Raw genomic sequence first — 72,089 nt, forward strand, 5'->3', positions numbered from 1 at the left:
AGGATTATTGAATTAAGACTGCTTTTCCCTTGACCCTGATGTGTCAATTTACCACTAATCAAACCTAAACCACAATTACGGATGGCCGGTTCAATTGGCTATATAATTAATTCTAACCCAATAAATATTTGCAACTATCTAATGGATTAAAACAATTAATATCATTAAACATGGACAATCGCAGATGCAAACATAAAATAAAGTATAAGAACAATTAGATCTCACAGAATAATTTTGCTAGTGCTTCCCTAATCAATGCCGGAATAAACGAATTTAGCTAGAAAACATAATCAAATAAAACAAATAAATAAAAAGAATAAATTGCAAAGAATGATGAAAGAAATAAAACTTGAATTGAAGTCTCCAAACTTGCGTCCAATCTGCTCTCTCAAGATTGGCGTGAATTATGATATATGTCTCCAGTTGCAGCTGACTTCACATATATATATGACTAAGGAAATTAAAATAATACTAACCTAGTCTAATTAGGCAACTAAAAAAATGACATAAAGTCCAAAAACACAAACTAGTCTAATTAAAACAACTTAAAGTGGCGTATGTGGCCTTTAAATCAAAATAAAATGGCGCATGGGGCCTTTTAACCACTTTCATCAAAATATGGCAGCCTTCATTGATTCATTTTAGTCAAACATGGCATTTTCATCATAATTTCATGGATTTAGACCACGTCCAAGTAAAATGGGCACAGCTTCCTCTTCACACGGCTTCACCACTTCAAAACTCTTCTCAAAATTAATACTTTTTCTCCAAAACCTATCAAATACCATCAAAATACATATAAGATCATAATCATGTCCTAAAGATGATATTTAACACGAATTAAACATAGAAACCACACCAAAATCCCCCAAATAAATGCGTATAAATACGCCCAATCAAACAACAAATAGGTTTATATAAATAAATATAACATTTGTACACATAATCAAATAAATCTATATAATATTGTAAATTCTAATTTTTAGATATATATAAACATTTTTTTTGTGTACAAATTCATATAAAAATTAATAGTACAAATTTCATTATCCTTAATTGCATTAAAAACTAGTTTAATTTAAAAATATTTAAATTTAAATTAATTAAAATTAAACAATCGTGTAAACTTTTTTAGAATTAAAAAAATGACATCTAATTATTTTTTTCACCAACAAACGAAATAAAATTAAAAAATACTCCCTCCTATTTTTTATATAAGTAGTTTGAGGCACTTTCATTTTGTTCAATTTATATGTCGTTTTCTAGTTTTTATCCATAAATGACCTTATGTTTCAACTTAGGGTGATTCTATTTATAACCCCCATTTTACTCCTTGTAGCCTATTTTTAATAAAATATTTAAAATATTTATATAGAGACTATTTTACCCCTTAGCCTCAATTCTTTTTCATTTTCGACGTGACCCTAACCCCCCATCTTCAAACAGATTCCTTTCTATCAGATCAAAAACCTCTGAATCTCCAATTCAATTCATGGATGAGAGGCTTTATTATATTCGTGTGAGAGGGAAACATATACAACACCACATTCACCTTAAGTAAATAAATAGAAAACAACAACAAAAAAGAAAAACAATAATTCATTTTCTTCACAGCTATTGTTAATGGCGGCGGCTACTGCTGCGTATTGCGTTCTGTAAATGCCCCAGGCACTCGTCCAAGCGGCGGCGTCACGACGTCTGCCCCACCTGCCTCCGCGATCGCCTCATCAGCCTCTGCCCCTGCGACGCCTCCGCCATGCTCTCCTTCGCCTCCTCCTCTTACACAGCCGCTGAGCGCTCCTTCTCCCGCTCCCTCGCCTCCTCTTCTTCCTCCGCTCCAATCCCAGCTACGTCTACACGGCGTCGTTTCTTTCTGTTTTTAGGCAAGCCAAGAGCAAGAAGGGCGGCGATTCTAAGAACGGATACACTGTCGTTTTCCTATCTGTAGTGCAACGATATTTTTAGGATTACCACCTCCTGCAAAAACGACGAGCACGAATTAATGGAACTGAGCTTGTTCTTCTTTCTTTTATTTTTTTTCGGAGGTTATGTATAACAGTATAAATCAGTTAATTTTAATTTGGAACAATAGGGTAAAATGGTATATTTATAAATATTTTTATTTATTTATTAAATAGGAGGCTATGAGGAGTAAAAAGGGGCTATGAATAGAATCACCCTTCAAGTTATTGATTCACCGGTTCAATGTATATTGATTTCCAAGGTAATTAAACTATCAATTATTAAGGTTAAATCGGAAAAAAAAATATTCTTAATATGTGTGTTTATGCTTAGGACGATTTACATAAAAAATAGGAGGGAGTAGTATGAACTGTATGGTGTTTAACATTAGAGATAATAAATGAGATACAACAAAAAATTAAATTTAACATTTTAAACAATTACTTATTCATTTCAAAATTAATAACTATAATTATCAATTACACTTCATACATAATTGAAAATTACGTTTTTAAATTCAAAATTTTATTGAGTAATTAGTATTTTACTTTTAAACCATATTTTGCATGTATTATATTTTGTTTCTGTTTAATATTTGTATTTATTTATTGAAACATATTATTTAATTTAATTTATTTTAATTTCGATTTGGCCGTGCATCGCACGAATGATCGTACTAGTATATATAAATAGAGAGAAATGATCAATAGAGAATACTAAATATAGAGAAAATGGAGAATGAATCTTTGGCCAGTTCGAATACGCCAATTTTTTTTACTAAACATGCATTTTTGTCGGGAGGGGACGTGTTTTATCCGTATATGTTTGTTCATGTGGTCTCTCGATTTATTCTGAAAAGTTATTGACTTATTCGGAACGATCAATAGAGAATTCTCCATTGAACCTAACCATTTATATAATATGAAAAATATGCAGTAATATAGTAGGACCCATGCTGAAGTTGTTTTTTTAGAATTGTTGTTGCGAAGACAAATTTATAAAATTTGATAAGTTCAAACTTTTGATGTGGTGCTAACGTGACATTGTAAAAATTGCTTTTCCAACATCACCATTGTATTTAACCTTTTTTATATAGTATAAATTATACAAGTAATAAAGAAATTTTAAAGACCACATGATGATGGGCTCGAATTCAAAATTTTATGTCTTGAGTATTAATTAACCATCTACCTAGGCCAATGCACGCACACAATTACAGGAATATAAAGATAATTAGGTGATACAATGAATAAACTATTAAATAGTAGCATCAAAGTTACTACTCAATGAAAAATAATATTATATATATATATATATATATGTGTGTGTGTGTGTGTGTGTGTGTGTGTGTGTGTTAGATAGAGTTTTGAATTCATTAATAATGTTAAATACTAGTACTTCGTAAATCCAGTATATCCAATATAGTAGTATTTAATAAAATCTAATATGGTTTTGCTATATCTTGTAATAAGATTTGGACGATGAATTTCCCTCTTCGACTGAGGAATTTGGCGTCAAATCATTATGAATTTATGATCAAGATGTCTGGAATTTTTCTTAAAATAATAATAATAATAATAATAATAATAGGAAAAAGAAGAAGAAGAAGAAGAAGAAGAAGAAGAAGAAGCGCTGCATGCATCTGTTTCAATCAGTTATTTAACTTTATTAAGAGATTTATAACAGATGCGCAGATAGCATATGCCGCATAGGTTTCAATCAATTATTTAACTTTATTAGCAGATTTATAACATGGAGTTTGGCTTGATTGCTTCCTTTTGCCGGAAAGAATTATTGTTGTTTTCAGATGTTAGTATTCTTCATATTCGTCGTGAGCAAAATGCCATTGTCCATGATTTGGCAAAGACTGCGAGAGATTTTTTAACACATCATGTTTGGAATGAACCCCCGTTCTTTGTGGAGGGTCATCTTCATCTCCCATGTACGTGTGTTCTTTAATATAATCTCTCTTTTTCCTAAAAAAAAAAAAAACAGATTTATAACATACGTGCAGATATATCTATCATTTGCATAAGTTGTGCACCGGTAAAAAGTCAATTCTATGAAAGATATTTCAACTAAAGTGTTCTATGCACAACCTCGCTAATGAGGCCTAGCTCAAGTGATTGTATATATGAATTATGACATTATATAATAATTGATTATTTGCAATATCAGTGAATATTATAAATATAGTATACTAATGGTGTGTTTGCTTTGAGGTATAAGGAAGGGATAAACTACATTTACCATCTTATACCTCGTTTGTTTTGATGTATGAAAAAATTCAGGCAAATTGTAATTTTTCGGACAACTCCTTATCTCTTGGGAAATAGATAATGTTATACCTAAGAAATGGTGGTATAATTTTATACCACTTTATAAGGAGTGGTTAAATATATTATTCTTCAAATCAAATAAGATATAAAAAATACGATCCCCACTTTAAATGATAAATTTATATCTTATTATATTATCCCTCCATTTAAAGGTATAAAAAAACAAATACATACTAAATCTAATGCATATGTATTGCTAGATGTCCATTTCAACAGATACATGTCTTTCATTGATACGTGTTGTATCAAATGATTCATAGAAAGAAGTGTTTTTTTTACCAAGAAAACAATATTGACAACCCATAGCCCCAAAATTATTGCCGTGGTCCAGTAACCTATCGTAGTACTAGGGGTATGTCTTCTACTACTGTTTTTTAAGAAAAGTGTCAAAACTTTTTTTTGAAGAGGGAAAAGTGTCAAAACTTAGTAATGCAATAAATTGTGTTGTCGGGTAAACTTGAGGAATAAACGAGTGAAAATAAAATAAATTAATTGATCTTCAATTTTCAATTTCTCATTTTTTTTTTGAATATACGTATTACAGATAATTTAAAATTAGTGCTCGCAGTAACCAAAAAATTGGAGGAAATCGAATTAAATACATCTCACTAAAAAAGATTTTTGATCTCTCAATTAGGATTAATTTTCAACCTTTTTTTCAGAAGAGAATTTTCAACCTATTTGATGGGAGAAAAAAAATGCTCAAAATATAATGGAATTGAGTTTCTTTATTCCAATTCAACTCCAAAAGAATTATACGGTTCGATTATTGAAAAGAGAGGAGGTTCAGTTTGTTGACTTTATTATCTGGAATGAGCATTTTAATGCTTAAACCAATATTTATTTCAAAATGTCTATTACATCTTTCTTTTTTTCCAATTGGAAAACGAGTACGATTTCAATTGATCTTATCGACATATCTATATGACTATGTATAATATAAAATACTTATTAAATTACTTTGTTAAAATAAAAGAAAAAATGCGGTAGGCTGGGAATAGTCGTCGACTCCTCGTTTTGTAGATTTCAAACACATTACTACTATATCCAAATGCATAGCTGGTTGGTTGTAGATTCCAAATCTGTAATCCTGTAGCGTTGTTACAAAATTAAAAATGGCCTTATCCCCCCCCTCCACAAAATCTCAAGTTTCTTTCTGCAAAGTGCGCTTCCCATATATAATCCAAACATCCCAAAATCAACCACTTCACAAAGTTGAGTTCACGTTCAACATTTCTCCTCTTTCAAAATGGTTGACACTGCTGTTGACTCCGCCAAAACTGCCGGAAAACCCATAAAATGCCGAGGTAAAACACTAAACATCCATTTTCTTATTAAAGATACCATCTTTTTCGTGATGCTATACTATGTATGCATGTGTGTAAATATGGTGTATTTTAGTGTGTGCTCTGCGTGAATAAGTGGTCAACCGTGGTGGTTTGCACTTGCAGCGGCGGTGGCGAGGGCAGCTGGGGCGCCACTCGTGATAGAGGAGGTGATTGTGGATCCTCCTAAATCGGGAGAAGTTCGCATCAAAATCATCTGCGCCTCTCTCTGTCACACCGATGTTACTTTCTTGAACTTGAATGTATTTGCACTCTTTCACATGAAATTTACTGTGTCTTTACTCTACACCACTCGTTTTCTTCAATTTTATTTTATTCTTCCTCTCCTTTTGATTTGAAGGTGCCCCCGGCATGTTTTCCGAGAATTCTGGGACATGAAGCAGTTGGGTAATTGATTTCTTACAATTTCCGGTTTTTAGTAATCTCATCTATCTGTTCATTTGTGGGATCCTAATTTTTTCTACCTAGTATTGAGAAAATATGACATTTTTCTTGATCTTGTTGGTCTCTCTCTCGTTTATTTTTTGGATTGGGATGAGCAAGGACTATCAGATGATGTGATTCTATGTGTGAGCTAATGTAATGCTTGTTTAAATCTTGTGGAATTTTGAGCTCCTTTGATTTGAAATTGGTATTTTGTTAGTATTGCCTTTTCTCAAAGCATATTTTGTGATACAACTTTTGTGGATGAGATAAATTTCTTCTTATAAATTCAAATTTCCTAAATGAAAGCATTGACACAACTGAATGACTCTGCCTGCACTTGAAGTGTGGTGGAGAGCGTGGGCGATGGCGTTACTGAGGTTGCTGAAGGCGATATGGTTATCCCGAATTTTATGTCAGATTGTGCCGAATGTAGAGATTGCAAATCCAAGAAGAGCAATCTGTGTACCAAATTCCCTTTCAGAATTGATCCTTGGATGCACGATGGTTCGAGCAGATTTAGAGATCTCAATGGAGAGACTCTATACCATTTCATGTTTGTGTCTACTTTTGCAGAGTACACAGTTGTTCATCTTGCTAATGTAGTAAAAGTTGATCCAACGGTCCCTCCGAACAGGGCTTGCCTCCTTGCTTGTGGAGCTTCGACAGGTATATATGGAGGATCCTGCAATGCTCAAGTGTTATTGCTCAAGGAAAATTGTGACTTATCCTTATAATATGCTCTAACAATTGGAACTTTTGCTATTTGTATGTGCCTTGGATAATGCATACTATATGTTCTATAAGTAATTACAGTTTGACTGCATGCATATGAAGTTGAGATATACAATTCACTTTGACTAATGTGGTAGACATTTTTTTGATTCTCACACAGATTAAATGGAGTGACATCCTTCTAATTTGTTACATGGAATTTGAAGCACACTTGTAACTAAATTTTGATATTTTTAGGCATAGGAGCTGCCTGGAGGTCTGCAAGTGTCGAACAAGGATCTACAGTTGCCATCTTCGGTCTGGGGTCAATTGGATTGGCAGTAAGAATCCCATTTATTTTAGTTTTTTCTTTCCTTTTTTTCATATAATCTGTACATAAACTAGAGTTTAATTTATTTGAAGGTTGCAGAAGGGGCGAGGTTGTGTGGTGCTGCCAGAATAATTGGCATTGATGTGAACCCTGAAAAGATTGAAATAAGTAAGCTGGTGCTTGCCCTTCTTTAATTATGATGCTTAAATGATCATACGATGTTTTTGAGAAGCGCAGAATTATATCTTTTCTAAATCATTAGCTACCACTGAAACAACATGTGGTCATCTTTTCATCAACTAATTGTTGGTAGAGGGAATTCTTTTTCTATGTAAAAATGTACTAAATTCTTGGTCTCCTATAGGTAAAAAATTTGGAATAACCGATTTCATTGACTCAACAAGCTGCAACGAAAAATCTGTAAGCCAGGTAGTTTTCTTATTAATATATACTTCACTACTGTGGGGTGTATCACACCACTTGCTTTTTTCTTTTTCTTTTTTAGGAATAAATTCTGTAAGCTCATTTATCACTTTGTGGAGATGTTTTCAGATCATAAATGAGATGACCGATGGAGGAGCAGATTACTGCTTCGAATGTGTTGGAAAGGCATCCCTAGTTGAGGAAGCATTTGACTGCTGTCGAAAGGTATGATCAATCATAGACGTCCTTCACATTTTAGCAGCACTAGCTGATCTAATTTAGTCATGTGCATGTCCTTAATCTAAATTTGAATATCCATGCTTACTTACATTTGAATAGGCATGCCTACTTTTGATCACCAATTTCTATCTATGCACAGCAATAGCATAGTAACTAAGGTCAGATCTTGAACTGTGAGAAGGTTTCAAACGAGTTTTTTTGTGTTCATTCCACGACTATACCTATTTACAGGGGTGGGGTAAGACAATCGTGCTCGGGGTGGATAGACCTGGTACGCTACTGCAATTCAAATCTACGGAAGTCCTTGTCAGTGGAAAAACTATATTGGGATCCCTGTTTGGAGGTCTCAAACCAAAGTTGGACATACCGATCCTTGTTAAGAAATACATGGACAAGGTATAATGGTGTGGTGTGGTGTTGATGGATCGTTGCTCATTATTAAGTGATGAGTTTGAGGCAGTGGATTTGCATTGGTGCAGGAACTGGAACTGGATAAGTTTGTGACGCATGAGGTGGGTTTTGAAGAGATCAACAAAGCTTTCGATTTGCTCCATCAAGGAAAGAGCCTCAGATGTGTGATTTGGATGGATAAGTGAATTCATTTATCGTTTCAACAGATCAACAAAGAGCGACGATCACTATTTTAATTTTAACTATTTATAAATAAGGTGCATGTCCTCTATTGTAGAATTCGCTCAATTTTCATTTCTCAATCATTCACATTTTATTATCTCAGAATTTCTTCGCTACATAACATCATCTTCACTTATAATTTCTCCAACTCCAAATTATGGCATTCAAACAATTTTGAGTTTCAACATGGCTTGGCTTCAACTGGATTATGATAGGAACTGGGCATGTTTTGTAATTCTCACTTGTTTTCTTCGAATGAAATCAAGCTTTTAGTCGTATGCGGTGTGCCCCAACACTGGACCGGACTCAGAAAAATTCGATTTGTTTTCATCACGTTGTAATAACAAAAATATAGTAATAACATTTGGTTTCATCGAATAAATTTTTTATTTTTTATATATAAAATTATAATTATGTCCATTCAAATTTGTACTTTAATATAAAATACTAGTACAACAATTTCATCGAAATGGTATATATTGGCCAAAAGTCCGTCAATCGTTAATATAGCAGGAAAAATTCGTGCCGATTTCCACCGGTGATCCTGTAGGTTGTTCGTTTAAGTAAAACATCGTCATTGATTCGTCGGTGTATACTGATGGACTGGAGTCCGTCATTGCTTTTATCAGTATTCGATTGTGATTTTTGCAGTGAAATATAATCTTTACAGTCCTAGCTATGCCCTTACTATTCAGCTTAAATTAAGAGAGCGTTTTTGAAATAGTCATTTTGAAGAAGGAAACACAATATTCGGCCACTAATTAAAAAAAAATACAAAATCTGACCATTTATTACGTGTAAAGACTATTTTGCCCTTAATTAAGGTGGATCGGATTTGGGTTAAATTCGGGTTTGCGCGCGGGTTAGGAACATATGACACTATTAGTGCCATATGTGCCAACCGAAAAGAAAAGAAAAAATCAAAGTAAATTGGTACTTTTGGCACTATTAGTGCCAATAGTGCCATGCACGAATGATACTAAAACAAAAAATTTTGAGCATTCCCTACACTTCATTTTCATGCATTTTTTTAACAATCACTTAATATAATAGATAATTGTTTACAATTCAATTAATTCAACATCAAGTAGATTGAAAGCATACAAAAACATACTTTTATGCATTCTTTTAAAAAATATATTTCATTTTCTAAACAAATAAACTAACTTTCATTGTTAATAATTAGTAATTTTACTTTTAACTTTAGAATGGACTCAAATTCAACATTAAAAATTAAATAAGAAAAAAAAGGATAAAAATAACATAAATATAACAAATCAATGTACAATGTCAAATGTAATTAATATGGATAGTTGGATATACTATAAATAATGTATTATATTTTTTCTTATATTTCTTATTTATATACACATATACATATATATAGATATATAAAATAAAATATATATCTATATTTTTAAAAAAAATCAAAAATTGGGAGGGGGCTTCAGCCCCCCTGAATCCGTCATTGATGACACGAATATGGTCATAAATACCATTCGTGCAGTATTACATAAGACAGAGTATATGACACTAATGGCACTAATAGTGACATGTGTGTCTAACCCGCGCGTAAACCCAAATCCGATCTGCCCTAATTAAGGACAAAACGGTCTTAAAACGTAATGATAAGATTTATATTTTTTCAATTAATGGTCCTTGTTCAAAATTACCATGCGAGTATATTGTTTCTTAAATTAAGGCACATGCTCAGATTTATTTGCTACTCATTAATAATTTTTACGTAGAGCATTCGTGTTTTTTATAAGTATAAACGTCTATATATTATAGAAAACAAAATTGGATAAGAAACTTCACAAACACATTTCCCCGGATGTTTATGTTTCGTACCGATCGACTATTTTATTAGTACAATCCAAATTAATAATCGTTTGTTTTGAAATAGAGATACACAAAAAAAAACATACGATTGATGTCTAATATTTATTACTCAATACAACGAAAATAGTCGGTGTTGGTTGTCGGTAAATAATGGGTATTATGGGCTAGATCATCGCCGTTACATAAGGAATTATTTGAAGATTTTATCATGCATGAATGTGACCGTACATGTACATTGCAGTTTTCCTCCATCAAGAGATTCTTTCTCGCATGATTTAATTAAATTAAACTTATGCATATAAAATATGACTAAATCTCGGAAGATCTTTTTCCGTCGCAGACATTGATAAACACACATGTAAATAGATCCTTCAAAATTTTTATTTTTATTTTGAAATAATCCTAGAAAATTTTTATTAAAAGAGAATTACGACTGACTCCACACTAGAAACTAGGGAGCTCTATAAAATTTTCATGTCATTTTTATAAGTTGAATTTTAAATAAAATAAACATCGAATTTTTAAAACAAAAAAAATTAGTATTAAATTTAATTTTGAAAATTATAATAATTAAAATAGAAAATTGTATTGGAAATTGAAAATTGAGTTTAGAAAATAAAGAAAAATCAGAATTCTAAAATCGAAAAAATAAAAAATTGAAAAAAAAAAAATACATTAGAAATTGAAAATGGGGTAAAAATTAGAATTTTAAAAATAAAATTGAAAGAAATATAAATAAAAAATTGAAAAAAAAACATAAACACAACATTTAGATAAAAAAAAAGTTCAAATTAAATCCCAACTACCCCACCCGTTGCCTCTATCCGAAAATCCCCATTATTCTTCTTTCTTCTTCTCTGCAAATACTACCGCCTTGCCGTCGTCCTCAACCTAGAATCGTCGACGTCCCCATCATAACCACCATCGTCCCTGACATCATCTCTGTTTTTTTATAAAAAAAATGAATTTCTTTTTAAAAATAAGTGCGTGCTTAAGCTCGGCTCCTACAAAAAAAACTTGCACGCGGCCTGTTTTTTTTTTCTACCTTGGAGCTCGGCTCGTTTCTTCGAGCCTGGGAGCTCGACAGCGCGGAGGGTAGGGTCGAAGCCGGAGGGGGCTCTCTTGGGATCTTGTAATTTTTGTTGGAGTATTTTCATAATTTCACAGATACTACTACGTTATAAAAAAAATATAGAAAAATATTACTCCAAATGGAGTATAAGTTTTGTATTGGTTTTCAATAAAAAAAAAATTCATCTTCAATCCTCATCTCTGTAAAATTTCAAATTTTGATTTCATCCCTCAAATTCTTGATTTAACTAAAGAAGCATGTTGTTATAGATAAACTATTATTAGATGTTGAATCAATTGTGACCTTTTTTAATTCAACTGAATATGTATTAATTGTTTCAAATGGAGATGAAATTTGTTCTTTTATGGATATAAATTTCTTTGGTTTGGATTGTAATTTGGTGTTACCATGCATTGCTCATTTCCTCTACCCATTTCACCGTGTTTTTTTTAAGGCTGCGTTTACTTTGATGGATAAATTTATCTATGAAAAATTATGAATAACAAAAATTTATGCCTTAAAATGTGTCCTTTCTTTTCCAACATTTAACACAAAAGAGATGTTTACCATTTTTCCTTCTTTATTTTCACTTCAAGGATGGATAATATTATCCACTCAAAAATGGATGGATAATATTATCCATCCTTGAAGTGAAAATAAGGAAGGAAAAATGGTGAAAATCTTTTATGTGTCAAATGTTGGAAAAGAAAGAAGACATTTTAAAGCATAAATTTTTGTTATCCTTCCTTTTCCATGGATAAATTTATCTATCAAAGTAAACACAACCTAATTTGAGATTATCTTTTTGAAGGGTATCTTCTTTCTTTTCTATTTGATATTGAACGGAGGAATTGATGGTGATTGAAATTTAGAAAAAGTGATGTTTATTAAGTGATGCTAATTTCTCAACTCATACAACTATAAGTTCTGAGTCTTAATTCATTTTCTTCATGTTTGAAGATCATCAAAAGTGTTCCTTGTAATCATATGTGAGCTAATCATTTAAATTGCTAGTACCTTTCATCGAAAAGGATATATTTGTCAATGTTACTTATAAAGTTATATTATGCAAATGTTTCAGAAGGTAAAAAATATGAGATAAATATTGTGATTTATGAAACACTAGTATTTATTTTATTTATTGATCAGTTTTTATGTAATTTAAATGGCAATATAATTATTTTAATAATTATCATTTATTTTTAGTTTAATCATTAATTTTATTTTAACCCTTAAATTGAAAATATGGCTCCAACATTGACGGTGGGACTCGCCGAGGTGAGACTCGAGACCGTTGTGAATGCTTTAAATCTATATGGAATTTTTATTAAAAGAGAATTAAGTATTTTTGGTTAGGCGTGCATTTATCAAATATGTAGTCGTTTCGCTAGAATCAAATCGAATTGGGTTGTGGGCTCGTCCTACATCACCTGGCCTTCATATGGTACATCCATAAAATTAAGGGTTAAATTGCATATAATATCACGAATTTTGCCCGAAATCTATTTTCCTCACGATATTAAAAAATTTCATTTTTTTATCAAATATTTTGACATTTGTTCAATTTCCGCACGATTTTTTTTACCCTCGAATCGGAATCGACGTGACGTTGATGTGGCTCACCGACACATGCCATTCCGATAAATTAAACTATGCATTTCAATTTACACATTAAAACCCTTGTTTCAGTAATCAGCACCACCAATGGGCGAAACAAGGGCGCCAACACTCGGCGCACTAATTTGGAAAACTAAAAACACGAAATAATCGCCGCCACTGGTTTGGAAGACCTCGACACGAAGACTTCCACACTGGTCTGGAGAGGAACCCTTCGACAGAGGTGGTGGAAAGAAAAACAATCGTTTTTTTCTAGCGCCAATTTTTAAAGATCGTGAGGAAAATGGATTTCGAACAAAGTTCGTGATATTATATGCAATTAACCCTTGTTAACGTTTTAGTATGGCGTATTGGTCAAATGTGTGTTATAACAAAATAGTGAAGATTTACGTCCCTAAACTTATTAAGTTTTTTTTTTTTTTTGAAATACAAAAAAGTATTTTAAGATCCCTAAATTATCATCATTTTGCAGTATAATATGCATGCGTCTTGCACTTCAATTTATAAATATTATATTCTTTTTCATTAATAATATGATACATTAATTTTGCACTTTAAAACTATATATATATAGCTTATCACTACAGCTAATTGATTCGTTAGGTGTGACATGAGTATTTAGTTATTTGATATTTTTTACGCTAAGATCTGGTTGGTGCATTATAATAAAGTTGACCAATTAATGAAATTTAATTAATAAATTTAAATGAAAATAAAGTACTGGATTTACATATAATAAAATAAAATAGAATTGTTATTCACACACACACACAGATATATATATATATATATATATATATATATATATATATATATATATATATATATATATATAGGAATGGGATCATATAGATCCCAATGCTTATAATAGATCCCTAGATCCAAATCTTGACCACACATTTATGACATGTGGCGCATCAAGATGGTGACACGTGGCAAGGAGCTTCCAAGCATTCCAAGGCAAAATCTGGAGGGGTAAAATTGGAATGTAATTTTCGGATTTAATAATTAAAAAAAATACTATATATTTTTTTTTAGATTTTCTCAAAATAGATATATTTTAGATGCATATAGTTTCACACAAAGATGCATAAAGTTTTCACATGAAATGCATAACTTTGAACAGAAAAATGCATTGTTGTGGGGGGGTGGTGGGGGGGTGGGTGGGGGTGGGGTTCTGGGGTGGGGTGGGGTTCAGGGGTGTGGGGGTTGGGGTTGGGGTGGGGTGAAATCTTATGCATTTTTATATGAAACTTTATGCATTTTTATATGAAAGTTCATGCATTCTTGTATGAAACTTTATGCATCTAAAATATACATATTTTGAGAAAATCTATTTTTTTTTTTTTAATTTCGAAAATTTCATTCCAATTTTACCCCTCTCCAGATTTTGCCTTGAAATGCCTTGCCACGTGTCACCATCTTGATGCGCCACATGTCATAAATGTGTGGTCTAGATTTGGATCTACGAATCTATTATAAGCATAGGGATTCAACGAAACCCAACCCTATATATATATATATATATATAGTATTAGAGATAAAATCCAAGATGTAGGAAATAAACGGCTATCTTAAGCCAATCTGATACGAGAGAGCTCCTTAAAAATTATTCCACATTGAATCTTGCCATTGTCATTCCTTCAAAAACAAAGTCAGCTTCTTAGCCAAACAAATATTTTTGAAAGGTTGCTAGCCGATTCATCAAAGTAATAATCCAAAGTAAAGGAAACAAACAAGGAATATTTATTGTTAGTTGGCCCAAATTTGGCCCAACAAGCCTATGCCCTATCCTCCTTATTTTGGCAGCCCTCCCATTTCCCCCTTCCAGTCGAAAATTAGTGCCCTTTTGGGGCTGTGACCCCTGCGCTTCTTCTCCACCATGAACCTCTTCACCTTCCTTCTCTAGATCCTTCTATGGTAGGCTATTTAAAGAGCCCTTGGTCTGTGGCTGTAGTGTAGACGAAAATTGCTTAGTGTTCTTCCTTTGTGTGGAGGTGCTACCGGTGAAGGTGTAAGGCTTGTTGGCCGATTGTGGTGCCGGCGAGAGCAACGTCCCCTTTGTGATTCTTCGTGGCTTAGTGTGTGCGTGATCGAGAGGAAGAGAGCTGTACCTGAGCCGAGAAGATCGACGCCCCTTGTTCCTCTCTTTGTGTGTTTTTCCTTGCAGGTTGTCGAGGCTGCTGCTACCTCGTTGCTGCGCCGCTGTGCAGCTGCTGTTTTGCGGCTTTGTAGCTGCGCTGTGGCTGCCCAAAGTCGAAGGAAGCCTTCAACAACGACGACGAGGGTCGATACTCAACAGTGGTATCAGAGCCACGGTTGACCTCTTCGTCGCTTTGGTAAGTCGGGGTCCTGACCTTAGGATCCCGCTCTGGTAAAGCGGCTTAAACCTCTCTTGCTTTTCAATTTCTAGTTGCTGCCATCTGGTGCAGTTTAGGCTTGGTGCTTATCTGCTGGTAGATATCTAGGATTCGTGTGTCGAATTCTGTTTTCTGTTTTAATAGTGATTTCGTGAATAGTGTTTTTGGTCTCTTATTTTTACTTCCGCTGTAAACTCTGTGGTTGTCAATCTTTGTGAGTCTTTGTGATTATTTGCTTCGTGTTGCGATGTCTTCTTTGGCAAATTATGGTTTAGCTCCTTTTAATGGTAAAACGGACTTCGGTTTTTGGCAGCAGAAAATGGAATGTATTTTAATTCAACAAAATATTTATCAAGTAATTGATGATTCGTATGATGAAGATGTTGATGAGAAAAAGAAAACTCAATTGAATCGTCTTGCCTTGTCTGCTATTGTTCTCAACTTGTCTGAGTGTGTTCTTAGAAAAGTAGGGAGAATGACTTCTGCTAAAGAACTATGGTCTAAGTTAGAGGAATTGTACACTGGAACCTCGTTGCCGTCTAAGATATTTTTGATTGAAAGGTTTTTCCGTTTCAAACTTGATTTGAATAAGAAAATTGATGAAAATGTTGATGAATTCACTAAGTTAGTTCAAGATATAAAACTGACGGGTGATAAACATATTGATGAGTATGCTCCGTATGCTCTTTTAAATGCTATTCCTGACTCTTACAGTGATGTTAAATCTGCTATTAAGTATGGTAGAGATAATGTGACGCTTGACACTGTTGTGAGTGCTTTAAAGAATAAGGAATTAGATTTAAATTCTAATATTTGTGTTCAAGAACCGGACAAAGTCATGCATGTTAGGGGTGAAAAGAGATTTAATGATAAGTCTAATCATAGATATAAGCCTAGGAAGTGCTATAACTGTGGTGAAACTGGTCACTATATTAAGGATTGTCCTCACCCTAAGAAAAAACAAGATGTAGAGCATGCTAATGTAATTGGTAATGAAACCAATAGTGATGTGTTCTAAGGTGGAGCTCTTTCTTAATGCCTTAGTGTTGTTCTTTGTGATTGTTTAGGCTTTGTGGCTTTGTGAGACTTCGTTGGTTAGTGCCTTAATGACTATGTGAGTCTTTGTGGCTTAGTGTCTTTGTGATTGATTAGTAGCTTTGTGTCTATGTGGCTTTGTGAGTTTTACTTTGTGATGACCGTTTGTGTCGCATGTTATCTTCGTGATCATGTGTACTTTGTGATCTGTGCTAGCTCTTTGTGGCCCTTTGTGCTAGACTAACTTTGTGTTAGTGTGCTTCGTGCTTGGTGGTTGTCTTTCTCTTGTTTGTGTTTTGCAGGAATTGACTTGGTTAGTTTACCCGTTGACCTTTGTGGTCTTGTGTTTCCCTGTTATTTCTTTGTGATTTAACAGGGGGCTCGGCGATGATGATTATGGTACAGCTTCCTCTTTGATGCACACAATACCGTGATTGGGCCAAAGGTGGAGATATTGTTAGTTGGCCCAAATTTGGCCCAACAAGCCTATGCCCTATCCTCCTTATTTTGGCAGCCCTCCCATTTCCCCCTTCCAGTCGAAAATTAGTGCCCTTTTGGGGCTGTGACCCCTGCGCTTCTTCTCCCCCATGAACCTCTTCACCTTCCTTCTCTAGATCCTTCTATGGTAGGCTATTTAAAGAGCCCTTGGTCTGTGGCTGTAGTGTAGACGAAAATTGCTTAGTGTTCTTCCTTTGTGTGGAGGTGCTACCGGTGAAGGTGTAAGGCTTGTTGGCCGATTGTGGTGCCGGCGAGAGCAACGTCCCCTTTGTGATTCTTCGTGGCTTAGTGTGTGCGTGATCGAGAGGAAGAGAGCTGTACCTGAGCCGAGAAGATCGACGCCCCTTGTTCCTCTCTTTGTGTGTTTTTCCTTGCAGGTTGTCGAGGCTGCTGCTACCTCGTTGCTGCGCCGCTGTGCAGCTGCTGTTTTGCGGCTTTGTAGCTGCGCTGTGGCTGCCCAAAGTCGAAGGAAGCCTTCAACAACGACGACGAGGGTCGATACTCAACAATATTCATGTTAATTTGTGACGCGATATATATCAAAAATTGTTAATCGTAGTATACTAATATGATATCCATCAATTACAGTTATACAAGGAAATGGAGTATTTACTAGAATGAATCTATATATCAATGATCATTGATTGGTAAGAATGTTCAACAAGGTAACCCTAGTTTGAACCAATTGTCTGAACAATCTCTCCAATCCTCCCTCAAATTCTTCAATAATTTCATCAACAACTTGCAACCGTTTCTGCACATCACTCGTCATTTTCCCTTGAAGACCCAAATCCAAATTCTCAACCTCATTCACAGAGTCGCTATCATTGCCGGATTTCGCAGCCACAAACTTCGAAACCAGCGACCAGCCGCTGGGCCGCGCCGCCGCGTACGACAGAAACACCAGCACACTCCTGAAATTCGCGATGGTGATCCCGGCGATTTGCCTGAAGACGAAGCTGAAATCGCCTTCAGCACTTACTGAATGCTGATTCGATCCGCTCTTGATGATCGCGCTCTCCGATTTCTTAAGGTTTTTTAGGGTTTTGGCGACGGTTTTCTGCATCTTCTTCCTCAAGGAGAAGTAGGCGGCGACGTCGTTTTGGACGGAGGAATCCGTGCCCTTCCTCCGCATCGCCGATTGAAGCGCGTGGACGTTTTCTCTCATCATCTGAAGCACCTCTCTGATGGCGCTGCACGCGTCAAGCAGATCGACCGACTGCGAGAGAGATTCCTCCATCGATTTCTCATCTTGATGATGAAATGCTGATTTCTGAGTGAATTCTTCAACGGAATTGTAGAGTTGTGCAAGCGCCACGAGTCCAGATTGAACCGACTCTGAGCTACCAGATCCACATTTCAATTTCTCCAACTCCGATTCCAAACTCTTTGAGCTCACTTGATCTAGTCTTGAAGGCAGACTGATTGATCTGAAATGTGTTTGTGTGAACGCCATTGTTGATCTTTTTTATCTTCTTCTAGAGAGAAAATGCCTTGGATTGGATTGATGATTTTGAGATGTTGAAAAAGTTTGGAAACGGAGAGTTGTATATATAGGGACATGCACGGATTTAATTTTGAGGCAGGAATTGCTGATGTTGCATGTAGATGGGCCTTGGTTTATTTTAATTTTTTTCTAGATGTTTCATTCTTCAACACCAAAAAGAGACAGTTTTGGATAAAAATAATTATAAATTTGAAAAGGGGGCAAGTGGCATGACAAGAGTGAGCAAGAAATGTAAGGGGAGTACGTGGCTTGCATGCAAATGCCATGTGTTGTAGAGCGCAGAAGCAATAATAGAGGAGTGCTAGTTGTCGCCTTGCCTCTTTAAATCATTTCGAGCCAATGTTCGAACAATGACAAAAAAATCGATTTTTTTTAATTTGAAAGGAACGCATAATGTGTTTGGTGAGGGACAGAGAGATCTATATTAAGTTTTGCGGGAAAAATAATATTGCTTATGTGGATGAGTGGCTCAATCATTTTTCTAAAATTATTATAAATATATTGGAGAGCTGGAGCCTAGAGTAGATTTTAATAATACAATTTTCTTACTCGTCTCAAGTTCCCAACACTAAAAAGAGAAAAAGGAAAAAGGTTATTGCTTATTATTTTAAGAGGGAGAAGTATTCTAATTGATGAGCCAATTCTGTGGACAAGATCATGTCTACGTATAACACATTCTCACCAAATAAATGATACTACTATTGCATCCAAGTCAGTCTTATGTACAGAACTTCAAAAGATACTGAATATAATTTACAAAAATGTACGTATAGAAAGTGTATATATATATATATATTTGGTGTATTTTAAAATTATTTACACTATAATTACGGATTTTGTTATAATACATATATTAACCGCTAGTAATGAACATGCATTTCCAAATAGTAAATCTAGTATTCCACGTACATCTATTAATACAATCAATATATACGAATTAATAAATAAAAAAGTTTCAACCATTAATTTGCAATCAATTAATTTATAGGGATGGGAAAAAGTGTGTAACAATAAATATTACTAATTTATACTCCAAAAAATAATTTAATATTAAAAAAATGGCATTATCGCTAGGTAGTGGGGAGCCGGGAGGTGGGTCCCACCAGAAGGAAGTTAGAGTTGGTTCACTCCATTCTGCAACCCCCATACATTTGGAAAACGTGAGTGGCCGACTCTTCAGTCGCCACGTGTCCCAACTTTTTGTTGTGGGTTAAATATCATGTGCATGTGCACGTCCCTCCCATTTATTCACTTTCTTGAGGGAAGTCCATCAAATTTAGGTCATCCAATAATTCACCAATTCCATTTTGCTCTTTAAAATTCCTTCTCACAAGACACGTAGCCCGTCGTCACGCATTGCCCACTTCAATTCATACCTCTCATGAAATTATTACATACCCATTCTGTTATAGGTTGAGTAAATTGGAAGTTGCAACCAAAATAAGATAAAATAAATAAATATATCAATCAAATTTATTTTATCCCTTACTTTGAATCCAGCCATCAGTCCATGTCAACACAAGATAGAGACCGCCTCTTTTGTCTTATTCTCACCTTTTTTTTTCTTTTTTTTTTCTTTCTATTTATAGATTGTCAATTGTTTAATTATATTTAATATTCAAGTTTTCTGCAAGATCGTTTAGTAATTAATTTTTATTCAGGTTAGATAGTCAAATACATATAAGATGATTTTGATTTTTAGTGTTAGAAAATTAATAACAAATATAATCGCAATCATCGAAAGGAAGAATATAAATCGCTAACTAACAACATAAAGATTTATGTGATTCGATTCGTGATGAATCTACCTTCAAAGGCATGTCAACTTAGTCTTGACTGGTATAGCCCAACTCCAATAACTCAGCTTTGACATCTATGTTAAGCGCCAACTTTGGTTCAACTTCAAAATAAAGATTGTTGTAATAAGATGCGGACCCAATCGCATGAATTAATGGGCCTTAGAGCTAGGTTATTTTGGCAATTAATCTATAAATAAGACTCTCATGTGTAGATTTAGGGGGTTTTAAAATAGAATTTGATTATTTTTACAGACATCTCTTGTAATTGGAGCTAATTGTTAAAATAGAATTGTAACTTTCAGTGTTTTCAAAAAGAAACTAGTATATGTTATGGAAGTTGACCATGAAGACTATAAATTCTATTTTTTACATTCACACTCTTATTTCGGGCTCAAAACCAATTATTTGAGCTTTTGATCACACCTAAAGCCCGTTGCTGATGTGATCGTGCCGAGTCACCTTTTTGACAAATTTTATTCTTTTTGTATTATCAATTTTTTAGCACATTTCAACCCAAAAGAAAAATAAAATTATATTTTTTCCTCTTTTTGAAATTACGCATTTTTAGAAAATATTTTTTACACTTAATATTTATAAAAAAATGTTATTATTTAACACATCAACTATATATGTTAAATTGTCTCAATAATAATATAAAGAAATCTGTTCAAATTAATTAAGCATATCTAATTAGAAAAAATTCTAATTGAAAATGAATAAATTTTAATTTCTAAGGCTGAAACGCATGTACTAAAAATCAATAATACAAAAAAGGGAAAAAAAAATTGGCCAAAAATGTGACATGGCGCGACCACGTCAGCAACAGGTTTCAGGTGACACCAAAAGCCCAAATAATTGATTTTGGGTCCGAAATAGGAGTGTAAATGTAAATATGAAAGTTATAATGCTCATTTTTAAATTTCGTAACATATAGTTCTCTTTTTGAAAACACTTAAAGTGATTATTGTTCTGTTTTGACAATTAGATCATTGTAATTGTAATCTCTCACCACTGATATTGAATTTTCTCCGGCGACTTCCATGGACGTTTTACAATCGAACCACATAAATTCTTTATGTTAATTTATGTTTTTATCTTTTGTTGTTGGGATTGATTCCATGCTCAATTTTATCTTTAGGTTGAATAAATATGGTATATCCATAAGCTAGTTTGAGAATATGAGCTAGTTTTATGAATGAACTATTTTTTTTTTTAAGTAAAGTATTATGAATATCTAGTTTATGGTTTGAGATGCCCTCGGTTACATACATTCTCAAAAGTAAAACTAAGATCACCTTTTTTTTGGGAAATAAAAATTAAGAGCACCTTGATATTGTGAATACCTAACTAAAAGATCAATTCGTCTTGTCACATGACACGTGGCCCAACGCATAAATTTCATGAAATTATTATTTCTCCAGCATAACCGATTTCAGTTATCGGTTGAGTAAATTAGAAGTTAGCTTGCTGGACCTTGCAATTAAATTCTTCGTTTTTATTTCTCTATACTTGGGATCGTGCCATCATTCCCTCCATTATTCATATTTATTTCTCTTCGTATTTATTTATGGGATGTCAATTAATTGAGCTCGATTTTGAAGTCTTTGCAAAATCGTCTAATTTCATGGGTCTTGGGTTATTTTCAAGTTGCAAAATTGTCTAATTCTATGGATCTTGGATTATTTTCAAGTCAATTTTATTGATTTCGAACTATTTTTAAATTAAGGATTAAGATACAGATAGATTCTTATAGTAGAGACCTCTATAACATATTGTTCTTCATAATCAATATTGAATCAAATAAGTCTCGAAAAATCAAATAATTAAATTCATTTGACTAACTGTTGTTTGACCACCCCGTTAGTCAATTTTTATTTTATTTTATGGGTTATTCAAGTTAAATTAACGTTCTTAATTGACCGAATATCTACTCTGAACTTTGGCAGTCCACTTCATCTTCCCAAGAATGAAGATATCGTCACAGACCATATTTGCAACTCTCTTTTAAAGCAATAGCGGATTCAAAGTTTTTATCCAACTAATTAGTAGTATAATTTAAAATTTTAAGAATAATTTTTAAATTTAAAATACAAATAAATAACGTTATAACCTAATCATATCACTGTTTAAATTACATCACAACATTATTAAAAAAGGCAGTTACAACACTACCTCATATCATTTATCTTATCTTCTTTTAATTTGACAAAGCTAGGTCCATTAATATTGAAGATTAAACATCCACAATAGGATAAACTTTCGTATAAAATTCTTCCATTTATCTAAAAATAGGGGTTTTTGCAAATAAAATCACGAACAATTTTGAATTTGCAATTTTAACGCGACTTTTGAAGTGTGGCGAATTAAGTCATAACCTTTTCAATTTTTGCAATTTCGTCCCCTCAATTTTTTCCGGCCACCGGAGTGATGAGTTGGAGCTTATGAGGATTATTTTTTTCCACGTAATTAATTTCTGACTAAGATTAAATTGATGACTAAGATTAAAATAAAATCAAAACCTAATTCTTTTATTTTTATTCTTTTTCGTCAAACTTATTTCAGTATCCCCCATTTTCCTTAAACTAGTACGCCCTCCCGTGAGATGCACGGCCACGATATATTTATTTATTTTTAAAATTTGAAATTATGTAAAAATATTATTATTATGAATCAAATTAATTAATAACAAAAAATATATTAATTTAAATATTAGGATTTGATTTAAAATAGTGTATAGTAATAATTTTATCAACTTAATGAGTAGGAGTATAATATTAAGTTCAATGAGTATTGTATAATAATAATTAAATTTACCGAAAGTTTTTTGTTATTGATTATTATTTTCTATTAAAATTAAAATTAATAAATACTTTTATAATATTGTCTCGATATTTGTTGATAATTGTGCATTATATTTTTTAATTAATATTTTTAATTTAAATATTTTAATTTATGCTTTGATAAAATAATTCAACAAATAAATATTATATTTTTTTAATCAAAAGATAAGAGAAGATATATAAATTTTGTAGGAGAAAGAGATACAAATAGAAATAATATAATAACAAAATAAGGAGAAAGAGAAAAAAAATAAAGAATATTGTAAAAGAGATAGGAGAGAGAAAAATAATCACTTTAAAATTTTAAATTATAATAAATTATTTATTTCAAATTCATATTTAATGAATTTTAAATCAAATTGAAGATCTTGTCATGATCTTTAACTTAAGATACACATCAAATATATTTTTATAAAAGACGAAAAAGAAGTAAAATAAAAGAATTAGGTTTTGGTTTTGTTTTAATCTTAGTCAGCAATTTAATCTTAGTTAGAAATTAATTACGTGGAAAAAAATAATTCACATAAGCTCCAACTCATCACTCCGATGGCCGGAAAAAATTGAGGAGACGAAATTGCAAAAATTGAAAAGATTATAATTTAATTCGCCACACTTTAAAAGTCACGTTAAAATTGCAAATTTAAAATTATTCGTGATTTTATTTGCAAAAACCCCCTAACAATATAACAAAGTTCAAACTGGGTCCTAATTGCAAATCTTTTTAATTGGGTGCAAAGAACTGCGAACAAAGCTTTACTGAATTTGAACTTTGATTCTTCATCGTGCAATAATATAAAATTAAACTACTCCACAATAAACAATGATTAAATGCTAGAGAAACATAATAGTAGACAAAGCTCAAATGAGGGATTTGTATACATATTACCTTAGGATATGCTAGAGAATAAAAAACTAGTACATCTTTTACCTATAAGAAAAAGTTGTATTGCTCATAAGTAAATATGTTATTAAGAATTAGCACTAAATATATTACGAAATTAAATTAAATATCAATAATGATATGGGGAAAACAAGTTAACTCTCGTACAAAAAACAATACTACACTAGAAAAAAATATATATAATTTATTAAATTTAAAATTATATATATACATTAACTTTTTTATAAATTCCAACAGGCTCAATGCCTCCAGTGCCCCTTAGCTAGATCTGCCATTGTTTGAAAGGTTCGTGGCTTTTCGAATATTTCAAGAATCGTACCATTTTTACAATTCGATGCAAAAATATGACTGTAAAGTAATACTCGCTCTGTCCACAAAATGAGTATTTATATTTTCTTTTTAATCTATCCACCAATTGATCCCATTTCATTTTTTGATAAGTGTATGTACTCCATACAATTCACTCACAATAAAAGTGGACCCCTTATATATTTCACTCATACACACTTAGTCAATTTCTTAAAACTCATGCCACTTCATATGGGTACTCATTTCGTAGATGGAAGAAATATTATTTAACCTAAAGAATGGAGTAATAATTACAGCTGGTGAACAGTACTGCATCTTACCGGAATGAGCTTCCTCTCTAGTAAACCTCAATTTGTGGAGTGGTCATTCATTGGATATATTCTAAGAAAGAGATCTTGGTTTCAACCATCACTCCTCTTTCATTGGATACATTCTAAGAAAAAAATATATTATTAAATTGTGTTGGGGAGACAGGGAGTGACTATTTATAAGTTCAAACGAACTTAAAACATCTAAACAATTAAAAGCAATAGAGTTTAAACTTCAAATGATACAATATGTTGATGATAAATTTTCTGTACAATCATTTTTCAAAATTATTAACAATACCACTAATTGATTGTTAAGTAAACAGTACTTTTCCTCGGCCAATCTATCGTCATCGCTCATCAATACACCACTATTAAAATATTCGTGCATGCTGCATGTACTGATTCATTCTCGAATTAAGCTGCAATTATGAGAATCAAGTTTTATTAATTATAATATCTTCTGAGTTATTAAGAGCAACTTGATTTTGTGAATAACTAGCTAGCTAGCTAATTAAAAAATCACGTAGCCTATTTAGAGAATATAGTAAAATAACTAAATCCTATTTTTATTTTAAAAAATAAATTAAATAAATCAAAGTTTTCCTTATTATATTAGTGGGTGGGTGGCCACAATGTGGCTGCATAGATTTATAGCCACGTAGATTTATTGTTTCAATATTGCTATGCCGCCCGGACAAAATATGTAATTAAAGGTGGATTAACGCCAGCGTTGAGATAAATAAAAAACACAGAATCATAATTATGATGTCTTGTTAAAGGAGGGAAACTAAACATGACAATTAATTTTGTGTCGAACAGATTGACCCGACCCATTTAGAATGCTAGATATCCGGGCAAAATCATCCTTTTTACGGGCAGGGCCATGTGACCCGTACATGACATTATTAATATTCCTTTTCATATGATGGTCCGTATTTGTACCCAATTTGCCCAAATCCTAGGTTCTCTTTTAATATCCATTATGCAATGCATCACAGACTGTCAAATAATTGCACCAAATTTAATTCACTTTGTTTTTTTCCTCAAAATTATATACTCCCTCCGTCCCATTACAAATATCTCATTACTTTTGGATATAAAGATTAAAAAATGTGTAATTAATAGATAAAGTGAATTGATGAAAATTATTTAAATATTAAGTATAGAGAGAGAATATATTGCCAAAAATAAATGAAAACATTTATAATGAAACATCTTTTTATGAAAAGTGAGATATTTGTAATATAACGAAGTGAGTATATACTATATATGAAAGCTTATTGATGTATTCTTCTTTCTAAGCATTACAATGATGGAATTTAGAATTAAACTTAACTTTTAGGGTATATATATTCGGTGAGTCATAAGATTTTTACATGACATATATCTCCATATGCATAATATATATTTAGGGTGCGTTCACTTTGATGGATAGAAAAATGAGAGATAACAAAAATTTATGTCTTTAAATGTCTCTTTTCTTATTCCACATTTTACATATAAGAGAAGTTCACCATTTTTTTATTCCGTATTTTCACTTCAAGGAGGGATAATATTATCCCTCCATTTTGGTGTGATAATATTATCACTCCTTGAAGTGAAAATAAGAAAAGAAAAATGATGAACTTCTCTTTTGCGTAAAATGTGGGATAAGAAAGAAGACATTTAAAGGTATAAATTTTTGTTATCCCTCCATTTAGATGGATAAAAAGCAAACACACCCTTAAGCTATATTTTATGACTTTTAAATGTGGTATAGCTTAATCAGTATTCTCTATTGGCAAAAGTTATTAGTACTTGGCAGTTGGCCTTGTGCATGCGATTATTAATTTTCTTTTGAGATTGGGGAAAGAGGATGATGGGGATTGAACCCTAAATAAGGACTTTGTTGTTTAAGGGATATTACTTGAACTTTGAACATTCAATTCATAATTTGTGTCTTTAAGCCTTTGGGGTTTTATTAAGCACTTGAACTACCATATTTTCTCCTAAAAATTATGCACTCGTCTTAATTTGGGATTACTATATTAAGCACTTGTTGCTTATAATTTTAAGTACTTTTTTTAAAGGGATTGATAAAAAAAATGTTAATTTGTTGAGGGCAAAAAATATATCACTCGTTTTGAATATTAAAAAACCGCTATTGGAGCGCATAGCCCGGTGCACTGGCAGCCAGATAGTTCCTTCAATTGATCATCTGACATCCCCAAAATTAGGATATTGTGACAGATTCCATGTTGAGAAGTTTGTGGAAGAGCATGGCTCTTCTTGTCAGGCTGGAAAAAAGCTGGTAAAGACACTGATGTATTTTGAAGGTTGTCCAAAACCACTAGGCTGCACGGTGAGTTTGTCACTACCAATAAATTGGATAGCATTATATTCGACATTGGTATTGCATGGCTAAATGTTTTAGAAATTATAGTGGCAAATGCTGTTCTAACTTTTCTCGTTTAAATTTCCTATATAAACTTATGGTGCATTTTCTGAAAGTCAGTATTATTGTCTAACTTTTCTCGATGAAAAATTTAATATGTCTCCACGATTACATTGGGAACTTTAAAATCTGTTTCTACGTCCAATGAAAATTTAATACTATATCTCATTTATTCCTCTAGATACTCCTACGAGGTGCCAATGGTGATGACTTGAAGAAAGTGAAGCATGTTGTGCAATATGGAATTTTTGCGGCTTATCACCTGGCCTTGGAGACATCTTTTCTAGCTGATGAAGGTGCCTCTCTGCCAGAACTTCCTGTAAATGCTCCAATCACTGTGGCACTTCCAGATAAGCCTTCAAAGATTGACAGGTCCATCTCTACTATACCTGGTTTTACGGTCCCAGAGAATGAGAAAACTCCTGGGCCTCAAACTGTTGATGAACCACTTAGGTCGGTCAGTGTGCCTAGTTCAGAACTCATTAAACTTTCGACTCCATCCACTCCTGTAAATGAATATGCAAAGACGCCTGACCTTTCTGCTATTATGAGCTCTCACTACACTGACCCGCCATCATTTTCTACCGAAGGCTTTCAGCACTCATTGAATGACCACTCACCTTGGCATGGATCAGAAGAAACAGGCTTCGAAGAGTTCTTTTGGTCTCCCGAAGCAAATATTTTAGATGCAGAGAGATTAACTGCTACCGGAGATTGCCATATCAGTAGTGATTTTGGGGATTCAGACGTCAAAATCTTGCAAGGCGATCTCTTTAACAATGACCATAACCATAATAGGAGTGTTTCACTTCCACCATCTTTTGAAGTTAATGGAGAACAAATTCTTGAGGAACAACCTACACTAAATGAAGACTTCCAGCCTACTCCTTCAGACCATCAGAGTATCTTGGTTTCGTTATCATCACGATGTGTGTGGAAGGGAACTGTCTGTGAAAGATCCCATCTTTTCCGAATCAAATACTACGGGAACTTTGACAAGCCTTTGGGTCGTTTCCTACGAGATCATTTGTTTGATCAGGTATCTTGCTCTTCTTGAATTGGTAATAGAGAAACGTTGCTATTGTACGCATTCCTAGATATGCTCTTAGGGTTGACTCTTACTGAGTACCTAACTTTGTGGCAGAATTATAGTTGCCGCTCATGTGAGATGCCTGCAGAAGCCCATGTTCAATGCTATACTCATCGACAAGGTACCCTTACAATCTCAGTTAAGAAACTGGCAGAAATTCTTTTACCTGGTGAGAAGGATGGAAAGATTTGGATGTGGCACCGCTGCCTGAAGTGCCCCAGAGCTAATGGCTTCCCTCCTGCAACTCGAAGAGTTGTAATGTCTGATGCTGCCTGGGGACTGTCCTTTGGAAAGTTTTTGGAGCTTAGCTTTTCAAATCATGCTGCTGCTAGCAGAGTGGCAAGTTGTGGGCATTCTTTACATAGAGATTGTCTTCGGTTCTATGGGTATGATATCTGTTATATTCATCTTAAGGATCATGAATACATATAGAGGGTGTTTGGCTAAGCTTATAAGCTCCAACATCTTATAAGATGTTTCAAGAGCTTATTAGATGTATTTTCTTAAGAGCTTATAAGTTGTCAAAGTGTTTGGATAATTGAGCTTATGAGCTAGAGAGAGAAAATATTTTTTACAAAGAGAAAATCGAAAGAAATGAACGTGAAATGATATATGATGAAAATAACAAGTTATAGTTGAAAAATATTATAAAATGATTGTTGCATATAAGATTATAAAAAAATAAATTGGGATAGAGGAACTCATTTTTTGGGGAGCTTATAAGCTCTTGAAGCTTATTTTTAGAGCTTATAAGCTGTTTAGGAGCTTATTTTGCCAAACACTTTGAATGAGCTTATAAGCTCCTAAACAACTTATAAGCTATCCTGAAGAGCTTATAAGCTCAGCCAAACACCTTATAGTCTTTTTTTAACTTTCACCATATTCAGTTTATGTCGTTGTAACATCATAGTAAAATTTGGGATCTTTGAGATCAATTAGGCTAATAAGATTTGCTCGAATGAGCAATGTTATTGCTTCTGTGGCTTTTTTACCTTTCTTCTAAATCTCAAAGATGTGCTCGATAGATGGGTTGCTTTTCTTGGCCATCCATGAAGACTAAATAACAATAGCAAACTGCATTTGAACTTTTTAATGCTTGCTGCGTATTTTGCATGCTTTATGATGTTATGTTACGTGCAGATTTGGTAACATGGTTGCTTGCTTTCGTTATGCATCAATTGATGTTCACTCAGTATACTTGCCACCTTCAAAGCTTGAGTTCAATTATGAAAGTCAGGAGTGGATACAGAGAGAAGTGAATGAGGTGAAACCAGCTTGCTTGTTTCCTGTATTTCTTTTCATTCATCGGTGATATCAATCTTAGAACCTTCTTCATCTCTCTACCTTATATAACAGGTGGCTTCTCAGGCCGAGCTTTTGTTCTCCGAAGTGCTTAATGCTCTGCGTCATCTGGTAGAAGGAAAATCTTGCTCAAGTATGCTCAGTAATGGCATAAATGTTCCTCAATCAGCACATCACCTAGCAGATCTTGAAGTGACATTGCATGAAGAAAAAATTGAATTCGAGGTCTGGTGTCATTTTGAAGTGTCCTTTCATATTATCCACACCGAGTTTTAAGTGTAAATCTTGTTTATGCTTCTATATATAACTGATATGAATTATCTGTGGAGGAAAAAGGTAAACTTGATTAATCTTCCTACATAGTCACACTTTGCTTACTCTTTTGGTAAAATAGAACCATTTAATCCTCTGCTTGTGCATCATAAGTTTCCAGTGAGTGAGATGGATGCATTGCACCAACTCTTGCCTTTTCGACTAGAGAGGGGTCAGGGATATAATTTATTTTCCGACATCTACTTCCATATGCCTTTAGTGTTCTTTTTATGGGATGTCTAGGGGGAAGTTATGCTATGTGTATTTGTAGATAGACTGAATAGAAGGAGCAGCGAGTTCTTTTTATCTTTCTTTGTCGGACTACATTGGGTACTGTGGGTGTTGAGAGATGCTTGTAACCATGCAGGGGTATCTTCGGAATATTGTGAACAAGGAACCAAAGAAAGGACAACCAGCCATTGACATTCTTGAGATCAATAGACTCCGAAGGCAACTTGTATTTCGGTGTTATGTTTGGGACCACCGCCTGATATATGCAGATAGTTTAGATAACAAGACGCTACAAGATGATGTGGAGGTTAGGAATCCAGAAACTGTTCAGAAACATGCTGTTAATGAGAATCTTTTGGAAGTAGCAGTCCCAGTTAAAACAGGCAAAGCCATAGGTGGTTCTGGTTCTGTCTCTGCAAATTCAAAAACTGCGAAAGTCCGTCACAGGCATGGTCTAAGTGATCAACAAGGAAATCATCATGTTTTGGCACTCCATCAAAGAACTACTTCATTTTTTGTCAGTGATTTTGCTGGAACGAAAACCAGAGATGAATCTAATATTGTGCAATCTGATCGTTGTCTTCGGAGATCCCTGTCTGATGGGCAAGTTCCCTTTAGTTTGACAGAGTCTCTGGATGCAGCATGGACTGGCGAAAATAATCTAGGTTTCGGGATCACCAAGAACAATAATTTATCTGATGATGATAAGTCACCCACTGCGGGACTTTCAGAAAAGCTGGACCAAGAAAACCATGGAGAGGATCTGCCATCCACTGAATTTTCCAAAAATTCTAATAATACAGAGGAAACTGTAAGCTGGTTGGGGATGCCATTTATGAGTTTCTATAGATCATTGATCCCGGGGAGTTCGCATAAACTGGATACACTAAGTGATTATGCTCCTGTGTACATTTCATCATATCTGGGATCTGAGCTCCAAAGTGGGGCCAGGTTGCTCCTGCCTGTTGGAGTTAATGACATTGTTGTTCCATTGTATGATGACGAACCTACCAGTATTATATCTTATGTTCTGCTTTCAGATGATTATGCTCATCAACTATCTAATGAGGCAGAGAGACAAAGGGACGGTGTTGACTCTCTGCTTCCTACGCAGTCCCTCGACTCTCTGAATCTCCCCCAGTCTCACTCTTTCCATGAAATGATGTTGGAATCTTCAAAAAGTTTTGGCCCAAACGATGAGACATTTCTATCCCTCACAACTTCTCGAAGTTCCTTGCCCTTTCCCTTGGATCCTCTCTTACACACGAAAGCGTCACATGCCAGGGTGTCTTTCGAGGTTGATGGACCCCTTGGACAGGTAAAATACACTGTCACTTGTTACTTTGCAAAGCGTTTTGACGCCTTGAGGAGGATGTGTTGTCCATCTGAAGTTGATTTCATTAGATCTCTTAGCCGTTGTAAGAAGTGGGGTGCTCAAGGTGGTAAGAGCAATGTCTTTTTTGCAAAGACTTTGGATGATCGATTCATCATTAAGCAAGTGACTAAGACAGAGCTGGAATCGTTCATTAAATTTGCACCTGGATATTTTAAATATCTCTCTGAATCAATTGCCTCTGGAAGTCCAACGTGCCTTGCTAAGATTCTTGGAATCTATCAGGTATGTCTAAGCAACTAAGTTTGCCATCATCTCTGACATAATAACCTAGACTCTCTCTCTCTCTCCCTCCCTCCCTAACTCACAGTATACATTATCACACAGATGTATTAAGGTTTTCATATTACACATGAAAGCTTACACACACGATTATGCGTCGAGTAAAAGGTTCTGTTTTGAAATCTGATATTGTCAGTGTTCTTTATTGGATTTTTCTAACTAATAATGGATATGAAATCTCATAATGAGACAAGAGATTTTCTATTAGTTGCGTTGGCATAAAACACCATTGATGATTTTCGGGTTTTCTTTTGAAAAGGTTGGATCCAGACTAGAGAAAGGAGGGAAGGAATCAAAAATGGACTTTCTTGTTATGGAGAACCTCCTTTTCGGGAGAAATCTGTCTCGACTTTATGATCTTAAAGGGTCCTCCAGGTCACGGTATAATCCCGATACTTCTGGGAGCAACAAGGTTTTATTGGATCAGAACTTGATTGAAGCAATGCCCACTTCTCCAATATTTGTTGGAAACAAAGCCAAGAGAATATTGGAAAGAGCAGTCTGGAATGATACTGCTTTTCTTGCTGTAAGTTTGTGCATACTTTTTCTCTTGATGAATTTAGATCCTGGCATTGTACACATAGTATCTATCTCCTTTCCTTTCGCCTCCTAATTTGATTATATTAATGGAAATGCAGTCTGTAGATGTTATGGATTACTCACTACTGGTTGGGGTGGATGAAGAGAAGAACGAGCTTGTTCTTGGTATCATCGACTTCATGAGACAGTACACGTGGGACAAGCATCTCGAGACTTACCGAATTTCGGTATACCGTACTTTCACGGTATACTGTACTTTAACGGTATACCAAAATAATCGGTATTATCAAAATCGAAAAAATTCAATTGGTATACCGTACTTTATATTCGCATACTTGTATGCATTCATGTAATATATAGTAATTTATATAAATGTTATAAGTTACATATAATTTATATGTTAGAAGTAATATTATTTATAATATAATACTAATAGTATAACTATGCTATTATATATGTAACTATTATAAGTTAGATGTATAATTTATTGTAAAACAATAATTTTAGTTATATATTATAACTATACTATAATATCAAAATAAATAATTTTATTTTATTGTATAACTTATACTATATACTATATTTTATTTGTTTTTGTATCATTTGATGATATTTATAAATTTATAAGTTATATAGTATATACTATATAGATGTTATAAGTTATATGAGATTTATAAGTTAGATGTAATCTAAGTTATAATATAATATCAATATTAATTATAGCTATGCTATTATATACATAGATGTTACACGTCAGATGTATAATTTATTGTAGAACAATAATCTTAGTTATATAATATAGAATATTATATTATAACTGTGTTATGATATCAATATAAATAATTCAGTTATATTAAATTATATAACTTACATACTATATTATATTTTATTCATTTTTATATCATTTGATGATATTTATGTTCGCATACTTGTATGCATTCATGTAATATATAGTAAATTATATAGATGTTATAAGTTACTTATAATTTATATGTTAGACGTAATATTATTTATAATATAATACTAATATTATAACTATGCTATTATATATGTAACTATTATAAGTTAGATGTATAATCTATTGTAAAACAATAATTTTAGTTATATATTATAACAATACTATAATATCAAAATAAACAATTTTATTTTATTGTATGACTTATACTATATACTATATTTTATTTATTTTTGTATCATTTGATGATATTTATAAATTCATGTACAATTGTATATATTCACATAATATAGATTATATACATCATTTTATAAAATTTATAAATATTTTTAAAAATATAAACATAAAAATAAATATTATATATTTTAAAACTATAGATTTTGATACGATATATACCACGATTTTCGGTATACCAATATATACGGACAACTGCGGTATATCATAATAAGGTATTGTACCTTATTACCGGTATATACCAAATATTAAGGTATACCAGAATAAGGTATGATACCGCATCACCGTTATATGCAGTAATATTCGGTATACCAGTAATACGGTATCATACCGTATTCCGGTATATACCTTTAATACGGTATTTATTGATTTTTTCGGTATATACCGCGGTATCGGTATACACCGGTATACCCCGGTATTTAGAAAATCCATACCTTTACCTTATCGTAAATCTTCGGTACGGTATCATACCTTACCAAAAAAACCGGTATACCTTAAATTCGGTATTTTGCGGTATTTTACGGTACGGTATGGCCGGTATACCGAGTTTTCGGTATATTTTCCCAGCCCTACTTGGCCTTGTGCATGCGATTATTAATTTTCTTTTGAGATTGGGGAAAGAGGATGATGGGGATTGAACCCTAAATAAGGACTTTGTTGTTTAAGGGATATTACTTGAACTTTGAACATTCAATTCATAATTTGTGTCTTTAAGCCTTTGGGGTTTTATTAAGCACTTGAACTACCATATTTTCTCCTAAACATTATGCACTCGTCTTAATTTGGGATTACTATATTAAGCACTTGTTGCTTATAATTTTAAGTACTTTTTTTAAAGGGATTGATAAAAAAAAAATGTTAATTTGTTGAGGGCAAAAATAGTTTGTTATTAAAGATAGTGTAACACCCCGATAACTTAGATTTATTTTATAAGTTTAATTAATGGTATTTTCTTGTATAGCTTATTTTTAAAAATAATTACATGATACATATACATATGCACCATTAATTTTATCTAGACTATTATTATTATTATTATTATTATTATTATTATTATTATTATTATTATTATTATTATTATTATTATTATTATTATTATTATTATTATTATTATTATTATTATTATTATTATTATTATTATTATTATTATTAGAACTAGAACTCTTTAAAGACTAGTATAAATATGAGATCAATTTTTCAAACCCTATATCACGCACACACGCAGACTTGAAGCAAGCAAAATTGGTAAGGTTTCAATCTTTTTCTCGTCTATTTTATATGTTGGAATTTTCCCATATCAAATCAAATTGTGAAGTGAGAGTTAATATGATGATTTTGACGTAAGTTGTATATATTTTTACAGAGATACAAATCGATCTTTTAAGTTATCTGATCATCCATATGAGCCACTATAAAATTTTCTTAATTAAATCTTATTAAGTTTGACTTGCCTTAGTGGAGCATATCTACCGTCTGGTTGTAGAATTAGGAAGAAGAAGTATTTCTTTTGTTTTCTTATTTTTATTTTACTTATTTATTTTGATTTATCTTTATTTCAATTTGTTAATAGTTTTATTGGTTAACAATATATGATTTTTTTTACTAGTTTACTACACAAATAATAGTAGCAGATTTCGTATTATTTATGAACTCAATTAAGTTGTATTATATCTTCGAAATTATTTTATTTCATAACTATTCTAATGTAATGGTTATTTACTGTGTTGGTCTTAGTCATTGTTATTGAATCAATTATATTAGTTTGATTTTGTCTATAGAATTTTAGTTAAAGTTTTAGTAAGGCCTATATTAAAGTAATCATATTTATGTGATTAGGTGCGGTGCTATTATAAGACCCTCATTCCGGATTTTATTTAATTGCCTACGACTTTAAGGTGAGGGATTTTACGCTTATTCATATGGTTATATATGTTTTTATTATCGCGTTGATTACTTGTTTACGTGCATCTTATGACTATGATGTTATGTGCGATCATGAGACCTAAGCCATTGATCTATGTTATGTGCGATCATGGGACCTAAGCCATCGATCTATGTTATGTGCGATCATGGGACCTAAGCCATTGATCTATGTATGTGTTTGGTCATGGGACTTAAGCTATCGACTCAAACTATGATTATGTTTGTCAAGGGGCTCCGGTCTCTTGGCGTATGTTTGCAAGTATGATAACGTGATTTGATTTATATATGTGACATATATAGATATTTGTTATGTTCCTCACTGAGTATATTTTTAATATGCTCACCCCTTATCTTTTCAGTTTTGCAGTTTCAAAGTCGAAGTGGCCATGGAAGTGGAGAATGACTAGTGATAAGGATTTGACATTGAACATTTTAGTTGAACTTATTAAGTTTTATTTTATTTTTATGATAATACTTTAGTTTTGGCAAATTGATTTCTAAATTAGTTTAAATTTTAATAGTCAAGAAGTTTTATTTTTATCTATTAGTTCTTTAAATTTTGGATTGCAAAGTTTATGAAAATTGGGACGTTACAGATAGGTAAGTGCTTGATAAAAGAAAATGAATGTAAAAGGCTTGGCCAAGACGAAAACAAAAGGATAACGGGCTTCCTAAAACACAAGTTATAAGGGCAGAACTTAAAAGTTGAGGCAAAAAATCAAGCTTCCTTCTCAATATGATATTTCAATATTGGATTTTTTTTAATGTAATATACATTTACGATCTATTACATATATATCGTGTGTAAATGCACAATATAAATAAATGACGCATTAATATAATATTAAGAAAATCGTATGATAACGAGATGTGACCAAATTAAGGGAAACACTGGATAAATGGAGAAATCTCGAATGCAATTTTCGTTGATCACTCATCCCCTAACTCAAAATAGAAAAAGAAAAGGATAAAAATGAACGATTGAAACACTACCACGATCTCCAAATAAAAATATAAATAAAAAATAAATTAATCTATAAAAAATATGGATCATGAACTTAAACATTAATTCATCCATGATCAGTTTCATATCAATGGTACGCATTATTAATCTATTTATACTAATAGAAAAAGAGCCTAAGGAAAGGCACAATTTGTGGATTGCCTATTTTACCCCTATTATATATTTTATTTTAAAATTATTTTACATATTATATATTTATAAGAATATATTAATTCATTAGATTTTACACTAAATCTATGTGATATATTTCTATAGCTATTGATAAAGCTTATAAATAAATATATACATCCAATAAATTATCTAATAAAAGTAATGAATTAATAGATTTTTTAAAATGATAAATTATCAAATAAAATAACATTAATTACACGTACAACATACGTTCTTTCTGCTAGTTCAAATAAAACTATGTATAAGGAGTCCTTACAAACAGACAAATACCAATACAATAAAGACTAAAAAGAAAAGAACGAACACACGAAAATTCAGGGATTAACTTTCTTGATTTGCTTTTACATATAAGCATATGATTTTCCTTTTCTTGAAAAGATTAAGAGGGTGTTTGGCTAATAGATTATAGTTGAAAAACATTTGAAAAATGATTGTTGCATGTAAGAATATAAAAAAATAAGTTGGGGTAGATGAACTTATTTTTTGGGGAGCTTATAAGCTATTGGAACTTATATCTGTTTAAAAACTTATTTTGTCAAACACTTTGAAAGAACTTATAAGCTGTTTTGAAGAGCTTATAAGCTCAGTCAAACACCCTCTAAGTAGACTTGTTTAATTTCGGATTGCACTATTCCAATTTGGCTATCCGAGCTTTGTTTATGAAAGTTGTAAAAATACACACTATTATGGTTGCTTGGAGAGTTGGAACATACAAATTAAGCTCATCAGATTTACTTTCACGCTAATTATATTGCAATGTTTCTTTCAAGAATCAACTTCTCATGACCAACAAAACCAAAAAAAGCACAGAAGTTGAGTTATATACTATCCAATATCCATATATGTCATTAAATCTCGAAACCACATAATTAGTTACAAAAATTTGGGAACCTTGATCACACACAAATCACAAATGATTTGTGAGAATGTTAAGAAGATTAACCCTAGTTCGCAGCAAGTTCCTATACATTCTCTCCAAAGCCCCCTCAATTCCATCAACACAAGATTCAAGATTTTGGAGGCCCCTTTGCAGCATCTGCTTATCAAATTCAGCATTGCTGAGAGCCAAATCCACACACCCCACCTCATTGACGACACCGTGATGAGCCGCAGATTTGTTGAGCAGCAGCCTCGCCACCACATTCCAGCCGCCACACTTAACGGCCGACGACGAGAAGAAGAGCAAGGCTGACCTAAAAACCGCAACGCTGAGGGCGTACACTTCCCTCGATGCATGAATCCTGTCGAGTGCTTTGAGGATCTTCTTGATGCATTTGCTCATCCTCTTTCGGGATCCCATGTAGGAAGCGACGTCGTTTTGGAGGGCGGAGTTGCGGCGCAGGGCCGACTGGAGGCCTCGGACGCTCTCCCTCATCATCTGCACCACTTCTCTGATGCTGCTGCAGCAGTCCAGCAGCTCCACCGATCCCTCGAGGGCGTCATCGATCCTCGATGGAGCTTGAGTGAGCTCGTCCATGGAGCTGTAGAGCTCGGCCAGCCCCACTAGCCCGGATATGATGCTGTCTGAAGTGAGACCAACGGTTGAGGCTTGGCTGGATTTGAGCTTCTCTACCTCAGCTTCAAATTCTGTGGAGTTGATGGGATGCAGCCTTGAAGGCAGGCTGATAGACCTAATGTGGATTTGTGAGACTGCCATTTTTAGAGAAATGAATGTGGATAGGTTAGATGCAAATGGGGATGCTATTTATAGGGGACAGCCACTTTGTGGAATGAATAATGATTCTGCATTTGCATTTTTTTTAATATAACTTGTTGGGGTTTTCACAATCAATCCAGCAGTCTTAAATATGTTTTCTTAAGATTAGGGTGATTGCAACAGGAGGGACAATGTTTAATATTTGAATAATTTGTAAAGCAGTCACGCAAATGCATTGAATATTGACCATAGACTAATACTAGAATTTCTTTTTGTCTGTCTGCCTCCCCAATCATTAGTAGGATTCATTCAACCAATTCTACTCCCATTTTATTATATGTAACTTGCAAGACTTTCAACATTATTGTACGACCTTGAATTGCTATTGCTAATGGCTGCTAATTATGGGGCAGAGAAACCCGGTCACCTAATTACTAATTGTTTATGAATATATATATATAAATCTTATTCGGATTTGGGTTAGAAAGTTAATTCATGCCTAACACCACGAAAAACACATGGCATCCTGCCATACGAGAATTACATGATTTCTAAAATAATACTCCCTAGCTTCATCCCACAAAATTAATCATCTATTCCTTTTTGGGATGTCCCAAAATATAATCTACTTTGTTAATTTGAATTGTATTAATCTTTTTTTTTTCCTACTAAAATAACTTCATTTAATATTTATGCAGATAATGTATGGAGTAATAAATATAGATAAAATAAAATAATACCATAATAAATTATATTTTCAAAGAACATTAAATGAATTTTCTTTAATCGAAATGAAGCTATTTTGATGGGTCTAATGAAGTAATAATATTCGCCTTGTAATAGCCTAAGGAGAGGTAGAACACACTTGAAAAATATGTGACAGACTAATTAAGACATAGATTATAGAGGCGCTAGTGAAATTTTAAATTTGGGACATCAGGAATACGTACTCCACTATTTTTATTTTTTTTTTGAGATTTTTTGTACACAAGTAGCCTTGTTGGTTTGTCTGAGCACCATAAATTAGCTGAATATTGTTTGTAAGCAAGTAATCTCGTTGGTTTGTCTGAACCCCATAATCGGCCTAATTAATTACAGTAGAAACCTTGAACAAACCCCAAAAATCTAACATCAATAATATTGCTAGGTGCATAGATCTATAGGGTTTGGTAAAAGCAAGAATATGATCGAGTAGTTATATATATGAAATGAAAATGAGTTGGCACGATAGGCTATGTTAGGCAGACAAGGAAGCACTCAGAATATGTGGCATTAGATTTAAATTCAAATCTATTCTCATTCCTTGGAAATTGGTGGATTTGCCAATTATTAGCTCCAACAATCATAGATTCGGAGTGGTATGATTTAACTTAACCAAAACTTTAGGTAAAATGGGGAACAAGATTGATATATAAATGTAGATTTTATTTTTTAAGGACAAAAACATTCATTACTTACCACAAAACTAAAATCATAATCCTCAAAAAGGCTCTGCTGGTGAGGTTGATGCACAGAGAAGTGGAGACATTGGCATGTGTTTGAAGGTCAGAAAAGATCCAACTGTATGGTTAGAGATAGGCAGAGGCATTTAATTTCTATATATATGTAAAAGATTATTCAAAAATCTTATCCCCATACAAAGAATCAAATGGAAACAACTTGATTATATATGATGGCTACCTTTCAAGAAACAACTAGTATGAGATTTCTGCAGCTCCACTACAAAAATAGAGCCTAAGAATTGAGCAATTCATGGCTTATTACACTGCAGCAACAAGAGACATCAAGCATGTGCCCGTATGAGCATTGTCTGTGGAGAAGAAGACGAATATAAGCTGAAACTACAGAGTTGGTTAGACTTACAAATACCACCCAAGTAAAGTCTGATATAGCAGATGCTCTATATGGTGCTACTGTAATGCAACACATACAAGAAAAATCCATCACTTCAAAAAGACTGAAACTGTACAAGTATCTCAATGCTTTCAATCCATTGGCATATGTCACAGATAGAGTTCGATCTCAATCCCAACAGTTTCTAACAAGTTTGCTTTCTACACAAGTGTAAATATTGTCGATATATCACTATAATAATGAACCTGCAAAACAGTCATCTCACTTATTAATACATCACGGTTTTTATCATAAATGATCAACCCCACTTGAAAATTTGTACAATATGTTAAGGCTAAGACTTATTCGTCTAGTGATTTTATTCATTCTCCAACAAACACCAAGACAACCTCAAAAAGAAAAGGTTATGCAATCTTCATTTTAACTTGCAGTGACACATGACACAGAATTGAAACTGGCAGAACATTAATCTGATGCAATATCTGCCCCAAAATCACCCAATAAACTTCAAAGTGGCCTACGTGGTAAAAAAATTTGGCTAAAGAAACAAATAGGCGACATTGAATAGAACAAAATCCAATGTTTGAAAGCCTAGTTTTTGCTTCTGGAGGTAGCTAAGGATATTTTGATGGTGTTCTGTTTTCAATTTGTGGTCAGTATAATATTTTAGATGGCACAAATATGTTACATGAGCTATACTCCAATTCATTCTGAAATCAGTCATTCTGATATAGTGATATTTATACAAGACATTCACAGAAAGTAAATGTAACAAAAAAAAAAAACATCTGCAATATTTTTCCATTTGAATCTCTGTGAGGATTAGAAGAACCATATGTAAATGTATTGAAGCATTTAAACAAGAAAAAAGGCCTATTGATTAGCCCTATTCTAAATGAGTACTTGATTACTTCAATATAATATCCCCATATAACATGAGCTATTTAGAACAAACAACTCACACATGAGCAAATTGCCATTTATTTTCTTAGGTTGCTAATATACAATTAACAGTCAGAAAAATATTATCATGGCGCTTTTCTCCAGTTATGGTGGGACCTTCGTAAACTATTGCTTTTAATTTTTCCAACTAAACTTTCTCTTAATCAACTCTGAGCAACATAATCTAACATACCTATAGAAGAAGCCAGAAATAAACTCATTAAGGCAGTCAATTTTTTTTTTAACAGAATGCAGTGATTAAAGCTTATCTTAAATGGCAGGACCAAAATATGGATGTTAAAATGAAAATAAACTTGGCCCAATAGTAATGAAGCTAATAGTCAAATGAGCGGAATCCAAGTATAGTATGTCAAAAAAATTAGATTTACTTTGTCCAGGGTAACCTAATTAGTAATGACACATGCATCGGCAATCAACTTTCCAGCTGAAATACAAATTATACTATTAGGGGCGTTTACATTTGAGGATTAGCCAAGATAGATAAATATAGTATAGGCTAAGTCATTGTTTTACTAAGATGGATTGCAACTTTGGGATATCCAAAGGCCCTTGATAATTTCTATCGTGTGAGCTAATTTAGCTTGATTCATATCCCATTAAAAAGGTAGGATTGGAGATTGGAGAAATACCAGTAACGAAGATAAATATACTCAATCATGCATCTTATTAATCTTTAAAAGGAAACACCCCTTATAGGTTGAAATCATGCAACCCCCTAAAATTATCCACAGGAGTCAGATAACCTGATAACCACCATTGACTGACAGCTATAAGACATAACAATTAAGCCATCTACTTCTATGAACACCCATAATCAAAAATATGATATCAGATTTATTAATGTCTTTTAAGATAATGGAGCGGATAAATGATGCTGCCTGCTTATTTCAACGAACTTCTCAGATATGGCAACACGAAATATTTCAGAATAGAGAATTCCCTTATCAGTATCACAGAGTGTGCGATCTGCTTTCATGACTATTTTAAACTTAAGAAAAAGGCCAATGTAAGGGAGCGTGACACGATATTCATTGAAAAAAAGACAAAGAACATTAACTAATGTTATCATTAACGACCCAACAATAACTACTAACCTTCAAAAATTTAAAGACAAAAACTTGAAGTGACCAGTTTTTGTCAAACAACAAGACCTTGCTCTCTGGCTTTCTTCAACCACTTAAGAGTACTTTCTAAAGTTGAATAAGCCGCAATATCTGGTATGCTCTTGCTCTCAATTGCGTAATCAAAAACCTCATAAGCTTCAGCAACTCTGCCTTGCCTACACAATGCCCTTAAAAGTGTCCCATATGACCCTGTTTCCAACTTTATATCGCCTTTCTTCATCATTTCATACAATTTAAGTCCTTCATTCAACTGCCTGCCCTTACACAGTCCAAGAAGCAAAGTGTTATAAGTACATGAATTTGGACTACACCCCTGCCATTCCATCTCCCCTAACAATGCTAACGCCCCCAACGCATCTCCTTCTCTGCACATTCCATTCATCAACGAAGTATAAGTAATGGCATCTGGTGTATGACCTTTCTCAGTCATCACTTGCAGAAATTTCTTAGCATCCTTAACCCTACCCGATTTCGACAATCCAAATATCAAAGTGTTATAAGTAATATGATCCGGTACAACCTCCTCGTCCAGCATTCTCTTATACACTCCCAATACATCACCTCCTTGACTCAAATGAGCATAGCCCTTCATAATTGTATTGTACACATAGCAATCAGGCTTGAACCCTTCCTCACTCAACACTCTTAGCAACCTCATCGCCTCCCTTAAATTCTTCGTGTTACAGACATTGTCAATCATTATAGTGTATGTCACAAGGTCCGGATTTATAACAAACACTTTCATATCAGTTATAAACGAATTTGCAGAACTTACAGACCTGTTCTTTACTAAATGTCTCACCATAAAATTGTAAGTATACGTATCAGGAAGCAAATTTTTGGTCGAAAGCTCTTTAACCAGCTCGACAGCATGCTCCTCTCGTCCACATTCGCAGAGGGCCCTCGCGGAAACATCCGTTGACACCTGATTGGGCGGAAACCCGCTGTTTGTCATGAGGTTGAGCACATTGTGTACACCAGAGAGAGACTCCTCATCTGCCGACGAACAAGCCTGCTTAAGAAGTATATGATAAGTAAAACGATTGGGGCAAAATGGGGGGTGCTTCTTGACCATGTGATTGAGGAAGAAGATCGAATCTTGGATAGACGAAACGGCAGCAAATGACTGCAGAATTGAATTGTAGAAGCTGGCTTCTGAAGGGGCGTCCCGGGTGGAGGAAATGAAGGAGTTGAAAAGAGATTTGGCGTCTGAGAGATTTGCAGACTCGAAAATTAGCGACGGAGATTTTGCTGCGAAATCGTTCTCTGCGACGGGTCTTTTCTCGGAAAATTTCTTCTGCCTTTGCCAATGAGGAACTGGTGGTGGGGCTTTCTCAGCCTGCAAAGCGGAAGAGGTTTTCGGCTTGAGGAGAGTCGAAGCTGGGGATTGAGCGGCTACCCTCCTGAAAGCCTGTGGAATTTTCCCCATTTTTCTACTTGCCATTCGGAATTGAGAGATTGGATTTGACGGTAGGGTTTTGTGGGGGTTTATGCTTCGGGGAACTGCGATTCTGCCTCAACTTGATGCTTTTCTTTTCTTTTAATCTATCGCCTAAAATAAACGTCCAATTAATGACTTGGTTGATCTATTGGCTATTTTCCAATTAAAAAAAACAAACAAAAGGACAAATTATGATTATATATTTAGAACATCCTTTATCATTATTGAATTTATCTTAGATATATACTCCCTCCGTCCACCAATTTGTATTCTAGGAGAATGAACATGAGTTTTTTTTTTAAATATTATTTATTTGTTGAGTAGAGAAGGAAACACAACTTTAAAAAAAAAGTTACTAATCTATATATAATACTATAAAACACCAATTTTTTTCCCACCAATTTTATGGTATTTTTGCAATTACAACATGAATTGAGGACAATATTTTAGAAATTAAAAGAGAGAGGGGAGAGATGAGAGAGAAAACAATAACTAAGATAGAAGTTACGTACAAATAAGAGCATAAATAGAAGAACACAAATCTACATTTTTTTTCAAATTTTCTCTTTCCTCATTCCAATTCTAAATTTCTCTCTCTTCTATTCTATTTTTCATAGTTCTTTGATTTTCTAAAAATCTTCATATTTGATTTATGAAAATATATTCGATATGTATCTCAAATTAAAGATCGTGATAAGATCTTCAATTTGATGTCAAATTCAGTAAATATGAATTTGAAATAAATAAGTTATTATAATTTAAAATTTTAAAATAATTATTTTTCCCTCTCCTCTCTTTTTCTACATTTTTTTTTCTCTTTATTCAGCTCAAGTTGTTATTATATTATCTCTATTTGTATCTCTTTCTCCTACAAAATTTATTTCTCTTCTCTTTTTCTTTGATATATAAAAAAATATTGAGTTTATTTGTTGAATTATTTTATCAAACATAACATAAAAATATTTAATTAAAAAATAGGATACACTATTATCAACAAATATCGAGACAATATTATAAAAATATTTATTAATTTTAATTTTAATAGAAAATAATAATCAAATAACAAAAAATTATATGTAAATTTATTTATTATTATACAATACTCAATTAATTTAAAATTATACTCTTACTCATTAAGTTGATAAAATAATTATGATACACTATTTTAAATCAAATACAAATATTTAAATTAACATAATTTTTTGCTATTAATTAATTTAATTCATAAATGATGATATTTTTATATAATTTAGAATTTTAAAATAAAATAAATATTTCATGGCCCGTGCACCGCACGGGAGGGGCGTACTAGTAGTTATTAAAAATAGGTAAGACACAAATTAAAGGATATATCAAAATAACAAATTAGAACACGAAGTGGTGGATGGAGGAAGTAGTAATTATTAATGTCGATGTCAAACAAGTTAAATTAAAATTAAACCAATATAATATTATATTCCCTTCGTTCCATTAAATATGTCTCCATATTTTTGGACACGATTATTAAAAAAAATAGTGATTAAAGGATAAAAGTGATTAAACACCCTTTTAATTTCGGGCTATGTAGTAATAGGGATTTTAATTTAGGGCTATGAGTTATAGAATAAAATGATAAATTTATAATTATTTTTTATAAAATGAGGCTATTATAATAAAATGAGGACTATAGATAGGCGTATGATTCTAATAAGAACTACTAATTTTTTTTGTGAAAATGAGAGGAACTATTATGATTAATGCATACAGCATAAAAGGGCCTTATATATGTGCAAACAATAGTTCTATAACAAATAGTCACTTTTAGATGGTAAATAATAATAAAAAATGAAAATAAATAAATAAATAAATAAAAACACACACACACAATTTTTTTATTTAAAGTATTGTTTTATCCGTAATTGACAAGTGAAGACTAATTTCACGATCAAACCTATTTTTGATGGTTAATTAAAAATTGTGGAAACATTCAGTTGCTTGCATTCATAGTTAGGAATTATGTTTGTAATTTTTAAGTGGAGGAAGAGTGGAACAGTTTATTGATTCTCAATCTCAAATAACAAAACCTATACTCTGAAGCCAAATTTGTAGCCTCTGCTTGTCCGCTAAGCAGAGCGGCACTGCTAAAGAAGATGAAAGCCAACCTGATGCTCCAACGGTGCAGCCCTTTGTCACATCATCGTTGGAGGAGACACGTCAACTTTTGATTGAAATTAAATTAATTTTAACTTGAACTATAAATTAAACAACGAAAATAAGTATATTTATATTTGTAATATATTCGGATTAAATGGTCATCATATATAGGGTCAAAGTTCGACTATTTTCTAATGTAATAATAATAATAATTGTTGGAGAAAATCCAAAAATTACTAAAGGGGGCGTCAAATTTGTCCGGGATAACGAGTACTAGCAACCTAATAGTTTGGTAGCATTGGTTGGATTGGGCTTGGTTGTTTTAAACTAGAGGTCCCATTGTTGGTAAGGCATGACTAATAGCATTTTCTTGTGTTTGATAGGTTGGTTTGAATGCTAGATTAATATTTTCAAGTGTTCGGTAGTCAAGTCTATTCGCAGGTTTCATCATTGAAATTACAAGCTTGTCCTTGAAACTTATTCTAAATGCCCAGCGTACCCTTCACTTCTGCATTTCAATTTCGTCGTCTGAGATGGAAATATAAGAGCAAAATCCATTTCATTGTCAACAAACAATGGAGTGAAAGATAAAAGTTCTATCATGTTATGATCACAAGTTGAACCAATATAAAGTCATATTCCATCATTGCATATTCCCTCTAAAAAACAAAACAAAACAAAATCATCATTCTATTCGCTCCGAAATACCACAAAATGAGGTTAACTCAAAATGTGAATACACAAACACAGCAAGATTATTCTTGTTCATCACAAACACAACAAACAAAACTAGCAAAGAAAATAATGCAGCAATAAGCCAATAACAAACTAACAAAAGTCTGTCAACTTGAGGTGGTTGTTGCCGACTGCAAAGTTTTGCTGCTCTCCGTTTCTCTATCCTCGATGAAGTAATCTTGAAGAGCCGTCATCTCGATCTTGTTTGATCTCAAGCTCTTGATCGCCGCCGTAGTCTAGGGCGCCCGCCACAGTCGTAATCACCAGGATCTTGTATGCGAGCACCAAAACAACTGTCATCACGGTTCTTGTCCAAGATCCATTTTTTTTAATCTGTAATTAACAAGCACAATGAAATCATCGGCGAAACATAATTTCTAACACCAGACAAGGAAATTGAAATTTGTAAAAAATTAAAGCATGCATTGTCGGAATCGAAACTCATAGAAGAAAGAATGGAAGAAGAAATATAGATAGCATCGGTGGAATTAAATTCGTACCAGATGTTCGGAGCCCTTCTCCATGACAATGACGAAGAAATTGGATGATTTGCTGTTCTCAATTTTTTTTAATCGATTTTGGAAGGGCAATAATGAAATTTGAATTTTTTAAACTTGCACTGTAGCAGCAGATTAAAGTTAACGGGCACCCTCCGCTGGATTATTGAACGAGATGAAACCGCCGAATTACTGCGGGCCTTCGGGCTGCTGCGGGCCAAATTGATTATTTGCCTAAGCTATCAAACACCGAGTAAATGCCAGACTAATTAACAAACTAACGTAAACTAGCCTATCAAACTGAGAACTACAAACACGTTAAAATTCTCCTAAAAACACTTGTGAATATGTTGAAGAAAGGATCTACAACGATCAAGTCAATAACTAACGAGAAATAATTAATCGAAGAAACAAGCTCGCAATATCCCCCATATTGGGCCCAAATGTGGGCTTATTGATATGAATTTTGTTCGACCTGTCTAATTGAGTTCACATGTTGGATTGAATTAATGATCAAAGTTAATTGACATTATTCGAAATTTGCTAAAGAGGCGTTTATTTTAAAAAATTAGTCTTAGATAGATAAAAATGGTAATGTTAATTTTTTGTCTATTTTGATGGATTGAATTTTTGGGATATCTAAAGGCTCTTAATTGTTTCTATCATTTAAGCTGGTTTTGTTTGATTCTTATCCTATTAAAAATGTGTGATTGGAGAAATTAAATTTTGAGGATAAAATTAATCAATCGTGCAAAGAAAATGCTCCTAAGGAGACGTTTACTTTGAAGGATTAATCTTAATAGATAAAAATAATTTATAAAGTTAATCTTTTAATTATTTAGATGGATTAAAACTTTGAGATATTCCGATCATTAAGGGTGCGTTCACTTTGATGGATGGAAAAAAAGGGATAACAAAAATTTATGCCTTTAAATATCTCATTTCTTATCCCACATTTTATACAAAGAGAAGTTCACCATTTTTTCTTCCTTATTTTCATTTTAAAAAGGGATAATATTATCACACCAAAATGGAGGGATAATATTATCCCTCCTTGAAGTGAAAATAATGAAGAAAAAATTGTTAACTTCTCTTTTGTGTAAAATGTGGGATAAGAAATGAGATATTTAAAGACATAAATTTTTGTTATCCTTCTATTTAGAGGGATAAAAAGCAAACACATCCTAAAAGTAAATGCCCCTGATAGTACTAGGAGGAGGAATACATGCATATCACATATCCATTGAACTACACTTGTTTAATTAAGAAGTTTTTTAGTATACAGTAATTAGGGCTGTAAACAAGCCGAGCCGAGCCGAATACTAGTAGGCTCGAGCTCGGCTCGTTTAAATATTCGGGTGTTCGAGCTCGATTCGAGCTTTTATCTTGATGATCGAGCTCGGCTCGTCATCCACTTACTAAGCTTGGGCTCGGTTCGAGTTCGGCTCGGGTGATGCTCGATAATATCGAATTCGAGCTTGAGCTCGAGCTCAACTCGTTAGATGTTCGTATATATGATGTTCAAGCTCGAATTTGTTATAAATTTAAGAAAATCTTCTTAATTAATATGTTACACGAGTTCGAGTTCGATTCGTTTAAGGCTTGTGTACTAACTTGATTGAAGGCTCGACTGAAGGTTCGTGAACAGGCTCGCGAACATGTTCGCGAACAATCGAATTCGAACATGTTCGCGAGCTCAACGAGCTGAGCACTGTCAGGCTCGAGCTCGGCTCGATAAAAATTTCGAGCTCGAAATTAGGCTCGAGCTCGGCTCGTTTATTATCGAATCGAGCTCCGAACGAGCTTTTTTCGAGCCGAATCTCGAATAGCTTGCGAGTAGCTCTGTTCATTTACAGTCCTAGATATGTACATATACATCAAAAAGTGTGCAAAATGAGTCGACTCAACTTATGAATCTGATCTAATTACAAATGAGTTAGTTTGTTGCTCAACTCGACTACCTGATTACATCCACACATATAATTAAGAGTGGATTTTGAAAATAGCCACTTTTATATAGTAAAACTAAATGTTACCCACTAATATAAAAACTTTAAAAAATACCCACATTTACCATTTTACCCTTACATATAAAAATTTTACAAATACCCACGAATTCACAACCAGTGAATTCACAACTTGAAAAAATGTTGGTTGTGAATTCAAATTTTATCGGTTGTGAATTCACAACTTGAAATAGTGTGGGTTGTGAATTCAAGTTTTAAAGTTTGAATTCACAACTATAAATAGTGTTAGTTGTGAATTCGCGTGAATTCACAACCCACACTATTTCAAGTTGTGAATTCACAACCGATAAAATTTGAATTCACAACCAACATTTTTTCAAGTTGTGAATTCACAACCAATAAAATTTGAATTCACAATCAACACTATTTCAATTGTGAATTCACAACCAACACCGATAATTCAGTTGTGAATTTATAAACTTGGTTGTGAATTCAAGAACATTTGTACAAAATTGCGCGATTTTAATTAATTTCTTAATCAATTAGCTCTAATTAAATTCAAATTGTATCTCTCTCCCTCACCTCCTCAATCTGCTGTGCTGCCTCTTTAATGTCAGGCCTCTCATCCGCTAATTGAAAACAAGTAAATGCTAAAATAGTAATCAATAGAATTGCAGCTTTCTCTCTCTCTCTCTCAATAACTCTGTTTATGGAAAATCGGTGACTGAGAAAGGGCGAATCAAGCCGGCTCCAGAAATCAATCGTCCACTCCAATTTCCGCAATTAACAACCATTCATTCTAACTAATTTCCCCAATTTTTATACAAAATTGAAAAATACAAATTCGAAATTTCGCTGGAGTCATCTGCTGCGTCGATCTCCCGAGCGCCGGAGATTGCTCCGAGAAGTCGAGTGGCGGCGGAGATCTGATTATATTCAGAACTAGATCTGATTATAAGTTGATGGTGCGCATGGCGGCGTCCTTCGCCGGCGGATCGAGACGGTTCTGTCAAGCCATCTATGACGCCACCGCCAAGGTCAGCGTCGCCTACGCCGTCTTCCTCCACTCATCTTGGCGGTGGTGGCCGTGGGAGCATGCGGCGGCGGCGTGGTGAAGGGAATGATCGAGAGAAAGAGAGAGAAGAGAGAGGGCGTGTGGGTAGAGAGAGAAGAGAGAGAGAGAAATGAGAGAATGAAAGAAAATTAGGTTTGCCCATTTATATAGAAGGGTAATTTAGTCCATTCAACAAAAAAGTGGGTAAAATTTTAAGTTTTAATTTGAGTGGGTAAAATTTATTTTTGTTATAAGAAAGTGGGTACTTTGATATATTAGCACTATAATTAATTAAGCTGGTCAAATATAACTTTTATATCAGGAGTACATTTTTATTTTATTTTTCTCGATTTGGTTAGAGCATCCACAATGGTGGGTGCGATGGCCGGATCGAACCCGGCCTATCGCACCCACCACCGTTGTTGCTCCCGGGTGCGATGGAGGGGAGGCGAGCGCTCGCACTCGTCGAATGTGGGAGCGAAGGAGGGGGCGTGTAAACACGCGCCCCTTTCCGAAATTAAAAAAAAAAAAATTAATTTTAACGGTCAAAAGACCGTTGCTCAACGGTCTTCGGCCGAATTTTTTTATTTTTTTTTTATTTTTTTGTTTCTTTTCTTTTTCACCTATATATATCCCCTTCAATCACAAACACAATTCATCCAACAATTCTCTTCAACTCCTAAAAAATGTCTTCATCCACCAATTCTTCCAACAATAATTCTTCTTCAAATTCTTCATCCGAAGAAGAAGTTCATGTTGATCCCGCACAACTTCCTCCTCTTCCCGATCCTACTCAAGCCCCCGATTTATTTTTTATGAGATGTGCTGTGAATTTTATGCAAGTAGCAAGTTCATATCGGTTCGATCCACCTCCACAACGCCCGGCGAAAAAGCGAGCAGTGGTTCGTCGTGACCGTGAAGGTGGAGCCGAGCGCCTCCATCGCGATTATTTCGCCGTCGAGCCTGTTTATGGGCCACAATTCTTTCGCCGTCGATTTCGCATGAGCCGGGAGTTGTTTCTACGCATTGTCAATGCGCTAGAAGTCGATCCTTACTTCCAACAACGTCCGGATGCTGTTGGCCGGGTGGGCTTCTCCCCGATCCAGAAGTGCACTGCCGCTATTCGACAATTGGCATACGGAAATTCTGCTGATTGTTGTGATGAATATCTCCGTATAGGAGAGACGACGGCGATGGAATGCTTGAAGAAATTCTGCAAGGCCGTCGTTCGTATCTTTGGCGGCACGTATTTGAGGCGGCCAACAACTGCCGATGTGCAACGCATCACTGCAATGCACGAAGCCCGCCATGGGTTCCCGGGAATGTTGGGGAGCCTAGACTGCATGCATTGGGGATGGAAGAATTGCCCCGTTGCTTGGCACGGCGCCTACACTCGAGGGGATCAAGGCGAGCCAACAATTATATTAGAGGCCGTTGCTTCACAAGATTTATGGATCTGGCATGCATTCTTTGGAGTCGCTGGGTCCAACAACGACATCAACGTGCTCCACCAGTCCACGCTATTCAACGATGTTTTAGCGGGGCATGCAGCGGCTGTGCAATTCCTCGCCAACAATTCTCACCACACTCGAGGATACTACTTAACAGACGGCATCTATCCGGACTGGCCGGTGTTCGTGAAGAGCTTCCAGTTTCCGAACGATGAGAAGAAGCGGAGGTTCAAGGTGATGCAAGAAGCTGCAAGGAAGGATGTGGAACGCGCTTTCGGTGTTCTTCAGGCTCGGTGGGGTATAATTAAGGGACCGTCACGTTTGTGGAAGTCGGAGCAAATGAGTTCGATCATGTTTGCATGCATCATATTGCACAACATGATCATTGAGGAAGAAGGTGGAAATGCAAGTAATTTCGACGGTGACGACGGCGAGGGACCAAGTTCTACTCCTCAAACACAATTCAATTCCGGAGCACCACCGGAGTTCGCCGCCTATTTGGCACGGAATGCAAGCTTGAAGGATGCACGATTGCATGCTCGCCTCCGCGACGATTTGGTTGAGCATATATGGGCACGCTTTGGTCCGGTTGACCCGTAGTTCGACGGCTTTAAATTATTCGAAAATTGGATGTTTTAAATATTTGTTGTTTTTTTTTAATTTTATTTGTAATGTTTGGATTTTTAATTGAATGAATTTTATGTTGTTAAAATTGAAGTTGTTTAATTTAAATTGAAAAATGAATAAAAGTAAAGAGAAAATGAAATTAAAATCTATTGCACCCGGGTGGGTGCAATACCATTGTGGGAGTGGGTGCAATAAAAGTGGGACCCATGGTATTGCACCCACTATGGGTGCAAGCATTGTGGATGCTCTTACATCAAGTATTTGATGAACTCTAAAAAGTGAACTGGTCATGCTATTTATTTAATTCCTAGTCGAGCTTTCGTGATACATACTAGAGTACTCGTTCAAATTGGATAAAATCGATGGATTGGTGAAGCTAATAAAATTTCCCAGTTCTGAATGTAAAATGGAATGCCCGGTGGATAATAATAAGCATAAAGTCTTTTTTTAGGAAATACTACTACGGAGTACTTAATAAGGAAGTCTTATGAAGTGATAATAGTACCTAATTTGTTTGTTATGTATCATTATTTTTATTTTATTGTTTTTAGTTGGAAAAGGGAGAGCGGGAGAGTTAATTTGAACCGCCGTATTTATATTTGAAAACGACTTTTACAAAATCACCACCAGTGTCAGTGTATTACAAACACATGCATTGTTCTATGTTTTTCAGTATTATGATATGTAACCATCCTCTTTCTCTAGAATGTGCAACAATACAATGAATCACAAAATTCAATATCTTATAGTTATAGCTCCGCCCATGGAATTGAGATGAGACTAATATCCACCAATCAAAAACAGAGATAAAGTAGACATTATGATCATTAAATTAAAAAGAAGTGGTTGCCCACTTGCCAATACATATCTTGCATGTTTCATTATCCCAACTAAAGCATTCCTTCTCCCCACCGCAACTTGTCATCTTCAATACAAAATAAAGCACAATTTCTAGATCATCCTATATATCCATCATGAAATCAACTGTAGCTAATTAATTGCTCCTTATACTAGTATTTCAATGACTATAGGCCGATACAGTCGCAATCATTGAATATCTCCAGAACAAATCAGATTAATTAATCGACTTACGTGTTGCTTTAATATATCCAATCTAATTTAATTTATAGATAAAAGTAGTATAATAAAATACGAGACAGATCACAACACATGATGACACCCATGTTTTGTCGAGCCTAAAAAGCTAAAATCCCCACAGACACTCGACTCCCATAGAAGGTATAGATTTTTTTGACAGTCCATAGAAGGTATAGATTAACAAGGAAGTAAGTAATCGAATTCCATAAAACCAGCTATGCAGAATATTACAACTTTTGAGGGCCACACATCATCATAAATAATAATCATATAATTTAAAAAAAATCAAAACGCCCCAAGCAAACTTCATTTCAATTTCATGGATGTACACAAAATACTGCACATACACATATAATTCAAAACCAAAAGACAAGTTACAAAGTGGAAATCAACACATTCGAAAAGCATCAACAAATAACACAAATGACAATCACAAAATACAGTAAAAGCCACTTGATTAATTTAGCATGCAGCCTCTTTTTCCTTTTCCTTTTCCTTTTCCTTTTCTTCATCTGTCTTGGGGTGGTAACCAGGCAGCTTCTCCTTGATCTTATCCAAGAATCCCTTCTTTTCCTTGCCCTCCGCCTCCGGAGTGGCGCCGTACTCGTGGGCCACCGGAGCCGGCGGCGGCGGTGCCGACACAACCTCCTCCGTCTTCTTGCCGCCTGGGAGCTTGTCCTTGATCTTGTCTAGGAAGCCTTTCTTCTCCTCATGCTCTTGAGTGGGTACGACGTCGTCGTACTTCTCAACCGGAACCGATGTGTCTACGCACTTAACCTCTTCTTCTTCCTTGTCTCCTGATACTTTCTCCACGACCTTCTCCTTCAAACCCTTCTTTTTCTTCTTCTTCTTCAACCCGTCTTCTCCAACTTCTTCCTCGTCGCTCGACTGCTTGTAATAATTAAATATTAATTCATCATCAAACAGATCTTTGTTGCTATATATAGAGCGATCATATTAATTAATGGAAATGATTTTTTACTTACGGAACTGGAGCTGTCGGAGCGGCGAAGCTTCTCGATGAATCCTTCGTGCTTCTTCTCCTCGGGGGCCTCTTCCTTCTTCTCCTCTTCACAGACCTTGACCTTCTCCTCGAATTCGGCGGAGATCGCCGTCTCCTCCCCCTTCTTGGCGCCGAAGCCGAAGAGGCCGCGATCGGTGCTCTCGACGGCGACGGGGGTGGCGGTTTCGCAAGGCTCGTTGGCGGGCTTGGCGGTCTCGTGGGAAGTGTACTTGAGTTCTTCAGACATTTTGAGAGATGAATGAATGATGGGAAGTTGAGAGAATGAATGGGTGGTGGAATGGTGGAAGGGATGGGGGGTTTATATAGGAAATTAGGACGCGGATTGGACGCTGAGATTAAATACTCCTTTCCTATATTTTAATTACCGAAAGCACTTCTAAAGCTATCCTTGTATGGCTAAAGCCCAATCAACTGCTCCATTTGTAACTCCCTTGCTCACGTCTTATTATTCTTTTTTCACAAATAACTTACGTGTCGTTACTCTTTTCATTATTATTATTATTATTATTATTATTATTGTTATTATTATTATTGTTATTATTATTAATATTGTTACTATTATTTTAATGTGCAAAAACACAGCTATCATTAAAATTATATTTTAAATAAATATAAATATAAAATATAATAATTTATAAATACAAAATTAAATTATCGACAGTTTAATTAGAAAACATAAAATTATTTGTTTTGCAATATTTTTATATATATAATATTAGTGGTAAAATTACCGTCATTTCAATTATCCACAAAAATTAAAATATTTAGTTGCAATATCATAAATTCTTAATATAGTCATATGTAATTGATGATGTATGAAAATTTATAATAATACTAATAAGGAAAAATCAACATAAGAAAATAATTGCCTTTAACTTTTGTTGGTTATGATTGCATTTGCATAATAGGTATTGTTAGAAGAGCTCAAATTTAAGTGATCATCTCGAATCAGCTGCTAGAATTAATGACATACTTGAAATTAAGGGTGGTGTATTAGTTCAAGATTTTAATAGATTTCTGCAGACTTTTAAAGTCTGGGTGTATTAGTTTAAGACTTTTAAAAGTCTATAAAAATCTGCGTGTATTCGTTCAAGACTTTTAAAAATTTATAAAAATCTGGGTGTATTCATTCAAGACTTTTAAAAGTCTATGAAAATTTGGGTGTATTCGTTAATCTATGGACTTTAAAGAATCAATGACTTTCATTGATTTCGTTGAAAAAATAGGCATGAACAAATTCGAACACAGACCACAAGAATTCACAAATCCGGCAAAACCCCGCGCTCGCTGGGTGCCAGCGTCCGCGGCCAAGAAGCCAGAGATCAAAATACACACACACACACACACACATATATATATATATATATATATATATATATATATATCAAAATTACCATATTATTATGCATAACAAATAAAATAATTATAACAAAAATATGATATCGCACATTGCAAAATATGCAATATAAATTTATTATATAGATGAGAATATGATCTTTCCCTCCCAAAAGAATGTTTCATCATTTATCTTTTATTTATATTCCCAAAATTATTTTCTAGATTAATAAACTAATACTCCATCCATCCATAAAAAGTGTGTCCACGATAAATGTGATATTTTTATTTTAATTCACGTATTCTTATATTTTCAACATCATCCACACTCAATCTATATTTGCAATTCAAACTAATCTTACAAACTAGAATGTCTATAAATAGAATCATATTAGCTTATTTATAATGAAACGACCACAAAAGACATTTACTGATTAAGAGTCTAATTCTATAACTATACACTACAAAAATCCGATTATTGTAGTACATTGATTTTTGATACGATAAATAATCAACACACAGTACGTATACAAGTGAAAATACGAACAACCTAACATTAACTTATTTATTGTTTTAATTTATTAAAAACATTAAATTAACATTGAAAATAAATAAAAAATGATGAATTAATGCAAAATACGTACAACTTGGTTCCAAATTTAAAAAATATAATAACAAAGTATAAATTAGTTAATCATTTCCACTCAGTTATCATTGTCAATACATATATAATCCAGAGGGAAGAGGTTCTAATAAAAATCTCTGTTAAAATGAGAACTAGGAACCTAATCTTGACCTTTTAAATATTATATCTAATGGTTAGGATTTAGTCAACAAAAGAAACTGTGCATCTATTATATTTTACTGTGCAATTAAAAAATATGCAATTTATGCAATTGAAACCAACAATGCAAAATACTCAAGCAAATCGAAATTGTGCATCTATGCAATTGAAACTGTGCATCTATGCAATCGAAATTATGCATCTGTAGTTTAATCTCATCCCTCTATTTTATTTAAATCAATGATTTTAAATTGATTCATAATTTTCATCTTAAGAGGAGTTTTTATATTAACCCTACCCTAATCCACAGATATATAGAGAGAGAAACTTAATAATTTGAACTACATTTATTGGGATATTTTATAGTATTATTTGGGATATTTGTGGCGCTTGGCCTAACTCGTATGTCGACTGGTAACGACCCATTTTACGTATCTGTTTAAATGGGACACTCGCCATTCCGAACTTATCATCAAGAAGAAAAATGAAATGTCAATTAAGATTCTAGTTTCTGTCTTCATCACTTTTAAGAATCAGAGATCATTTGCACACCAAAAAAAGAAAAAGAAAAAAAAGAATCAGATACCATTTCTATTTAGAGCATGCTTAACTACCATACAGTCGTGTACTTATCTTTTTTGTTTGTCCCACTTCAATTGACACTTTTCAAATATAGCATGTGGTCCCGACCTTCTCTACACATATTAAACAAATGGTCCCCACCCATTTTACTCACTCAACCCTTTATTCTTAATCTCCGTGCCCAAAGTAAAAGTGTCAATTGAAGTGGGACGGAGGGAGTATTATTTATTTTGCGACACACAATTAGTCATATTTATTTCTCTACGTATAGAGAGCTATATAGGGTGTGGTTCTAGTGAAAACTACAATTTTTATAAAAATTCGATAACCATTATAATTATTGTATTCACTGTATAAAGTGGTGCATTCGCTGCTAAATTTATTGCACTTGAAATAAAATTTTCGCCTCTTTTATTATTTGAACCCAAATGTTACATTCATTCATCAAGATAGTGCATCTACTGTAGATCTTGATGATCAATATAATTTCATGATCTATCTATTATCTTGATGATCAATATGCAATGCACATGAAATATTTTATATTTATATAAAATTGGTACTGATTCAATTATCATATTTATAAATATAATAAAACAAGCCAATGAGACTTAGCTCAAGTGGCAAAACTGAGGCATCCAAAGACTTTTATTTGTGAGAGGTTTTGCACCTCTCAATCCTGTATTCGTGTGAGTAGTTTTCCCACTCATGAATTTTGAAATTGATTTGAAATTGAAAGTTGTCTTCTTAATACTCTCTCCGTCCCACGAAGCATGACACAGTTTTCTTTTTGGTCTGTCCCACGAAGCATGACACGTTTCTAAAAATGGCAAAAAATTACTCTTTATTCACATTTTCATTTTTTCACCTACCACACTTAACACACAAAATACCAATTTCTTAATTCACGTGCCGGAGCTAGTTCATGTTAGACTACTAAGTTTTGCAAATAAAGTATATTAGATTATAATATATTAGATTATAATTTATAGATATTGCAAATTCATGTTAGACTACTAAGTTTTGAGAATCAGTGGATTTTCATATTTCATTCTATGTAATAATGCAAGAAATAATACACTGTTCTAGTTCAATAATTCCAATTTCAACCTCAGTAAATAGAATACTAGTGTCATATTTATTGCACAACAATTTTTCCGATACAGAGAAACATATATAGTTGGTGTTTGGGGATGATGTGTGGCATCCGATTCCGACATGAAAAGAATATAAATTGCCAGCTAATCGAAACGATGTTAATTGTAATTGGTATTATCAATTTATTGACTATATATAATTGACATCGATCGGCCTTATTATTGGGCTAAAATAGTGTATAGTTCCTTAATTCAAAATTTCGAATTATAAAAAGTTGCAGAAACAAATGAAGTTTCGAAGAGACTTTAATCTTCAAGATTATAGCATTGGATAATACGGTGGCTTCTACTCGTCATTATTAGAATATTCTTTTTACATAAAAATAAAGAGATGTTTTGTGTTAACCAATATATTTACAAATTTTGTACAAAAAACTTGCTTTAATTATTAGAGATATATACCACTTTCGAATGTTTTGTTTTTCTTTATGCTGATATGTAAAAGTTATTAGAAAATTATGAATTTAGGTCGAAATATCAGCATATTAAAGCAGTGGAGATTATTATTCTGTTAAATATTATTTTTTCTGTTCACGAAAAAACTTTATATAGTATTTTTTTGAGACGTCCTCAAAAGAATTTTCTATCTATTTTTAGATTATATACCAAAAATTCTTTTGTGGACAGAGTATTAGCTTTGTGCCATAATGTATAATAAGAAAAATCGAAATTGAGGTCACCTTGGAAATTGTCCACTGTGGGAGTGAACACTTTTTGGGTAAACAATTTGGATTCGATTCTCATCAATATTTTTATAGATTTGAACATTTGAATTTCAAGTGTGGTTTATATTTTTCAAATATTATTGTACATGAGTGGGGATTAAGCCAATTACGCATCGAAAGTATGTTTTTTAAATGTGCAGGTTATTGTACAGGAGTGTAGATTTAGTCGGTAAAAATAATAAATGTGAACTTTCACGAAATCAAAAATTAAAAGGTAAATATTTGATTTTGTCCCATCGTATTAGCGTTTTAACAAAAATGTCCAAATTTAAGGATAAGTGCATACAAGTACCCATCGTTTTAAGGTTTAGTTATTTTTGTCCCAGAAAAAAATTCCGACACCGGAATACTGACGTGAAATGCCGGAATTCCACGTCACAATTCTTATGTGGCAAACTTTGCTGATGTGGCATTTATTTTTTTATTTAATTTTTTTGTTTTGTCCCATCGTATTATAATTTTAACAAAAATGTCCCATCGTATTCAATTTCCTCATCTCAATTTAGAAAATTTGATATTTTTCTTGTTTATCATTTAGTGACAAACATACAACTTGAGATGCAATTGTTTCAAAATTTTCCATCAAAATATTTCAAGTGTCTAAACATAATTACATCAAAATGGCTAAATTGAGTCTGACAATACTCCCTTCTTCCTTTATATTGAAATAGTCTAATTGATGCCAAAACACAAAACAAAGTAAGAGTTTAAGGTGGTGTGAGGTTTTCAACTTGACTCTCTGGCATTCCCCGTGTGCTCCCTTCTCTGTCCTTCATTTAAATTTCTCTAATGAAGCCTATATTATGTTGTACTCACTTACATATACATTTTGTTAGTGGATATGATGCGGCCGCAGCAGCTGTAAGACCTCCAAATAACATGAAGGACAGAGAAGGGAACGCATGGAGAATGCAAGAGAGTCAAGTTGAAAACCTCACACCACCTTAAACTCTTATTTTATTTTGTGTTTTGGCATCAATTAGACTATTTCAATATAAAGGAAGAATGAAGTATTGTCAGACTCAATTTTAGCCATTTTGATGTAATTATGTTTAGACACTTGAAATGTTTTGATGGAAAATTTTGAAACAATTGCATCTCAAGTTGTATGTTTGTCACTAAATGATAAACAAGAAAAAATAACAGATTTTCTAAATTGAGATGAAGAAATTGAATACGATGGGACATTTTTGTTAAAACTATAATACATTGGGACATTTTTGTTAAAACTATAATACAATGGGACAAAAGAAAAAAAATTAAATATAATAATAAATGCAACATCAACAAAGTTTGCCGCGTAAGAATTGAGACGTGGAATTCCGGCATTCCACGCCAGCACTCCGGTGTCGGAATTTTTTTCTGGGACAAAAATGACTAAACTATGAAACGTTGCGTACTTGTATGCACTTATCCTTAGGTTGGGACATTTATGTTAAACACTAATACTATAGGACAAAATCGAATATTTACCCAAAATTAAAAATTAAAAGGGCTATTGACGCTTAAATCCATAAATTTGGGGTCAATTATGATTTTACCCACGAACTTTGAAAGTTATCAAAGAATACATGAATTTTGATTTATTTTTTTTACAAACTTTGAGAATTATTAAAAAACATAGATAAATTTGGAGCTCATTTTATTTTTTCTCACGAAATATATTATTATAAACAAAACTTGTCTAAAAAAAATATAAAAGTAAGTAAAAGCTGAAATGGAGTATAGTCAACAAACGATATTGCTATGCCTCAATTATTGTGTTGAATATTACAATGAAATACATATTATTCAACAATAATTATCAATTTGTTGAAATATCTTTAAATATCACATCATAGATTGATACAATCGTATTCAAGCGTTTAGTATTATGATTAAGTTTGATAAATAAAATTAGTAAGACTAATTATGTTAACTTATATTGATTGAAATTAGAATATCTCAACGCTCATTTGAGTTTGTTTTATTTAGTTAATATTTTATTGAAAGGGCGAGAACCACGAAACTAAAATAATCTTATTCTTGAAAAAAAAAATTATATAAATTTTATTAATCCTGCAAAATAAATACCACCTACTTATAATTAGTAATCCAATATTTGTTGAATTACTTAATGAACCTCATAAATGCCCACCTAAAAGACTAACAGAACTAATTTTTCTTCTAAAAAAACAAGAACTAATTTTTTGTAATTACGTATAAGAAAATACACGGTTATATTAGAGTACAATGGCAGATTGGTATAGGGTAAAACATTTTAACCTTGTATACGTGTGATTATTTAATGGCCATATTGTTAATATTTAAAATTAAAGACTTTAAATTTGAATTTACTATTCCGCGATATTTAAAATATTTATTATTAAAAACATGATTTTGTTCCTTACTCAGTAATTTTAATTTGTAGTTCATCGCCTAAAGCAATAATAAAAGCATTTTTTTAGCAAGACTAATAAAAATCTACTTGGCTGTCCCACAGCAGATGAAGAGCCGACATAATTAGCTTTATAATACAACGGAAAAATAAGAAGAGAAAATAAAAAAGCGAAGAGGACGAGGCAGTAGAGACCGACGCACGAGATAAACCAATGAAATTCCGCCACGTTGGCGGAGGATGGTTAGTGGGGCCCGGTGGTGTCGGTTGAAACTTGAATCTGAATTTAAATTAATAAAACTAAGGCAAATGGCGGGATGGGCGGTGAGAGGACGCTGATTGCATAATTGAGGGGACACGTGGCGGCCTGTAGGGGTCTGTGATTTTTTGAGATTTGATCCGGTGCACCGCGGTTATATGGTATGTGTGGATCTCGATTCATGTATCGGTGTGGGATTGCGTAGCGGGGCCCGCCCGTAGAACAGGTGGTCGGTTTGACGATTTGTTTTAGAATATCGATAATGCAGCTGCACGTGCGCTGGATTGTTCATGCACGTGACTTGTACTAGGTTGCCACGGACCTCGATAATTGCTTCGCACTTTTTTTCAGAGGGATAATTGCTTCGCACTTAGTTAATTAGTTTTGTATTTGATCATCGTCTAAAACAGGTCGTGGTTCCGTTTATAAATTTATTAAAATAATAAATATTAAAATATAAAAAAGTTTACTATATGTCATGTCTTTAGACTGATATTAATAGACTTATTCATACCATTTCATTCCAAAAAAAAATTCCTAACTATCTGTTTGTTTCAATTATAATTCATAAACAAAATTCGAATCAAATGACCAAAATAATACAAAATCTCACACATCTTAATCAAATCTAATTTAATGCTCGAACTAAATCTTCATTTTCTTCATAGATCTAGACCAAATCTTCATTTTCTCTTGGAGAGAAAGACGACGTTTTCATTAGTTATATAAAGGCGTCGACCGTTGGTAACGGTGAATCGGAGAAGAGGATGATTTGGTACAAGTGATAACAACGACATTGACGAATTTTTGGAGAAAGACAAAAAGATTTTCAGAGTAAACAAGAGAAAGAGAAAGGGAAGGAAAAATAGAGAAATTAAAATTAGGTTGTAAAATATGAATTTAAATTTTGTGGAGAGGCATTCTCATCCGAATTTTTAAAAATTAACTAAATTTTATGGAAATAATGTTAATGAACAACTAGGAGTATTAATTTTAAGAAAATTGACTAATATAAAAATTGCTTCTATAATCATTCTACATTGAACCGAATCCGAGATTGTCCTACTCCATCTCTTCCTCCACGACTAGGGATGGCAATCGGGTACGACGGGTACGGATAGTGACTATCCATACCCATACCCACGAACTAAATGGATAGTGGTTTTTAACCATGAAACTATCCATGGATATCAAATGGTATCCAAACCCGTTACCCACGGATACCCGCTACCCGTCGGATATCCACGAACCCGCTATCCGGCGGGTATCTGTCATCCGCTATTCGCCGGACCCGTCACCTATTATCCGCTGGATACTCACGAAACAAAATTTAAATATAAATTTACAACAAATTTAATAGAAAAAAAAAATCAACACAAATAACATAGTTCAAATCCATATGTTGAAATCCACAAAGAACAATGTTTAAATTCAAATTCATCAACTAAAATATAAAATCCAACAAAATTCTATAATTGCTCAACAAAATTCAAATTTAAATTAGACTATTAGAATTCGGGCCTTAGTTCAGTTTCTGTTTGGGCCTATTTTAAGATATAATATGCTAGCCCATAATCTCAAAATATATATTCAAAGCCCATATTTTATGGAATTTTTTGTGGATATTTGACGGGTAATTCACGGATAATTGACGGGTAATTGGCGGATATTTTTTACGGGTAAATGGGTTTCGCGGGTATGGATAGCAAGTATCCAAATCCATACCCACGAACTAAATGGATAGTGAATTGCAACCACAAAACTATCCGTGAATATCAAATGGTATCCAAACCCACTCTAATAGGTTCGGATTTTCGCGGATATCCGTTACCCGCAGGTAGATTGCCATCCCTATCCACGACACCGGTGCAATGTCGATACACTCACACCAAATTAAACAAACAAATTCAATCAACAAAACTAAAATATAAATTTGAGCTAATTAAATTGACACATTTGACAGGCTTTCTTGTACAGGAGAGACAGCTTGACTCCCCAAATACCTAACTCCAATCTAAATATTACATTAGAATTAGAATTAAAAAGGAGCATTTATCCAGCTTAATGCATAGTATTTTTTAATATATTGAATTGATAAGCCTCTATTTGTACGAAGCTGATGCTCTAATCGGTTGAATAATTCTCATACTCACACTTCCGAGAACCATATTTCTTTTGTTCAGCGAAATATAGAAAGTTGTTTTTATAAGGGGTTTTGGCAAATAAAATCACGAACTATTTCGAATTTACAATTTTAACGTGACTTTTGAAGTGTGACAAATTAAATCACCATCTTTTTAAGTTTTGCAATTTCACCCCCCTCCCCACCAATTTTTTTCGATCGCTGAATTGTTGAATTGGAGTTTACGTGGATTAGTTCGCTATATAATATTCATGTTACGACGTTGTTTCTATAAAATTGATGAATATTGAAAATCATAGTGCAAACATAGGATACAATCTCTTTATAATTTAGAGAAAGATTCAATTGAAATTGTGCGAAACGACGTCATTTAAGCCTCACAAAAACGGTCCCGTCTTTACTAGTCCACGTAAGCTCCAATTCAACACTCTGGCGACTGAAAAAAATTGGGGGGACGTAATTGCAAAAATTAAAAAGGTGGTGATTTAATTCGCCACACTTCAAAAATCGCGTTAAAACTGCAAACTCGAAATAGTTCGTGATTTTATTTGTAAAAACCCCTTTTTATAAAGCCAAAGGTGAGAAAATAGGTACGCGTCGAATCAGCCTTCAAAATAATTTGATGGGCTTACAGCTTACTTAAGCCTGCCTTTAGGCACTTACCCAGTATCGTTTTGGGCTTGGGCTCCTCTAGTTCAAGATGCTTTTTGCATTTTTCGTCTTTGATTCAAAGCTACAAATAAAATTTTAGGAATTATAGAACTGCAATGAATAAAACACCACTCATTTTCTTTAAATTCTAAAATTTGCAAATAGTTATATAAAAACAGAAAAATGTGTAAATAAAATCAATTAGAAGGGTCAAATTATCAGTTTACATCTTTCCAAAAAAAACAGCTAAAAATATATATGCTAAAATTTTATCCCATTGTAAACTTTAATTATAACTTGCTGTACAATGAATCTTGAAGGGTTTAGGGGTTATGCGAGGATATGTGCCGTGAAGATAATCGTGCATCGCATGCCTTGCCTAAATTTGCAAAATCTAGTGAGCAAACTGTTGGCCGTTGTGGCTGCACAACTTTGTACAAAAGAAAAAGAAAAAAACATATAAAATGAATCTGTGCATCACTTAAATTTTAATCAATATACACCCACCCACTAATTAATCCACACTTACACACCGTTAGCATTATATATCAAGCATCTCATACACACTAATTTTCGGTTATCAACAATTAAACACTAAAAATATACTCAAATCTGATACATCATCTTCATCCCAAGTTCAATCTTTTTCATCGCTTCGTCACAGTTTCAATCTTCTGTTAGAACATGGTATTATCATAATGCATAGAGAAAAATAAAGAGAAGCAAATGATTGTTATTGTATTGCTTGATGTATTTCTTTAGATTACAATGCATCCTTTTATAGTGTAAGGATGAATCAAATGTCAAACTAAAATCCCTTAAAATCAAAAGCTAAGATTTTGTCTTTGAATTATTATCCATGATCTTTGAATAATAATCTTTGACTTATTCTTTTTTCTTATTTTCAACACTCCCCCTCAAGTTGAGTGACGGGATTTCCGATACTCAACTTGGAAAGAACTTCTGAAAAACTTTTGAAGTCCACAGCTTTGGTTAAGATATCAGCGAGCTGATCTTCGGACCTCACAAACGGGAGCTCCACAATCTTTTTCTCAATCTTTTCCTTGATAAAGTGCCTATCCACTTCGACATGTTTAGTTCTATCATGTTGAACTGGGTTCTCAGATATGCTGATGGCAGCCTTGTTGTCGCAGTACATTTGGCACGTCTTTGTTGGGTGAAGGCCTAATTCCATCAACAATCTTCTTAGCCAAAGGACTTCGGTTAACCCACTCTTGATTCCTCTGAATTCTGATTCTGCACTTGAGAGAACAACCACCTTTTGTTTCTTGCTTCTCCATGAGACAAGATTTCCTCCCACAGATGCAAAGTATCCAGCTGTTGACTTTCTGTCATTCGGGTTTCCTGCCCAGTCAGCATTGGTGTAAGCTTGTATCTCAAGGTGTCCAGTCTTTTTGAACAGCACTCCATAGTCAAAAGTCTTTTTCAAATATCTCACAATTCTGAGCGCAGCTTCCATGTGGTCAGCCTGTGGTTGGTGCATGAATTGACTAACAACACCAACAGCATACGCAATATCAGGCCGAGTATGGGAAAGATAGATGAGTTTCCCTACCAAATGTTGGTATTTCCCTCGATCCGCCAATTCAGCTCCATTCACAATCTGTAGCCCATGATTGACAGTCATAGGCGTCTCAGCTGGCTTGCAATCTAGCATCCCAGTTTCTGCAAGAAGGTCAAGAGTATACTTTTTCTGATTGATAAAAATCCCTTTCCTCGATCTGAGTACTTCGATCCCGAGGAAGTACTTTAGTCTCCCAAGGTCCTTCATTTCGAACTCTTTGAACAAGCTTTCTTTCAACTTCTGAATCTCCTCTGTGTCATCCCCTGTTATGATCATGTCATCAACATAGATGACTAAACAAGAGATCAGATCACCTCGTTTCTTTAAGAATAAGGTGTGATCTGAGTTGCTTTGCTGGTACCCAAACTTCTTCATGGCTGCAGTGAATCTTCCAAACCAAGCTCTGGGAGACTGCTTGAGCCCATATAAGGTTTTCTTCAATTTGCAGACTTCACTCTCTCCAAAATCTCCTGAAAAACCTTGAGGCACCTCCATGTAGACTTCTATCTCTTCTTCAAGCTCTCCATGAAGGAAAGTATTTGTAACATCGAACTGATGAAGATCCCAGTCCTTATTGGCAGCAATTGAGAGGAGCACTCTGACAGTGTTCATCTTTGCAACAGGTGAGAAGGTCTCCTCGTAGTCGATCCCATACATCTGTGTGTATCCTTTTGCGACCAATCGAGCCTTGTAACGCTCAATAGATCCATCCGGTCTCCTTTTGATTGTGAAGACCCATTTGCATCCTACAGTTTTCTTCCCCTTTGGTAGTCTACACTTCTCCCATGTATGGTTTCGATTCAGTGCACTTATTTCTTTCTTCATGGCATCTCTCCAATGTGGAATCTTTATGGCCTGTTCTGCATTCTTTGGGATCTCTTCGTCATACAAAGCTACTTCATAGGCAGCGGCAGTTTTGGATAGGTTCCCTTTGGCGATACCCCCAATAGAATACCGAGAGTTCTTCCCAAACTTTTCTGGTGAATAACGTTTAGGAGGAATTCCTCGAGTACTTCTAGGGGGTAACACATATCTCTCATTGTCTGCACCCATGGTATGCTCCTACTTCCTGTTCTTCTTCTTCAACCACTTGAGAAACAGGATCAGTAGAACCCGAAATCATAGTAATAGGTTCAGAATCTCTTACCTCAGATATCAGTGGCGAAGAAGATATTTGGGGCGGCGGTGGATTGGATTGCTCAGATGTGAATGAAGTAAGCTCGGTGGCTAGGTTAACTTTTTCTGTTGGATCTGCTTTCGGGACTGGCATTGGTAACCAACTTAACAAGTCGATCTCACTCTCACTCTCCCCCTGACTGGTAAGGTGGTTATCGTAAAAATACTCAGTTTCAAGGAAATCACAGTTCATGGTGGTGATGATTTGACGGGTTTTGGAATTGTAACACCTATATCCTTTTTGATTAACTCCATATCCTACAAACACACACTTGACTGCACAAGGAGAGAGTTTGGTGCGTTCATGTTTAGGAATGTGAACGAAAACAGAGCACCCAAAGACCCGTGGTTGAAGTGTAAGGGCAAGAGGTATGGAGGCCAGAGTAGACAATTTCTGTAATGGTGTTTGAAGTTTAAGAGTCCTAGTAGGGAGACGGTTAATAAGGTAAGCCGAGGTTGCCACGGCCTCGGGCCAAAACGAGGAGGGAACATGAGACTCAATCATCATAGAACGAGTCATTTCAAGTAAAATTCGATTTTTTCTTTCGGCAACTCCGTTTTATTCAGGAGTGTGGGGGCAAGTAGTTTGATGAATAATCCCTTTTGTTTGACAAAATATTTTCATGGAATTATTAACAAATTCCCCCCCATTATCAGTTCTAAGGGTTTGGATGTTTTTCTGAAACTGAGTTTGAACCATAGTATGGAAATGAGTAAATTTTTCAAAAACTTCAGATTTGTGTTTTAAAAAATATACCCATGTCATCCTAGTGCAATCATCAATAAATAACAGAAAATATTTAAAACCTTGTCCCCCTACCACGGGTGAAGGACCCCAAACATCAGAATGAACAAGAGAAAATATGGAGTTTACTTGTGTGTCATTAGGCTTAAAAGATTTTCGGTGGCTTTTAGCTAAAACACAAGTTTCACAAGATAAATTCTCATCATTTTTTATTAATTTAGGAAATAAAAGCTTAAGATACCCTATGGATGGATGCCCTAACCGACGGTGCCAAAGCCAGGCTTCCCGGTCAGCAGTTCCGTGAGCCAGCATCACCTTGCCTTGTTGAGCTATCTCATCCACATAGTACAATCCATCCCGCTCATTGCCACGCCCAATAATCTCCCCCGTCCTGATATCCTGAAGCAAACAGAAGTGGGGATGCATTATCATGGTACAATTGAGTTCTTTTGTGACATGGCTAATAGATAATAATTTGTGTGAAAGAGACGGGACATATAGACAATTTGAAAGCCTTAAAGTGGGAGACATCTCTATTGTTCCTGCTCCTTCAACCTGAGTCAAGTCACCACTGGCAGTTTGGACATGTGTTCGATATGATGGTGATGACTCAATGATATCAGTTTTATCGAATGTCATTGTATCAGTAGCCCCACAGTCAAAAATCCATCTTTTATCTCTATCTTGTTTATCACTAGAGATTTGATATGCAGCGGAAGTATTTAGTGACTTTCTACATAATTGAGAGGTGCTTTTAGTATTATGTAGAAAACTAGGGCACTTATGTAATTTTTGGAAATCAAGTGGGGCAGATTGTATAGCATGGGGTGACTTTTGTAATAAACGAGAATCTGAGGGACTTAAGGGCAAGGCATGGGGTATTTTGTGTAAATATGCGAAATTAGGAGGGTTTGGTGTAAAAACACCAAACCCTATACCTGAATTCTTAGAATTTCCGCCTCCTTCATTCGGCCCTTCTCCATTCACGCCAATCTCCTCAATTCGGCCTCCTCCAATATGCCCAGTCTCCGGCGACCGGTCCATAGCAACCGCCGTTGCCCTACGCCGATTCAGCGGCTGTCGAATCCGATCGAGCGGAAGGAGTCGTCGACCACCATTAATTTCGCGTCGCCGGCGATCTCGTTCATGTCCTCTCTGACCGGCGACACCGACAGCCTGCAGCCGTCGATGTCGATGTGTGTGGTTGGTGGCGTTGCCTGGACCGGCGGCGGTGTGTGGCGGTCGGACCTCAGGCCGCTGAGTAGGGCGGTGGGTGGCGGCGAGTCCGGCTCCGACCCCTCTCGATGATGAGACGTCGATGTCGGAGCGGTTGGTTGCCGGCTGCAAGTTTTGTAGTCGGGCGGCCTCCCTTCTCACTTTTGAGAACGCCGACTTGACTGAGGGAACGGGGACTTTCTTGAGAATGTCCCGACAAAGTTTGTCGTATCTCCCATCTAATCCAGGGATGAACTGAAATAATCGGTGATTTCCGATCAGTTTTCGGTGCTTATTAATCCCTTCTTCATTGTAGTTGATTGGATTTGGGTCTCTTCGACCCATTCTGTGGATTCTGTTTGGATTTGGGTTATTTGAATCTGTTTGGTTTATGGTTTCAATCTCTCCTGACATTTTTTTTTTTCAGGAAATGAAGAACATGGGCTGCCTTGATTTGGTGAATTGGCTAGGAACGGTTTTGGTTTTGGATTTGGATTATGAACGATGATGATTTGTTTCTGAGTTCCTAGGATTGAACCTGCTCTGATACCATGTTAGAACATGGTATTATCATAATGCATAGAGAAAAATAAAGAGAAGCAAATGATTGTTATTGTATTGCTTGATGTATTTCTTTAGATTACAATGCATCCTTTTATAGTGTAAGGATGAATCAAATGTCAAACTAAAATCCCTTAAAATCAAAAGCTAAGATTTTGTCTTTGAATTATTATTCATGATCTTTGAATAATAATCTTTGACTTATTCTTTTTTCTTATTTTCAACATCTTCTTCGTCTCATCTAAACTGGCTCCTATTTTTGGCTTGGTTCATCAAGTGTCGCATGCACCACAACATCAAGATGCAGATTCGAGTACAATTGAATAAATGGATTTGAGCAATGACAAGCAAATAACACTGATAAAGCAAGAAAAACTCCAGTTAGTTAAATTTAGGATTTTTCATTTCAGTAGTTAATTTATAGATCCAATAATTAATTTATGAGATTTCTCATTCAGTATAATACAGTTCGAGATGCAGGCCATGCATTGTAGCATTAGGATTGCTGGATGATGATAAACTATATATAGATAAAATTATTGAAACAAAGTCATTAAGAAGTTTGTTTGTCACATTTTTGTCTTCGGATTCATTTAGTATTTCAAAAATGATTTGGAGAAATGTTGGTCATCATACATATCGGATGATATTTTATACAATCAACGAACATTCTGCAAATCTAGGTACAAATTTTTAAACAACTATTCATAGGACATATAAATTGCATATTTCTTATGTTGTATTATGATTGACTTCTTTAATTTGTACCATTCAAACTATGTACTCCCTCCGTCCTTATAAAAAATAACCATATGTATGTAAATAGCACGAGTTTTAATAAAGTAGTTGAATATATATATTGTGAGTTGAGTAAAAGTCTCACTTTATTGTGAATGGAAAGCTTACCGAAAATAGATTGAATACATTTTATGAGGACGGACGAAAATGACAAATTGGATACATTTTATGAGAACAAAGAGAGTATTAATTTTCAAAATTACAGTTAAGCAATACCGAATTCAGAACCACACTATTGCATATATAAATTGAGAAATTGATTGTAAGGTTTTGGAATAACCTTACATAAATTTCAATGTTATTGCCAAGTTTTAAGTTCTTTAATTCTATGATAATATGATGATCAATGATCAAATGAGATGGGATCGAAGTAGTCTGCTTTAGCCTTTAGAAGCACACATATTTGATAAATAAGATAATATATGAGCATCATAATATCTACACTAGTTATGGACGTTATATGAAATATGATTTAGGACATTTTTTTTTTTGTATATATAGTTGGGGGAGCTGGAAAAATATTCGCATAGAAAACACTCTCAACAGCTTTGAGATCAAAAGAATAAATTGGTCATTTGGAATGAAGCTCCAAGGATGCATGTACAATTACTATTTGAAGCTCTAGATCGATCTTTACGGGATATAATGCTTTTTTGAATTCATCAAGCTCATGCTAAATTTTTGGTGGCAAAACTATTTTTTTGAAAGATGATTTTCGACAAATATCTTACTAATCCAAAAGGAAGTAGTCATGATATGTATTTGCAACGCTCAGTTCTTCATACCCATAGTAAGATATTGTAAAATTTGACGGTTAATGAAAAATATCAAACTTCGTCAAATTGATAAAAATGAAGAATCTATTTAGTTTATTCCAAACTGGATTGCAAGCATCAGAGAAGATATAATTAGAAGTGCTATAATTATGATGTACATGTCTTTAAATGATCAAGTGAAAACCATTGTTCGACGCACTCATCTTCTTATTTGCAGATATAGATTATATATAGGATAGAGTAATACTTGCTCCAATACTGATACCATTTAATTTATAAATCAGTAATACTCATTTAATACTTGTGAAGGAAGATTGTATCAAAGTTCGAAAACAACATGCAAATCACATTCAATCACATAATTATTGCAGCAAATTGACACTCTTGAATTCTTAAATAATATTTCCTCCGTCCCAACATTAATGACCTGTTTTCTTTTTTGGATTGTCCTATATATAATGACATGTTTCCATTTTGAGCTATAATTAACATTTAATTAAAGTTTTTAATTAAGCCCAACAAAATCCTAATTATTTCTCACCCCACCTAATTTTTATCTCCCTCTCGCTAGATCTCTCTCTACTCCACCGTCTCCCATCTCTCCACTGCCTCCACCGCGGTCACCAGTAGGTCTCCACCCTCCATCGCCTTCGCCTCCCATCTCTCCACCGCCTCCATCCTCTATCCGTCTCTATTTGCGCCTCCCATTTCTCCACCGCAGTCACCAGTTGGCCTCCTATACCCTCCATACAAGCCTTGCGGCGGTGAGGCGAAAGCGGCAGCGCGGTTTTACCTGTTTTTAATGGTGAGTTTCTCTTCTCTTTCTCTCTCTCTCTCGCCGCCTCCATCCTCCCGCCGCCCTCGTGTCGCCTCCAGCCTCGCCGATTCCACCCACCGTCTCTGCCCTACAACTTTTCTTCTAATATGACTCTCCTTAATACCCGTGTCAAGAAGAATAATAACGGGACTAAGGGAGTAGTATCAAATATTTTTGAATGTGATACAAGTCATGCTAATTGAAAACATAAACTATATATGGAAATAGATTGTGTGCTTAATAGTGACAAAACTTAGTAATCATGTGTTGGAACAATGCATGAAAAGAAAAAGTATTGATTTTAAGAATGTCGCTAATTTCAACAGATTTAAGATTGCCAATTTAAGTTCCAAATGTGAAAATAAATAAGAGTTAAAGATAATAT

General features: G+C 34.1%; 6 protein-coding genes and 1 long non-coding RNA gene across 10 annotated transcripts; 3 read left to right on the forward strand and 4 right to left on the reverse strand.

Moving 5' to 3' along the window:
* Positions 1-5,194: 5,194 nt before the first annotated feature.
* On the forward strand, positions 5,195-8,516 carry LOC131013004 (alcohol dehydrogenase-like 7). Its single transcript, XM_057941006.1, has 10 exons — positions 5,195-5,608; positions 5,753-5,889; positions 5,988-6,034; positions 6,417-6,739; positions 7,043-7,125; positions 7,208-7,283; positions 7,480-7,544; positions 7,668-7,763; positions 8,010-8,174; positions 8,258-8,516. Exons 1-10 carry the CDS (start codon positions 5,551-5,553, stop codon positions 8,372-8,374), a joined length of 1,167 nt encoding a protein of 388 aa, XP_057796989.1. The 5' UTR covers positions 5,195-5,550; the 3' UTR covers positions 8,375-8,516.
* Positions 8,517-17,372: 8,856 nt separating this feature from the next.
* On the reverse strand, positions 17,373-18,430 carry LOC131013009 (uncharacterized). The gene has a single exon (XM_057941011.1). The coding sequence runs from the start codon at positions 18,289-18,291 to the stop codon at positions 17,473-17,475; it is 819 nt and encodes a 272-aa protein (XP_057796994.1). The 5' UTR covers positions 18,292-18,430; the 3' UTR covers positions 17,373-17,472.
* A 970-nt stretch (positions 18,431-19,400) lies between these two features.
* On the forward strand, positions 19,401-37,179 carry LOC131009890 (1-phosphatidylinositol-3-phosphate 5-kinase FAB1B-like). Its single transcript, XM_057937293.1, has 10 exons — positions 19,401-19,434; positions 26,572-26,843; positions 27,118-27,975; positions 28,081-28,412; positions 29,167-29,290; positions 29,383-29,553; positions 30,008-31,489; positions 31,806-32,072; positions 32,185-32,378; positions 37,164-37,179. The coding sequence occupies exons 1-10, from the start codon at positions 19,401-19,403 to the stop codon at positions 37,177-37,179; spliced, it is 3,750 nt and encodes a 1,249-aa protein (XP_057793276.1).
* A 121-nt stretch (positions 37,180-37,300) lies between these two features.
* Positions 37,301-38,050, reverse strand: LOC131009891 (uncharacterized). The gene has a single exon (XM_057937294.1). The coding sequence runs from the start codon at positions 38,048-38,050 to the stop codon at positions 37,301-37,303; it is 750 nt and encodes a 249-aa protein (XP_057793277.1).
* Positions 38,051-39,411: 1,361 nt separating this feature from the next.
* Positions 39,412-43,530, reverse strand: LOC131012999 (pentatricopeptide repeat-containing protein At2g17670). Of its 4 annotated transcripts, none has more exons than XR_009097554.1 (3): positions 41,962-43,530; positions 39,731-39,860; positions 39,412-39,610 (listed from the first exon to the last, which is right to left on the reverse strand). XR_009097554.1 is itself a non-coding variant. In XM_057940999.1 (2 exons), the coding sequence occupies exon 1, from the start codon at positions 43,433-43,435 to the stop codon at positions 42,005-42,007; it is 1,431 nt and encodes a 476-aa protein (XP_057796982.1). In that variant the 5' UTR covers positions 43,436-43,530; the 3' UTR covers positions 39,619-39,860; positions 41,962-42,004. The 4 variants fall into 4 exon arrangements, 2 of the variants coding, with proteins under 2 accessions (XP_057796982.1, XP_057796981.1); XR_009097555.1 differs by lacking the exon at positions 39,412-39,610 and adding an exon at positions 39,914-40,149 and having other exon boundaries at positions 39,619-39,815; XM_057940999.1 differs by lacking the exon at positions 39,412-39,610 and having other exon boundaries at positions 39,619-39,860.
* On the forward strand, positions 39,500-40,058 carry LOC131013030 (uncharacterized). Its single transcript, XR_009097564.1, has 2 exons — positions 39,500-39,594; positions 39,765-40,058. It is a non-coding gene; the product is annotated as an uncharacterized LOC131013030 (long non-coding RNA).
* A 9,738-nt stretch (positions 43,531-53,268) lies between the features above and the next one.
* Positions 53,269-54,476, reverse strand: LOC131013014 (dehydrin ERD14-like). Its single transcript, XM_057941014.1, has 2 exons — positions 53,981-54,476; positions 53,269-53,882 (listed from the first exon to the last, which is right to left on the reverse strand). The coding sequence occupies exons 1-2, from the start codon at positions 54,242-54,244 to the stop codon at positions 53,457-53,459; spliced, it is 690 nt and encodes a 229-aa protein (XP_057796997.1). The 5' UTR covers positions 54,245-54,476; the 3' UTR covers positions 53,269-53,456.
* Between the last annotated feature and the right edge of the window lie 17,613 nt (positions 54,477-72,089).

Source organism: Salvia miltiorrhiza, chromosome 2 (genome assembly GCF_028751815.1).
Source record: "Salvia miltiorrhiza cultivar Shanhuang (shh) chromosome 2, IMPLAD_Smil_shh, whole genome shotgun sequence".
Classification (NCBI taxonomy): domain Eukaryota; kingdom Viridiplantae; phylum Streptophyta; class Magnoliopsida; order Lamiales; family Lamiaceae; genus Salvia; species Salvia miltiorrhiza.

Bases quoted from the DNA above. Each gene is read 5' to 3' on its own strand.
- LOC131013004 (XM_057941006.1), top strand. From the start codon at position 5,551: ATGGTTGACACTGCTGTTGACTCCGCCAAAACTGCCGGAAAACCCATA. The intron at 6,740-7,042 runs GTATATATGGAG...TGATATTTTTAG, and splicing joins TGCTTGTGGAGCTTCGACAG to GCATAGGAGCTGCCTGGAGG. The intron at 7,126-7,207 runs GTAAGAATCCCA...ATTTATTTGAAG, and splicing joins TGGGGTCAATTGGATTGGCA to GTTGCAGAAGGGGCGAGGTT.
- LOC131013009 (XM_057941011.1), bottom strand. From the start codon at position 18,291: ATGGCGTTCACACAAACACATTTCAGATCAATCAGTCTGCCTTCAAGA.
- LOC131009890 (XM_057937293.1), top strand. From the start codon at position 19,401: ATGGCATTATCGCTAGGTAGTGGGGAGCCGGGAG. The intron at 29,554-30,007 runs GTCTGGTGTCAT...GTAACCATGCAG, and splicing joins AAGAAAAAATTGAATTCGAG to GGGTATCTTCGGAATATTGT. The intron at 32,073-32,184 runs GTAAGTTTGTGC...ATGGAAATGCAG, and splicing joins ATGATACTGCTTTTCTTGCT to TCTGTAGATGTTATGGATTA.
- LOC131009891 (XM_057937294.1), bottom strand. From the start codon at position 38,050: ATGGCAGTCTCACAAATCCACATTAGGTCTATCAGCCTGCCTTCAAGG.
- LOC131012999 (XM_057940999.1), bottom strand. From the start codon at position 43,435: ATGGCAAGTAGAAAAATGGGGAAAATTCCACAGGCTTTCAGGAGGGTA.
- LOC131013014 (XM_057941014.1), bottom strand. From the start codon at position 54,244: ATGTCTGAAGAACTCAAGTACACTTCCCACGAGACCGCCAAGCCCGCC. The intron at 53,883-53,980 runs GTAAGTAAAAAA...TATTACAAGCAG, and splicing joins GCTCCGACAGCTCCAGTTCC to TCGAGCGACGAGGAAGAAGT.